Here is a 72089-nt window from a genome sequence, read left to right as displayed (position 1 = left end):
TGGTTAACATCATACTTGGCAAGCATTTTGCGGAAAGAACCATGAATAAAGTGTGAACCACCATCAGTCATTAAATATCTAGGGACTCTGAACCTCGGGAAAATTACTTCCTTAAGCATCTTAATAGAGGTGATGTGATCAGCACTACTAGTTGGAATAGCTTCTACCCACTTAGTAGCATAATCAACAACAACCAAAATATGAGTATACCCATTAGAGGAAGGATAAGGTCCCATGAAATCAAATTCCCAAACATCAAATGGTTCTACAGCAAGTGAAAAATTCATAGGCATTTCTTGACACTTACCAATATTACCTATTCTTTGACATTCATCACAAGATAAGACAAACTTACGATCATCCCTAAAGAGAGTAGTCCAATAAAACCCAGATTACAATACTTTATGAGCAGTTCTGTCCCCCGCATGATGTCCTCCATAAGCTTCGGAGTGACATTTCCATAGGATTTGTCCTTGTTCATGCTCAGGTACACGATGTCTAATAATACCATCTACTCCTTCTTTATAAAGGTGTGGGTCATCCCAAAAGTAATGTCTTAAATCATAGAAGAATTTTTTCTTTTGTTGGTACGTAAATCTAGGTGGTATGTATTTAGCAACAATATAATTAACATAGTCAGCATACCATGGTGTACTACAAGAAACATTTATTGCAGCTAACTGCTCGTCGGAAAAATTATCATTAATAGGTTGTGGGTCATCAAGAACATTTTCAAGACTAGACAAGTCATCAGCAACGGGGTTCTCAACTCCTTTTCTATCACTGATATGCAAATAAAATTCTTGTAGCAAGAGAACCCATCGAATAAGCCTAGGTTTGGCATCTTTATTTTTCCATAAGATATTTTATAGCAGCATGATCGATGTGAACAATTACTTTTGAATCTATAATATAGGATCTAAATTTATCACAAGAAAACACAATTGCTAAAATCTATTTTTCAGTAGTAGCATAATTTCGTTGGGCAATGTCTAGAATTTTACTAGCATAATGAATAAAATTTAGTTTCCTATCAACTCTTTGTCCTAGTACAGCATGTCGGTGTACAGAAGTAGGGGCTCTACTTTGCACCCCTTTACCTGTGCACGGGCAGTCAGAGCCGCGCCTGCGACCACACTTAGTAGGGCAAAGGCAGGAAGCCGAAGCCACGAGACAATCAAAGCAACACCAAGATAGAGACATGAAGAGCAAGAGGGTGAGGTGGACTCCCTCGGCAAGACCCTTGCCGGGGCGGACTCCGCAGCCCCGCCAAGGGCCTTGCTGGGGCAACTTGCCCAGCACCAGCGGAGTGCGCCACCCTTGAGCCCGAGGTTTCCAACACCATCAACCACATTGGAACCAAGGCTCGGGAGGTGCCTCCATGGTGGCATGCAGATCTTTGTGAAGATCGTAAGCATGAAGAATCAGATAAAGACCAGGAGACGACGATCCTTGGCACGATCCCTGCCAAGGAACCCCATGAGGCCTCCGGCAAGATCCTTGCCAGTGACGACCACAGTGCCACGGCAAGACCCTTGTTGGGGCCCTGGCAAGGCCCTTGCCGAGGACATCAGCGGAGCCGCGGCCAGGCCCTTGCCCGCCAAGGCTCCACCGCCATTCCCATGCAGCAGCTAGCCCAGCCAGCCAGGCGGGCACATGTGTGGTGACGTGCGGCCCCGAGACCAGCTCAGCAAGCACCTGCATGGAGGCATGCAGATCTTCGTGAAGATGCTGCCATCGCGCCAGCTTAGCAGCCTACCTTCCTACATGGCGCTGCCCGCCTCGCTGGCCTAGATGCGTGTCGAGGCAAGGCGAGGCGGTGATAAAGTGAGGGGACACCTCAGGGGAGCATTTAATGTTCCTTGTCCCATAATGACAGGCGATAAGCATAGCTACTATACCCTTTCCACCTCCTGTGTGCCACTATGGCACCTCCTTCGACTATAAAAGGAGGCCCGAGGCATACTGGAGGGGGATTCGGCTTTTTGAACAAGTGACGCACCGTAGCTAGCTCAAGAACATTCATATACACACCAAAGCAGGACTAGGGTATTACGCGATCCCCGCGGCCCAAACCTGGGTAAACGACCTTTGTGCTGGCTCTTAGACCCGCTCTTCTCACAACCCCGTGCCCGCTGACCATAGTCGGGATTCTAGTGATCCACTGGTATCGTTCCCACCGACATCTTTGGCGCGCCAAGTAGGGGGCGCAGTTGTGAAAATCTAGTCTAGCAGGTAGTCTAGCAGTTCTTCGTCGCCATGGCTCCCAAGAGGAAGACGACTACAGCGATTGGTTCATCCAGAGCCGGACTGCCTGTACCGGTGTGGGCGAATAGCGGGCCGATCATGGACAGAACCCGAGGCGCGACCGACGAACACCCACATCGCTCTGGCAGTCCAGGCCTGGCGAGCGGCGTCGTTCGTGCGCAAGACGATGGGCCTCACGCCGCAAATTCCAAAGACGGAGTTGGGCCCCCCCGCAGGTGGCGTGGGGCCCTCCCAGAGCGTCACCGTGCCACCTACCGGCGGCGCGGCGGCCTCCAAGACACCTACGTCGGCGCCCATGGCGCGCTCTTCCCAAGTTGTGCGCAATGAGCAGCATCACCTTGCTGGTGACCCTGGGCGCCGCCGTGGGAAGAGTCCTGTGCGTCTTTCGCGGGACGAGGGAGGCCAGCATGCACGCCGAGGTGCTGGCGAAGATGGCGGACAGCCGCAGGGCCGTGATAGAGCTCCTTCTAACGTGGTTAGAAGTCGGAGCGCGTCACGATCCACGCAGCTTTCATCGCCGCCCACACTAGTGGAAGCTCTGGCGCGCGCGCAGCTGCTCCTCGACTTTCCTCCTGCTGCGGAGAAGCTCGACGAATGGAGAGCCACCGTCCGGAGCCTCATCGGCATCACCAACAAAGATTAGCCACAACCAGCGGGGCCCATGGGGCGACGCTCCATTGAGCCACTGCATGCCAGTGGAGGAAGAGCCAGAGGTGATGCAGCCATGGTGCACTCTCATCCCCCACGCCAGTTACCACGGGTGTCAATCCGTCGTGATGACGCTTGTGATAACATTTCCATAGCATTGTCCGATCCACGGACCCACCGCTATCAGTGCTAAGTTCTTCGGGAGCGAGCCCTCGAAGACACACGAACCACCATCAAGCGCCGGCGTGATGCGCGCCACCAGTCAGATAGGCGGGCAGGGCCCACTATGAACCACCCGGCACTGGGAGGCTACGGTGGCCTACCTTACGAGGTGGGTTTCCCAACCTTTACCCGTGAGTTGCGGCAGTTTCAGTGGCCCTCCCACCGCATGTTCAAGCCCGACGTTGGCGAGAAGTACAACGGCAAGACTCACCCGTCGGAGTTCCTCAGCATCTACACCATTGCGATGCAAGCTGCTGGAGCCCGCGATGACAAGGTGCTTGCCAATTACTTCCCGTTGGCACTCAAGCCCAATGTCATGTCATGGTTGATGCACTTGCGGGTGGATTCCATTTCCTCTTGGTCAGATCGGTGTCATGAGTTTGTTGGCGCCTTCACTGGAGGCCATTAAGCTCATGGCCAGGCAAGCGATTTGCATATCATCCCCCAGAAGGAAGGTGAAAACATGCGCAAGTACATCCAGAGGTTCAGCCGGGTGCAGTACAACATCCCAGACGTTCACCCCGCCGCCGTGATCAGCGCATTCCATCAGAATGTGCGTAACTGCAAGATGCGTGAAGAGCTGGCGATGAACAAGGTCAAAGATGTGGCCGAACTTTATGTTCTGGCCGATACGTGCGCTCGAGTTGAAGAGGGGAGGAAGTACCCCGACGAGGATGCCGGTGCGGAAACCGACTCCACAGAGGACGACACCGCCGCCCCGACGAAGAAGGGCCGGCGCCGTAACAGGAAGCGCAAGGGCAAGACTGTGCTTGCCGTCGAGGGATCCGACGACACCGGCACCACCAAGAAGTCCAAGGCTAGCGACCCCGACAAAGAACTTGCCGGGTATGCCGCTTGCCGGGCCTTGGCAGCTGCCGACAAGCCAGGAAGCTTCGACAAGCAGTATTGCAAGATCCACCGCACCAAGGGTCACGACCTCCAAAACTGCTGACAAGTTGAGCTGCTTGCTGAGAAGCAAAAAGCTGAGTATGAGAGGCGGGACAAGGAGAAAGGCTAGGATGGTGCCGATGGATCCGACAAGAAGTGTGGAGGAAAAGGAGGCCGCCGCGGCAAGGATAACCAGCAAGAGAGGCCCGCTCGGGGCCACGACAAGAAGCAGGAAGACAAGGATCATGACGAGGACGACGAGTCCGGCGACCATGAGTTTTAGAAAGCTACAGAGGCCATGTGCATCGACGGTGGCGCCTTGCTGCACACCTCTCACCGCCAGCTCAAGTAGTGGACGCGTGAGATCATAGTGGTGGAGCCATCACTCGACGCACGGAGGCCACTGAAGTGGTCCAGCATGCCTATCATCTTTGACACTGAGGACCACTCTGATCGCACGACTGCGGTCGGGTGTTTGCCGTTGTTGGTTTCACCAACGATCTGCAACCTCAAGGTGACGAAGATGCTAGTTGATGGTGGGGCCGGCCTGAACTTGATTTTGCCTGTTGTGATAAAAAAGCTGCAGTTTCCTGATGGAGACCTCGAAGAGACGAGCACGTTTCAAGGGGTCAACCCGGGAACAAGCCAGCCGAAGGGCAAGGTCACGTTGCCCATGACTTTTGGAGGTGAGTTGAACTACATGACGGAGAGGATTGTCTTCTATGTAGCCGAGATCCCCTTTCCTTGCAACGGGATTCTCGGCCGCCCGGCGCTAGCCAAGTTCATGGCGGCGTCACATTACGCCTACAACACGCTGAAGATGCCTGGGCCTATGGACATCATCACCGTCCCCACCGACAAGAAGGATGCGCTGATCTGCGCTGACCAACTCTACCGAGAAGCAGTTGCAACGACTACCGCCAAGGCACTTGCTCCTACCGCTGAAGCCCCGGGAGGGAAGAAGACCGGCGAGACCTCTTGCACCCACTCTAGCAAGCGCACCTCTTCGGAGTGTTGTGCCCCCTCGAGGATGTGCTAGAGATCTCCACCGGCAAGAGCAAGAGATCCAAAGCTACACCACCAAAGGCCAAGAAGGTGTCTGTCAAGGAGGACGACACGGGAGGAGATTTCACCATAAGCTCCACCCTCGATAGCAAATAGGAAGGCGAGCTCGTCACCTTCCCGCGGGCGAATGTCGACGTGTTTGCATGGCAAGCGTCCAACATCCCCGACATTCCCAGGGAGGTGATTGAGCACCATCTTGCTGTCTGTCCTCATGCGCGGCCCGTCAAGCAGAATGTCAGGAAGCAAGCTTTGGAAAGACAAGAGTTTATCACAGAAGAAATCAGAAAGCTAGAAGCAGCAGGCTTGGTGAGAGGAGTACTCCACCCGACGTGGTTGGCCAATCCGGTGGTGGTGCGCAAGGCGAACGGGAAGTGGAGGCTGTGTATCGATTACAGAAATATCAATAAATCCTGTCCAAAAGACCCTTTCCCGTTGCCACACATTGACCAAATTGTTGACTCCACGACTGAGTGAGACCTGCTATCATTCCTCGATGCCTACTCAAGATATCATCAGATTTTCATGACGAGAGAAGATGAGGAGAATACAACATTCATCACCCCATGTGGTACGTATTGCTTTTTACGAATGCCTTTCGGTTTGAAGAGTGCTGGCTTGACCTTTACAAGAGCGGTCCAAATTGGTTTTGAGCCCCAGCTACATAGAAATATAGAAGCTTATATGGATGACATAGTGGTCAAAACCAAGGACAGGGCAACACTTGTGCAAGATTTGGAAGAGAGATTTGCAAATTTGCACAAGATCAACCTCAAGCTAAACCCTGAGAAATGTGTCTTCGGCATCTCGTCCGGCAAGCTTCTTGGGTTCTTTGTGTCACAACGTGGGATCGAGGCGAACCCAGACAAGATCAAGGCCATTGAGCAGATTGAGGCACCTAGGCGGATTAAGGATGTGCGTCGGCTCACTGGCTGCATTGCCGCCATGAGCAGATTCATCTCGAAGTCTGCTGAGCGTGCCCTTCCCTTTTTCAAAATCTTGAAAAAGGTGGGCCTAATGGAGTGGACCCCAGAGGACGAAGCATCGCTACAAGACTTGAAGAAGTACCTCTCCTCCACACCGATTCTAGTTGCTCCAAGACCACAAGAGCCACTGCTGCTGTATCTAACGGCAATGAATCAAGTGGTCAGTGCCGCACTAGTGGCATAGAGGGAGGTTGATGAAGGGGCAGTGGCGACGTCAGGACTGGCGGATAGTGAGTCAGGGCTCCCTCTGGCAAGGCCTAGTCCCGGCAAGGCAAAGCCCCCGGCAGAGTCTGACGCCGGTGAGACAGGGCCTCCGCAACCAGGCGAAGTGGTGCAGAAGAAGAAGATGATGCATCACCCAGTTTACTTCGTCAGCTCCCTCTTGCAGGGGGCTAGGTCATGGTACTCCGGTGTGCATAAATTGCTCTTCAGCCTCCTTATGGCCTCGAGGAAGCTGTGTCATTACTTCCAGGCACACGAGACACCATCGTCACCCGCCTCCCGTTGCAACGGATACTGCATAACCCAGATGCAACGGGAAGGATTGTGGAATGGGCCTTGGAGCTGTCGAGCTTTGGTTTGAAGTTCGAAAGTACTTCAACGATCCAGAGCCGAGTCATGGCGGAGTTCATTCCAGAGTGGACCTCGACGCCCGACGAAGAGATCCAGGAGACCACTCTCCCCGGCAAGGAAACAAGTCGCAATTGGGTTATGTACTTTGACAGGGCTTTCTCTCTACAAGGCACCAATGCTGGTGTGCTGCTCGTCGCACCCACCGGAGAGCACCTCAAGTACGTGATCCACATGCACTTTCCCAGTGAGATGTCGATGAACAACACTGCTGAATATGAGGTATTGCTTGCCGGTCTCAGGATCGCGGCAGACCTCGGGGTCAAGAAGCTCATCGTCAGGGGTGATTCACAGCTTGTCGTCAGGCAGGTCAACAAGGATTATCAAAGCCCGTTGATGGAAGCCTACGTGGATGAGGTGACGAAGCTGGAGGAGCGGTTTGACGGTATACTGGGGGAGCATGTCCCTCGAGTGGAGAACGACATCGCCGACTACATGTCGAAGCGCGCTACCCTCAAACTACCTGTGGAACCAGGTACTTTTGTGCTTCTTTTAACTCAACCATCCATTGAACCATCAACAGAGCAAAACAAGCGGAGGAAATCAGGTCCTGACAAGTACTTTCCCATCGAGCTCCCTGGAGCCGCTGGCGAAGATGTTGCCGTGGACGCTGAGCCTGCCATGGGGCGACCGACTCTGGCAGGGCGTCAAGCCCTGGCCGAAGAGACATCCATTCCCACGGCAGAGGAGATGCCCTTAGTCCTTGCTGTCGAGCCCCAGGATCCGGCATGGGCACAACATACCATCTGATTCCTCCAAACAGGGGAGCTTCCTGAGGAGCAGGAAGAAGAGGAGAAAGTAGCCTGTCGGTCTGCCCTGTACCGGTTCATTGACAACGTTCTATACAGAAAAAGACCAAACAGAGTGAAATTGAAGTGCATCCCCTGGGAGGAAGGACTGGAGCTTTTGGCGGAGATACATGGAGGCATATGTGGCTCCCACATAGGGTCGAGGGCCCTTGCTGGCAAGGCTTTCCAGCAAGGTTTCTTTTGGCCCACTGCCCTCCAGGATGCGACGACACTAGTAACCACGTGTGAAGCGTGCCAATTCCATTCAAAGAAGCTTCATCAGCCAGCTCAAGCCCTTCAAACAATCCCTCTCTCCTGGCCATTCTCAGTTTGGGGCCTCGAGATACTGGGCCCCTTCCCATGCGCTATGGGGGCCTTTGAGTACTTGTACGTTGCAATCAACAAGTTCACAAAGTGGCCAGAGGTGGAAGCAGTGAGGAAGGTGGCAACACAGTCAGCCGTCAAATTCTTCAAGGGGCTAGTCTGTTGTTTCGGTGTCCCAAATAGGGTCATAACCGACAACGACGCGTAGTTCACAAGCCACACCTTCATGCAATACATTGAGGACCTAGGCAGCAAGGTCTGTTTCGCTTCCATGGCACACCCACGGAGCAATGGCCAAGCCGAAAGGGCAAATGTTGAAGTACTGCGAGGCCTGAGGACAAAGACTTTTGATGGGCTGCACAAGAGCGGAAGGCGATGGATAGATGAGTTGCTGGCGGTTCTTTGGTCAATCCGAACGATGCCAAATCGAGCCACCGGCCAGACGCCCTTTTCCCTGGTATATGGGGCAGAAGCAGTTCTCCCCACGGAACTCGTATATGGGTCACCTCGAGTGCTCTCTTATGATGAGATTGATCAAGAGCGATTGCGGCAAGATGACGTGACGCTCCTCGAGGAAGATTGTCTTCGGGCGGCTGTGAGAGCAGCACGCTACCAGCAAGCCTTGTGCCGCTACCATAGCCGCAAGGTTCATGCCCGAAGCTTTGAGGAAGGCGACCTTGTTCTTCGGCGCGTTCAATCGACCAAGAATTCCAATAGGTTGACCCGAAGTGGGAAGCCCCTTATCGGGTAATATGAGTCACCAGGACCGGTGCAGTCTGCCTGGAGACCAAAGATGTCATTCCAGTGAGCAACTCCTAGAACATTGAGCATCTTCGCAAGTTTTACCCATGAGGCGCGGTTGTCGGGCCCCCCGGCAAGCCACCTTTTGTACAAGCCTTGTTGGCAAGGCATGTAACCCTCTGTACAAAGGCAGGCACAGACCCTGAGCATAAATAAACGAAGCGCTGGCACCCTAAGTTATAGCATGCATGCTAGGTTGAGTCTCTCCCTCGGTTAGGGTTGATAGTGCTTAGCGGCGACTAACCCCTAGCATAGAGGTCGAGTCTGCATCTCTCTGTTCCTTTCCATCCTCTTTGGTTCGCAGGGTACATGGGCATTTCTGCTGAGCTATATGGAAGAAAGAGAACGAGCCGGCGCTCTGGCCCCGGCAAGCCAAGATTGCCGGGGGCTGAAGACACAAGGGTCCACCCATGTCAAGCCAAGGTTGTCGGGGGGCTGCAGATTCAGATAAGTCCTTCTTCCCCTGTTTTGTGTTTCCATATGGAATTGGGACATATGTAACCTCGTTTTGTTCCTAGGTTACCGTGCTCCCCTTTTCCCGTACCCAAGAAACTATCCCCTTGGGTTGGAATCTGGTTGTAGCTGCGGTGACAAGGAAGCAAGCATAGGGCCTAACCCTACTTTTCCCCTGTGTCCGCGGAAAAGCGTGAGTATGGTTGAATGAAGTAAGGGAGCGGCAAGGCCTATTGCCGGGTGATAATGTTTATATTAAAAATAACAAGGATTCGTTCCTTGGTATGGGCTTCGCTCACACACAAAGAACCCAGCAAGCACCCTTTTTCATTAATACGTTCCATGCAGGTACAGTTCGTACGAAACGTAAACATGAGCAAGGGGATTACAAGTTTTAAATTTAATTAAGGTCCATGGGCTTACAAGCTAAAAAGATATAAGGTGCTCGTAATCCCTTTCTTGTCCCTCTCCTCGGGAAATGGAACAAGAAGGCGAGAGGGCAAAAGGAGCGCCTAGGCGAGGTATGAGCAGCAGAAGGCACCAAGAGAACATGTCGGTGGCCGCCTAGGAGAGGACTGGTGATGATGGTGTCGGGAGAAGAGCTGTAAGATGAGGCAACGGTCCGCCAATACGCTATGAAGGCGACGGTGCCATCGTACTCCGACTTGACGGCCCGCCACCCGCCTTCTTTGCCTTCTCCGGCCTTCCCACGCCAGCCACCCAAGGAGGCGACCCCAAGAAGTTCAAGGAGCCAGCCCCACAGGGAGAAGGGGCCCGATGCAGATGCTGTTGCTGCTGGCACCGCCCGGGGATGGCGGGTCCGACGCCTAGTCGGACCCGTCATCCTCCCGCCTGCTACCCTCGCCGTTGCTGTCGCTGTCCTCCTCATCACTCTCGCTCGGGGAAGAGTCTTCATCATCAGAGGAGCTCTCCACGCAGCACTTTAGGAGAGTCCTGAAGTCTCCAAAGACCTTGACGGAGAGCAGGACATTCTCCATTAGTTTGAAATAGAAGACGAGCCCCGCCGTCAGACTGTGGATGCGAGCGAAGGTCTTCCATCCGCGATGGAGATACATGACATGAGGGGCTGGGAAATCAACGTCAGCCCATGTGCCGCTATTCCCGCATCCCCTCATATGCAGTCTCAGAGCCTGTGGCGGGTCGAGCTCCATCTCCCAAGCAAATGGAGTAGGGAGACGAAGATGACAACGCGTCGGCCGGCGCAGCCTGATGAAGAATTCATGAGGCTGGTCCCCGACGTGGCCCTCCATTGGGGGAGGGACCGCCGGCGGAGGCGAGGCTGGTACGCCACCCCGTCCTCCTCTTCCCTGAGCGCCACGGCAACCTCGGCCTCACCCCTCCCCCTTCCCCTCATGGCCGGCTCCGCCACCACGGACTCTTGGGGAGGAGGGGTGTGTTGTCGAGCGGAGACCCTCGCCGCCACCGTCGAAGCATTAGCGCACCCTCTCGCCATAGCGGAAGGAAGGAGGAAGCCAAGATGGGAGGAGGCGGATGGCGAAAGATTGAGGGGTGTCGTCCCTCCCCCTCCCGTCCTTATAAAGGGGCAGGATCGGGGCTCGACCGCCTCTCTCAACCAATCCAGATCATCAAGATGGCAGCAGGCGAGGCCGTCGACCGCCCTCCTCGCCCAATTGAAGGCGCATGGGTATCGACCCACACGCGCGTCTTCCCATATTCCACTCGCCTATCACCCGCCCTGCACCATGCATGCGGCGTACGTGGTGCAAGGGGCGGGTGTAGTGGGAAATGTGGACGACGATTCCAAGGCAAAGAAAGTAAACAAGCAGCGGCCCTGCGGTCTTAAAGGGACACACAAGCCGCCTCTTTACTGTTCACCGCAAGATGATGCAAGAATTCTTCGGTCACCCCATACACGATCCCCACATCACGCATTCAACGCCAAGTCATGGGGAAGCGCAGCGGACGAAGGAGTTACTGTGGTAAAAATCAGCCCCGCCTGCCCGTGCACCGTTCTGGGCCTATCCCAACAACGCATAGCACTTATGTGTGGCCCAGGCTCGGGCGCTCCTGTCGGTGTACAGAAGTACGGGCTCTATTTTGCATCCCTTTACCTATGCACGGGCAGTCAGAGCCGTGCCTGCGGCCACACTTAGCAGGCAAAGGAAGGAAGCCGAAGCCATGAGATGATCAAAGCAACGCCAAGACAGAGACACGAAGAGCAAGAGGGCGAGGTGGACTCCCCTGGCAAGACCCTTGCCGGTGTCACTTGCCGAGCACCAGCGGAGCGCGCCACCCTTGAGCCCGAGGTTTCCAACACCATCAACCACATTGGAACCAAGGCTCGGGAGGCGCCTCCATGGTGGCATGCAGATCTTTGTGAAGATCGTAAGCATGAAGAATTAGATGAAGACTAGGAGACGACAATCCTCGGCATGATCCCTGCCAAGGAACCCCACGAGGCCTCCGGCAAGATCCTTGCCAGAGACGACCACAATGCCACGGCAAGACCCTTGCCGGGGTCCTAGCAAGGCCCTTGCCGAGGACATCAGCGGAGCCGCGGCCAGGCCCGCTCCCGCCAAGGCTCCACCGCCGTTCCCATGCAGCAGCCAGCCCAGCCAGCCAGGCGGGCACCTGCGTTGCAATGTGCGGCCCCGAGACCAGCTCAGCAAGCACATGCGTGAAGGCATGTAGATCTTCGTGAAGATGTTGCCACCGCGCTAGCTCAGCAGCCTACCTGCCTACATGGTGCTGCCCGCCTTGCTGGCCTGGACGCGTGTCGAGGCAAGGCTAGGCGGCGACAAAGCGAGGGGACAACTCAGGGGCACATTTCATGCGTCTTGTCCCGTAATGACAGGCGATAAGCATAGCTACTGTACCCTTTCCACCTCCTGTGTGCCACTGTGGAGCCTCCTTCGACTATAAAAGGAGGCCTGAGGCGTACTGGAGGGGGATTTGGCTTTTTGAACAAGTGACGCACCGTAGCTAGCTCAAGAACATTCTTATACACACCAAAGCAGGACTAGGGTATTACGCGATCCCCACGGCCCGAACCTGGGTAAACGACCTTTGTGTTGGCTCTTAGATCCGCTCTTCTCACAACCCCGCGCCCGCCGACCACAGTAGGGATTCTGGTGATCTCATAGGTGTCGTTCCCACCGACACAGCACCAAGAGCATAATCACTAGCATCACACATAATTTCAAAAGGCAAGTTCCGATCAGGTGGTTGAACAATAGGTGCAGAAATTAAGGCTTTCTTGAGAGTTTTGAAGGCTTCCAAACAATCGTCATAAAAAACGGAACATCCTTTTGCAAAAGATTTGTAAGAGGCCTAGAAATTTTAGAAAAGTCTTTGATAAATATCCTATAGAAACCAGCATGACGAAGGAAACTATGAATACCTTTGATATCTTTAGGACATGCATTTTCTCAATTGCATCGACCTTAGCTTTGTCCACCTCAATACCTCTTTCAGAAATTTTATGGCCCAAAACAATACCTTTGTTAACCATAAAGTGGCACTTCTCCCAATTCAAGACAAGATTCGTTTTCCCACATCTCTGCAAAACTCAATCAAGATTGCTTAAACAATCATCAAAATACTTCCCATAAACAGAAAAGTCATCCATGAAAACCTCAACAATATTTTCACAAAAGTCAGAGAATATTGCAGTCATACATCTTTGAAAGGTAGCAGGTGCATTGCATAGACCAAAAGGCATAAGTCTATATGCATAAGTTCCAAAAGGGCAAGTAAAAGTGGTATTTTCTTGATCAGGCCGAGAAACAGGTATTTGCGAAAAACCAGATTATCCATCAAGGAAGCAAAAATGAGTGTGCTTAGATAATGTTTCTAGCATTTGATCAATAAAAGGCGGAGGGTAATGATCTTTTCTAGTTGCTTTGTTTAATTTTCTAAAATCAATTACCATTCCATAGGTTGTAACAATTCTTTGTGGAATAAGTTCGTTCTTATCATTAGGAAAAAAAGTAATACCTCCTTTCTTAGGGACACAATGGACATGACTTACCCATCTACTATCATCTATATGATAGATTATACCTACTTTCAGAAGTTTTAATATTTCCGTTCTAACCACTTCTTTCATCTTCGGATTCAACCGGTGTTGGTTATCAACAACGGGTTTAGCATCAGATTCCATATTAATCTTGTGCTGACATAGAGTGGGACTAATGCCCTTAATATCATCAAGAGTAGACCCAATAGCAGCTCGGTGCTTCCTTAGAACTTTCAATAATCTTTCTTCTTCATGTTTTGAAAGGTTAGCAATAATAATAACAGGATATATCTTCTTCTAATCAAGATAGGCATATTTGAAAGTGTCTGGCAATTGTTTTAATTCAAACACAGGATCACCTTGATGTGGAGGAGGACCTCCTAGAGTTTCAATTGGAAAATTGTGTTTAAGAAGAGGTTGTTGTTCAGACAAGATTCTATCTATTTCATTTCTTTCATGCATATGCAAATCATTTTCATGGTCTAGCAGATATTGTTCTAAATGATCAATAGGAGGCACATCAATATAAGCAAGACCAATTATTTCATCCTTAGTAGGTAATTATTTCTTATGATGCATTCTACTAAACTTGGGAAAATTAAACTCATGAGACTCATCACCAAAACTAACACCGATTGTTTGTTTCTTGCAATCTATTTTAGCATTAACGGTGTTCAAGAAAGGTCTACCAAAGATAATGGGACAAAAGTTATCCTATGGGGAACCAAGAACAAGAAAATCAGTAGGGTATTTTATTTTCCCACACAAGACTTCATCATCTCTAAGAATCCCAAGTGGTGTGATGGTGTCTCTATTAGCAAGTTTAATAGTAACATCTATGTCTTCTATCTCAGCGGGTGCTATGTCATTCATAATTTCTTGATATAAAGTAAAAGGAATAGCACTCAAGCTAGCACCTATGTCACATAAACCATGATAACAGTGATGTCCTATTTTAACGGAGACAACAAGCATGCCAATAATGGGTCTATGTGTATCTTTCCCATCGGGTTTGGCAATTCTAGCAGCTTCACCAACGAAGCAAATAACATGCCCATCAATATTATCAACCAAGAGATCTTTAACCATAGCAACACTAGGTTCTACCTTGATTTGTTCAGCTCGTTTAGGTGTTCTAGTATAACTTTTATTGACCACAGTTGAAACTTTAGCATGTCCCTTCATCCTAACAGGGAAAGGTGGTTTTTCAATATAAGTAGTAGGAACAACTGGATCAAGATTGTAAATGATAGTTTCTTCTGTAGCAACTACTAGTCCTTTAGTTTCTTCTTTAATAGGTGGGTAATATTTGAACCACTTCTCCTTAGGGAGATCAACATGAGTAGCAAAAGACTCACAAAAGGAAGCTACTATCTCAGAGTCAAGTCCATATTTAGTGCTAAACTTTTAAAAAGCATCGTATTCATAAAAGATTTAACAAAATCAAACTCAAGCTTAATACCCGACTCTTTACCTTCGTCGAGTTCCCAATCTTCAGAGTTGCGTTTAATTCTTTCTAAAATATCCCACTGGAATTCAATAGTATTCTTCATAAAGGAACCAGTACAAGAAGTATCGAGCATGGGTCGATCATTATCAGAAAGCCGAGCATAAAAATTCTGAATAATAATTTCTCTTGAGATCTCATGATTGGGGCATGAATATAATATTGACTTAAGCCCCCCCCCCCAAGCTAGAGCGATACTTTCTCCTTCACGAGGAAAAAAACTATATATATAATTTTGATCACGATGAACTAGATGCATAGAATAAATTTTTTCGTGAAATTCCAATTTCAATCGATTCCAATTATAAGATCCAATATCATTGAATAGCCTATACCATGCCAATGCTTTTCCCTTCAAAGATAAAGGGAAAACCTTCTTCTTAGCTTCATCTCCGGGTAGACCTGCAAGCTTAAACAATCCACAAATCTCATCCACATATATTAAGTTCATATCAGGATGTTCGGTTCCATCTCCTGCATAAGGATTAGCTAGCAGTTGTTCTATCATACCCAAAGGAATTTCATATTCAATATTTTCAGTAGTTGCACTAGGTTGAGGGGTAACTAATTGTCGTTCCGGTCAATTTGAAGATACCCCGAACAAACCCCTCAAAGGATTGTTCTCCATCGTAGCAAGTGACAATAAATTTCAGCACATAGTAATAATTTTTCCTTACTGATTTCCACTTACCAAGAGCACTTCACTCCCCGGCAATGGCGCCAGAAAAGAGCCTTGATGACCCACAAGTACAGGGGATCAATCTTAGTCCTTTTGATAAGTAAGAGTGTCGAACCCAATGAGGAGCAGAAGGAAATGACAAGCGGTTTTTAGCAAGGTAATGTCTGCAAGCACTGAAATTATAAGTAATGAGTAGTTTGATAGCAAGATAATTTGTAACGAGCAAGTAACGGTAACGGTAAAAGAAGTGCAGAAAGGCATCCCATTCCTTTTGAGGCAAAGGACAGGCCAAAACGGTCTCTTATGATAAGCAAAGTGTTCCTGAGGGTACACGGGAATTTCATCTAGTCACTTTCATCATGTAGGTTTGATTTGTGTTCGCTACTTTGATAATTTGATATGTGGGTGGACCGGTTCTTAGATGTTGTTCTTACTTGAATAAACCTTCTACTTATGATTAAACCCCTCTCAAGCATCCGCAACTACGAGAAATGTATTAAGAATAAATTCTAACCATAGCATTAAACTTTTGGATCCGAATCAGCCCCTTACGGAATAGCGCATAAACTAGGGTTTAAGCTTCTGTCACTCACGCAACCCATTATCTAATAACTACTCCACAATGCATTCCCTTAGGCCCGAGTATGGTGAAGTGTCATGTAGTCGACGCTCACATGACACCACTAAGGGAATCACAACATACATACTATCAAAATATCGGACACATATAAAATTCACATGATTACTTGCAACAAGATTTCTCCCGTGACCTCAAGAACGAAAGTGACTACTCACAAATGATATTCATGCTAAAGATCAGAGGGGTATTAAATAGCATAATGGATCTAAACATATAATCTTCCACCAAATAAACCATATATTAATCAACTACAAGATGTAATCAACACTACTAGTCACCCACAAGCACCAATCTATCGTTCGAGTACAAAGATTGAACACAAGAGATGAACTAGGATTTGAGAGGAGATGGTGTTGTTGAAGATGTTGATGGAGATTTCCCTCCCCAAGATGGGAGAGTTGTTGGTAATGATGATGACGATGATTTCCTCCTCCAGGAGGGAAGTTCCCCGGCGGAATCGCTCCACCGGAGGGCAAAAGTGCTCCTGCCCAAGTTCCGCCTCGAGATGGCGGCGCTTCGTCCCAAAAGTCCTCCCTTATTTTTTCTAGGTCAAAATGACTCAAATACAAGAAGAGGGGCACCGGAGGTGGGCTGGGCTGAGCACACACACCAGGGTGCGCCTGGGGGCCCTGGCGCCCTAGTGTCTTGTGCTCACCGGGTTGTCCCCCCTCCGATAGTTATTTGCTTCAGTATTTCATATTTATTCCATAAAAATTCCTCGTGAAGTTTCAACTCATTTGGAGTTGTGCAGAATAGGTAGCCTAACGTAGCTTTTTCAGATCCAGATTTCCAGCTGCCAGAATTCTCCCTCTTTGTGTGAACCTTGCATATTATGAGATAAAAGGTATTAGAATTACTGCAAAAAGCATTATTATGCAATAAAACAACATAAATAACAGTAGGTAAACATGATGCAAAATGGACGTATCAGGTCCTTGGTGTTTGGCCTTCTCATGTGATGGCCTCCGGAGATCCATTCGGCGTGGGTTACTCCCCCATCACACAGGTTATGGTAAACGTGCCCCGCGCCAGAAAATTCAGGCGCAACCCACCTTGAGGTAGGGCCCCGTGAGTCTCGCGCCGGCTCACGGGTGCCCAGATACACCTCCTCCATTTCTGATGTACCAGTCACGCATATGAACGAAATTGGGCTGTACACGCCCGGAGACTCTAACATAGAGCTCCCTTCCCACGCCCCAGTGGAATCCCCATGCTCTGTGCTGGCGGACAACACGACCGAGGAGCGACTATGCCCATGCTCAAGTGGAAGCCCCATGCTCTGCGCTGGTGAACGGCACGGCCAAGGAGCGGCTATGCCCACTGTTGGGTTCTACGGTAGGGTGTGTCGACTGCAAATTAAAATTTTCCTACACGCAGAACAACAGGAACATGGTACGGGAATGGATCACAGATTGTTACTGTCGGTGTACTAAAGTAGGGGCGCTCCTTTGTACCACTTATTTGTGCACCGGCAGTTAGAGCCGCGCCCACGACCATTCTTAGGCAGGGCGGAAACACAAAATCAAAGCAACGCCAAGACAGAAGCATAAAGAGCAAGAAGGCGAAGTGGTTTCCCCCGCAAGGTCCTTGCCGGGGCAGCCCCCACGGCCCCGGCAAGGCCATTGCCAGAGCAGCCTACCTGACGCCAGCAGGGTGCGCCACCCTTGGGCCCCAGTTTCTCCAGCGTCACCAACCACGTTGGGACATGGGCTCGGGAGGCGCCTCCATGGTCGCATGTAGATCTTTGTGAAGACAAGAACACTTCAAGTCATAAGAATAGAAGACGACAAACCTCGGCGAGATCCTTGCCGAGGAAACCCACAAGACCCCCGGCAAGACCCTTGCTGGGGACGACCGCAACGCCGCGGCAAGACCCTTGCCGGGGCCCCGGCAAGGCCCTTGTCAGGGACGTCCGTGAGGCCACAGCCAGGCCCGCACCCGCCAAGCTTCTGCCACCGCTCCCATGCAGCTGCCAGCCCACCAGCTAGGCAGGCACCTGCGTGTTGGCACAAGGCTTCTCAGCCAACTCAGCGCATGCCTACGTGGTGGCATGCAAATCTTTGTGAAGGCCCTACCACCGTGCCACCTCAGCAGCTTGCCAGCCTACATGGCGCTGACCGCCTCGCTGGCCCAGGCGCGTGTCGAGGCAAGGCAAAGCAGCCCTAAAGTGGAGGGGACATGTCAGGGGCACATTAAATGCACTTTGTCCCATAATAGCAAGGGATAGGCTCAATCACAGTACCCCGATGCCACCTCCCGTGTGCCACTGTGGCGATCCCCTTGCCTATAAAAGGAGGCCCGAGGCATCCAGGAGAAGGATTCAGACTTTTGGACAAGTTACGCCCATTGTTGCTAGTTCAATAACCCCAAGAACACAAATACACACATCAAAGCAGGACTAGGGTGTTACGCATCCCTGCGGCCCGAACCTGGGTAAACGACCCGCGAGCTCGTACTGACTACTGATCCTGCTCTCCTCACAACCCAGTGCCCCGCAACCATAGTAGGGATTCTTGTGATCCCATAGGTGTCGTTTCCCACCGACAGTTACCAGTAGACGCGCAGTGCCGTGCAGCGGAAGTAGAGTTGAGGCAGCGCGTTCCCGGAGTCTTCTTGTGTTCCTGGAGTCGCCTCCTCCTTGTCGGTCTCCCACGTAGCCGATCGGATCCCTCGAACAGGTTCTCCGGAGCAGCACAAGTGCACCGCCTCTAAAGGTATTCGCGCGTGTAGGAGGAACACCGTGCGGCAGACTGCTAGGTCCGATCACACAGTCGGCGGCAAGTGGAGGTGGCTATTCACAACACATGCAAACCCTAGTCGCAGCGCCAAAGTGATCAACCGCATGAGTGTATTGCACCGCACTTTATATAGGCATCTGTCGTGGGCTCAACACTTGGGCCTCACACGGATCCTAAATCCCAAAGTCTACTCAGTCGCGTTCCAAGTCCAGCTCGGATCACATCCGACCAATGTCCTCCGAACCGACCTTGTAGGTTCCTTCCCTTAAGCGCATGACCCCTTAGGTTCAAGTTGGCTTGGTCATAGTTCGGATCACCTCCGATCTTCACGGTTGGTAGCGGCCTCTAGCAAGGCGTGCCGACCACCAAGCAGTCTATGAAGCTGGTTAGGCAAACCTGTACAACGTGTCACACTTCTTTTCCCTTTGCCTCATGATATATTTGTCGGGCTCAAGGCGAGACTGTCAACCTTGTGCTAGCCCGACCTCTTTCTCGTTCCAGTGATGCCGACCACAAACTGGATTATCTCATAATCCTTGTCGCATGGCCATGCTTATCCTGGTCGGATCACACGAGGGGCCCAGAGTATATCTCTCCTGATCGGAGGGGCAAATCCCATCTTGCTCGACCATGTGTCGCGGCATGGGACTGGACAAACCCGAAACCTACCTTTGTAACTACCCAATCACGGAGTAGCATTTGGTCGTCCCAAAGCAAGTCTGTCACCATCCTGAGCACATGCGCCAGCTCAGGTCTTAGGACATAGAACGTATGTTGTACTAGAGACTCACAGATGACATATCGCTGTGTCTCATAGTTGGGTCTGCGCGACTCAGACCTTATCTTGACTCGGATCCGACTACATCGAATCCGACCAGACCTTTGCAAGTCCATATTATCCGGTTAGCATCCAATGCTTCATGGCTAGTGAGACCGAGCCATCGACTGTGTCATATGCTAGTCTAGTCGGCTGCGCATCCACACAGCCCTTTCGACTAGGGACCTTTTAGGACAGTCATCATACAATGCATAGTCCCACAAACAAGTCACGTACTTGCTGATACACATCATTGATAATGTCCAAGGACCATCTTTATTCATAAACACATAAGAAATATCATCATACATGATTGCCTCTAGGGCATATCCAACACCCACACCTAGTGGAAGCCCCATGGTCCGCGCTAGTAGATAGAAAACTGAGGGCGCCCCATGGGCTGCACCAACCTCAGGATAGCCTTTCGGCTCTTGAATGGGTCATGTCATGCAGCTTTCCCCTGCGAGGTACGTGTGAGAGGGCTGGACACGGGGGCTACACTCAGGCCAGGCCTGGCGCGTGCCACCTCATCGGGTCCCTAGTACGTAGTCTTCTTGTGTCCCTCCCAGACGAAAGCTGCCAAGGAAAGGTATGAAGGACTCCGAATTAACCTTGCTCCCGCCCATGTTCCATTCACAAGGGTTGCTCATACGTCAAGGGGGACCCGTGAGCACCGCGACTCAGGGGCCTCGCTAGTCACGTAGATCCTCGCCCCTTGGTGTCGTCCTGGCGATCCGGACGCCCCAACGGAGGTCGAGGTACACGCAGGGCTGGGCCCTGTCAACGCAGAGTATGAACGGGTACGCCCCAGCATCCACGTTTCCTTCATGAGGGCTGCTCGCACGTCATGGGGGACCCCTGAGCACCGCGACTCAGGGCCCTCACTAGTCACATAGCCGCTCGCCCCCTGGTGTCGTCCTGGCGATCCAGACACCCCAACAGCGGTTGAGGTATGTGCAGGGTTGGGCCATGCGGACGCAGAGCACAAAAGCAAACAAGAAGGAAACTAAGTCAAACCAGGCAATTCCAAACAAAGTTTTACGCCTCCATGAGGCATGATAAAATGTCGTGGGGTAAAATCTAGGAGGATGGGCCATCGCCACCATGTTTGTCGCCACCGCTTGCCTCGATCACAGGAAGCTCGTCGTCAACATCGCTGCTGCCATCGTCACCGTCACCGGCCTCCACTGCTGGAGGCTCGGTGTCAGGGATGCAGGAGAACTTCTTCAGTAGCGCGCCCATGTGACCCTTCGCGGCCTCCGCTGTAGCGGGGCGGGACTTAGCAGCAACTGGACGGATCACCGTGTCGAAGCTAAAGCCCGGATCCTAGAGGTAGAGATGGCTGAAGACGCGCACCGCAGCTAGAGTGAAGAGTAGGAGGCACTCCTCCTCCAAGATGGAGTCCACCTTAGTGGCAGCGCCCTTGAGCATTTTGGCAAGCTTGGAGAAGAGCCCTGCAAACCCACCCTCAGGGGTCGCCAACGGCTCCTCGAATCCTCCCCTGCAGATGGAATGTAACGCCTCGTGAGACCTGAGTTCAAGAGAGGGGAAGGCGTCACGCTCCACGGCCGCCTTCTTCTCAGTGGCGACAAGGGTCTTCTCCCTGGCGTCCATCTAGGATGTCACCTTGAAGACGCGCTAGGCGTGGGACGCCTAGGCTTCGTCCACCTCTTTGTTCAGCTTGGCCAGGCGATCGCATTTCGCGGCCTGGTCGACAGTCACCCGGGACAACTTGGAGTCGCGATTGATGAGCCTTGCCTCGCAGGCCCTGAGGTCCTCCTCCCATTGGTGGAGCTGTTGTGTGGCCGCGACCTGCTCCTCCTGAAGGGCCTTCAGGCTAGCCTCTGCCTCGTTCCAATGCTTCACAGCAAACATTGCCTCAGCCTGTGCCACACCGCGAGCTGCCTTGGCATCGGCGGCCTCCTTCCTACTCTCTGCGGCGGTGGCTTTGGCACGGCCCCAGGCCATCTCGATGGCGGTGTTAGCCTGAAGCCACCCTGAGATGAGCACCATGCGTTCCCTCATGAGGCAGTTGTCGGCGTCCTGAAGGTCGGCCCGGACCCGGCCAAGCGTGACGTAGGCCTCGTCTAGGCCCCGGGGCCTGATCAAGGGGCAGCAGTTCACAAGCGCAAGGGCTTGGCGAGGGGCGGCAGTGGCAAGGCAGCTGGCTCTGCGACCGAGGAAACATTGGTAGGATCAACTTGGGCCGCCAGAGGCTCCAAGCTCCCCTCGGGCATGACGAGCGTGGACGGCTGCGCAACTTTCTGGCCCACGGGGCTCTATCCTCCGGAGGCTACATCAACACATCCTTAGGAGCAGACTCCGCCAGGGGGGAGCGAGTAGGCGCCTCTTGCACCAGCACCAGGGTCACAACATCCACAGCAAGGGGCGTAGCCCCGCTAGCTCCAGCGTCCTTGATGGTTGGTCCCCCGGGCGGCATCGGCGGGGCGCTTTGAGCAGGTGGAATGCCCATGCGCCTAGATGCAGCGTTGTTTGATGCCCGAGGGTTGCACCGGGCTGGCGTGGCGCACGTTCGTGCCCACCGCAGCCACGACCGGAGGCCGAGGGTGCCCTCGGGACAGGGGGCTCCTTTGGCTCGACGTTCACCTTCTTCTTCTTCAACACCATCACCACACCTAGTCATCAAGAAAGGGGATGCTGTGAGCACAATTGCAGTCTATGCTTGACACAAGGGCAAGGTAGGTTACTTACTCCTCACGATCGACCCACTTACTTTTCTTCTCCTTCTTGGTAAGAGACGAGGCGCCCCCGCCTTTCTTTGGCGTGGCCTTCGTCATGTCCAGGGAGTGGACGGGGTGCTCCTCGATAGGCCCCGACATAGTGTCGCCGCTTGGAAGGGTGAGGAGATCGCCTCGAGCGGTCGGGGCCGGTGGAACCACGCCTGCCCTAGCTGCGGCTGCCCTGGCCTTCAGCTGTGAGTCAGGCATGGATGGGGCCGACGTCTCAACCATCGCACTGGCATGTGTCGAGCCTTCCGGAGGGGGCGTGGCCACGCCTTTATTCGGGTTCTCCCCGCCTGATGCTCACGTGGTCCGCGGGGTGGCCCCTGGCCTCCTGAGCACCCTGGTGGAGCGCGAGGATTCCTCGGTCGGAGGCTCATCAGTGTCGTTGTCGTCTTCGAGGTTGCGGAGGAGCTTGCTCTACGACAGAGGGGACAGTTCCTCCAGGTCGTCGTCCTCGGTCTCCTCCGAGTCCTCCTATAACGGTATCCACGCGTGCAGGAGGAACACCATGCCGCGGACTGTTAGGTCTGATCACACAGTCGGCGGCAAGTGGAGGTGGCTATTCGCAACACATGCAAACCCTAGTCGCAGCGCCAAAGTGATCAACCGCATGAGTGTGTTGCACCGCCCTTTATATAGGCATTTGTCGTGGGCTCAACACTTGGGCCTCGCATGGATCCTAAAGCCCAAAGTCTACTCGGTCATGTTCCAAGTCCAGCTCGGATCACATCCGACCAATGTCCTCCGAACCGACCTTGTAGGTTCCTTCCCTTAAGCGCGCGACCCCTTAGGTTCAAGTCGGCTTGGTCACAGTTCGGATCACCTCCGACCTGAACGGTTGGTAGCGGCCTCTAGCAAGGCGTGCCGACCACCAAGCAGTCTATGAAGCTAGTTAGGCAAACCTGTACAACGTGTCACACTTCTTTTCCCTTTGCCTCACGGTATATGTTGTCGAGCTCAAGGCAAGACTGTCAACCTTGTGCTAGCCCGACCTCTTTCTCGTTCCAGTGATGCCGACCACAAACTTGGTCGGATCACACGAGGGGCCCAGAGTATATCTCTCCTGATCGGAGGGGCAAATCCCATCTTGCTCGACCATGTCTCGCAGCATGGGACTGGACAAACCTGAAACCTACATTTGTAACTACCCATTCATGGAGTAGCATTTGGTCGGCCCAAAGCAAGTCTGTCACCATCCTGAGTACATGCGCCAGCTCAGGTCTTAGGACATAGAACGTATGTTGTACTAGAGACTCACAGATGACATATCGCTGTGTCTCATAGTTGGGTCTGCCCGACTCAGACCTTATCTCGACTCGGATCCGACTACGTTGAATCCGACCAGACCTTTCCAAGTCCATATTATCTGGTTAGAATCAAATGCTTCATGGCTGGTGAGACCGAGCCATCGACCGTGTCATATGCTAGTCTAGTCGGCTGCGCGTCCACACAGCCCTTTCGACTAGGGACCTTTTAGGACAGTCATCATACAATGCATAGTCCCACAAACAAGTCACGTACTTGCTGATACACATCATTGATAATGTCCAAGGATTATCTTTATTCATAAACACATAGGAAATATCATAATACATGATTGCCTCTAGGGCATATCTCCAACACCCACACCTAGTGGAAGCCCCATGCTTCGGGCTGGTGGATAGAATACTGAGGGCGCCCCATGGGCTGCACCAACCTCAGGATAGCCTTTCGGCTCTTGAATCGGTCATCTCGTGCAGCTTTCCCCTACGAGGTGCGTGCGAGGGGGCTGGACATGGGGGGCTACACTCAGGCCAGGCCTGGCGCGTGCCACCTCACCAGGTCCCGGGTACCTGGTCTTCTCGCGTCCCTCCCAGACGAAATCTGCCGAGAAAAGGTATGAAGGACTCCGGATTAACCTTGCTCCCGCCCATGTTCCCTTCACAAGGGTTGCTCGTACATCAAGGGGGACGCATGAGCACCGCGACTCAGGGGCCTCGCTAATCACGTAGCTCCTCGCCCCTTGGTGTCGTCCTGGCGATCCGGACGCCCCAACGGAGGTCGAGGTACGCGCGGGGCTGGGCCCTGTCAACACAGAGTATGAACGGGTACGCCCCAACATCCACGTTTCCTTCATGAGGGCTGCTCACACGTCAAGGAGGACCCCTGAGCACCGTGACTCAATGGCCTCACTAGTGACATAGCCGCTTGCCCCCTGGTGTCATCCTGGCGATTTAGACACCCCAACAGCGGTTGAGGTATGTGCAGGGTTGGGCCCTGCGGACGCAGAGCACAAAAGCAAACAAGAAGGAAACAAAGTCAAACCAGGAAATTCCAAACAAAGTTTTACGCCTCCACGAGGAATGATAAAATGTCATGGGGTAAAATCTAGGAGGAAGGGCCATCGCCACCATGTTTGTCGCCACCGCTTGCCGCAGCCACAGGAAGCTCGTCGTCAACATCGATGCCGCCATCGTCGCCGTCGCCGGCCTCCACTACTGGAGGCTCGGTGTTAGGGATGCAGGAGAACTTCTTCAGCAGCGCGCCCACGTGACCCTTCGCAGCCTCCGCTGCAGTAGGGCGGGACTCAGCAGCAACTAGACGGATCACTGTGTCGAAGCTAAATCCCAGATCCTGGAGGTAGAGATGGCTGAAGACGCGCGCTGCAGCTGTAGTGAAGAGTAGGAGGCACTCCTGAGGGAGTCCTGGATTAGGGGGTATCCAGACAGCCGGACTATATACTTTGGCCTGACTGTTGGACCGTGAAGATACAACACTCAAGACTTTTTCCCGTGTCCGGATGGGACTCTCCTTTGCGTGGAAGACAAGATTGGCGATCCGGATGTTAGATCTCCTTCTTTGTAACGGACTCTATGTAAACCCTAGCCTCCCCCGGCGTCTATATAAACCAGAGGGATTAGTCCATAGAGGGACAATCATAATCATCATAGGCTAGCTTCTAGGGTTTAGCCTCTACGATCTCGTGGTAGATCAACTCTTGTAATACTCATATCATTAAGATCAATCAAGCAGGAAGTAGGGTTTTACCTCCATCTAGAGGGCCAGAACCTTGGTAAAACATCGTGTCCCTTGCCTCCTGTTACCATTAGTCTTAGACACACAGATCGGGACCCCCTACCTGAGATCCGCCGGTTTTGACACCGACATTGGTGCTTTCATTGAGAGTTCCTCTGTGTCATCGCTGCAAGGCTCGATGGCTCCTTCAATCTTCAACAACAACGCGATCCAGGGTGAGACTTTTCTCCCCGGACAGATCTTTGTGTCTGGCAGCTTCGCACTGCGGGCCAATTTGCTTGGCCATCTGTAGCAGATCGACGGCTACGCCCCTGGCCATCAGGCCAGGTTCGGAAACTTGAACTACATGACCGATATCCATGGAGATTCGATCTTCGACGGATTCGGGCCTACGCCAGGAGCGCCGAACAGTCACGATGAGCATGGCTTAGACCTGCTGTCGGACGAACTCGGGATATCGCACCTGTAGGAGCTCCGGACCTAAATCCGGGGCAGATTGCAACGTCTGAGGACGGGTGGATGGACCCCGTCCCGGAGGTCGCACACTCATCAGCGGTAGAGCCGAATACAGACTCCACCCCCAAGGAAGCCTGTGTCATCGGACCCCCGGACTCGTGTCCGGCTGTAGATTCCAGACCACGCGCCCCCGAGCCCGCCGAATCTGGTTGGGCTCCGGTAATGGACTTCACCGCTACGGATATCTTCCAGCACTCGCCCTTTGGCGACATGCTGAACTCATTAAAGTCTCTCTCTTTGTCAGGAGACTCCGGGCTGAACTATGTCCTGCTCGAGTGGGAAGCAGGCGATGAGGAAATTCGTTGCCCACCCACCACCCACTTCATTGCCACTATCGATGATTTGACCGACGTGCTTGACTTCGACTCTGAAGACATCGATGGTGTGGACGATGGTATAGAAGAAGAACAGGAACCACCGCCCACGGGGCGCTGGACAGCCACCTCTTCGTATGATATATATATATATATATATATATATATATATATATATATATATATATATATATATATATATATATATATATATATATATATATGGTGGACACTCTTAAAGAACCAATGGCGATGAGGCAATGGAGGATAGCCCCTCAAGTAAGAAGGCAAAGTATGGGCGTCATCAGCGCCGCTCCAAGCCCCGCCACAACAATACCGGCACAGGAGTCAAAAATTATCCGGATGATACCGAAGATGAATGCAATCCCGATCAACCTGCCTTTGAGCAGGCCGGACAGGCGACAGACGGATACTTGGAGGAGGGCAACTACATGCCCCCCTCCGAAGACGAGATGAGCCTCGGCGACGATGAATTCGGTGTGCCTGAGGATCCCGCAGAGCAAGTTTGCTTTAAGAGACGGCTTATGGCCATGGCGAAAAGCCTGAAAAATAAGCAACAGCAGCTCAAAGCTGACCAAGATTTGCTCACAGACAGATGGACCAAGGTCTTGGCAACCGAGGAATACAGACTCGACCGCCCTGCCAAAGGGTACACAAAGCATAATCCGCTACCTCAACCTAAGAAGGAGGTCCTAAAGCCCACACCCCGACGCCAATACACCACGGTCCGGGGCAATACGCAGGAAACACGAGGCAGCATCCATAAACCTCGACGCAACAGACATAAGTGTCACAAAATAATAATGATGACCAAGACAAGGGAGTTGGTGCCGAATTCCACGGCCCCCAGTCTGGTCAGCGGAAAAAGAACAGCTCAGGCCCATCCGGCCTAGGCAGCATACTCGACCAACCATGTCAAATTCATGGTACCCCTAGAATGGCGGCGAAGCATACCAATAGAGAATGTCGGATCCCCAAAACAAAACGGTCGATCGTGCGCCGGAAACAATGAAAGCAGGTCTCAAACAACAAGAAGCCCAGACCAACAAACATGGCGAGGTCAAAGGAAGATCCTACGCAGTACAAAAATATGGCCGATCATCTCCATATGACATGCAACTGCCTCTAAGCATTTGTCTTTACAGACTGACTTTTGCACAAAACAGGACTCGCGACATGGAATCAGCTTGGACGCACAAGGCGGGAACACATAAGTAGCCCCCCCAAGGAGACAGCCCGGATACACCTCGAATCCGCACATAGCCTCCTCTAGTCTGGCCACGACTGGTTCCGCCAGCACACCTCTTTTCATAAGCATAAACCATACTCATAGGCATAGACATGTCACTACTACAATACATAGACTTAAATAACACTTACCGGTCGTCGTTCCTCATTGATGCTTTTTTTCGTCATAACGGCACCCGCACATAGTGTCATGCCCCACTATGCCAGGGGCTTCATAGTACTCATAATATGGAAACAAAGTCCGGCCACCTTCTCGGTTGCTCGGCACCCCGAACTTATAGCACTATATGCATCAGCTCCGAATCATTTCTTGGGTCATTAGTTGGGTTTGCCCGGCTCCCATGTTTTGGTACCTTACATTCTGCTCCATCGGCTAAGGTAGCGCTGGGAGAACTAATGCGATTGTGTCTCGGTTCTTCCAGACGAGCACCTCAGTAGAGAAAGCCGAAAACTGACTGTCATGATACAATGAGAGATGGTCAGCTGTTCGAGAGGTTGTAAAATCTTTAAAGATTTATTCCGCATAATGCCAAAACAAATGCAAAGTGCGACGGATCGGTCTTCCGATCAGGCGCCGTTAGAGCCCCTCGTACGGTCTTCCAAACACTAGGGGCTACGCCTACCATACTCGAATTCCTATTGCTAAGTGAGAGTGATAAAGCCCTATAGTCTGATTGCCTAGTTCGCGGTGATCAACACCTCCTTCAAGGACCCAAAAATGGGATAAAGAGTGTTCAGGTATGTCCCAAACACCCCCATACTTTCTACGTGGGGGCAGAAGCCGACGACTGGCCAACTCTCAGGATTTATATATACTAAACGGCCGCACAGGAAGAAAAAACCTTCATATAACAGGCAATAAACAATAACAGTGCCAGTATCCCGCATTACAAAGGACAACATGACTGCCTTCAGGGAAATATAGTGCCTTTGGTACACTGTTCCGCCACAAGGCGGGATCCTTTCAGGACACCTTCATAATATAATTCAGGCTTGCGATGCTCCTTACCCTCCGGTGGTCCCTCGGTCATCAGCTTTTCAGCATCAAGCTTCCCCCAGTGCACCTTCGCACGGGCAAACGCCATGCACGCACCCTCTATACAGACTGATCGCTTAATGACTTCGAGCCGAGGGCAAGCACCAAAAATCCGCTTCACGAGTCCGAAGTAACTGCTTGGAATTGGCTCAGCGGGCCACAGCCGGACAACTAAGTCCTTCATGGCTAGTTCGGTCGCCTGGTGCAGTTCGACCAGTTGCTTCAGCTGATCGATAAAGGGCACAGGATAATTCGGTGCCTAATACTATGACCAGAAATGCTTCTCCGCAGACTTCTTCTCTTTAGCCCTGTAGAATTGGGCAGCATCAGATATGCTGCACGGCAGGTCCGCAAACGGCCTTGGAGAAACAAGAATTCAGTTTGTCGCTTAGAGTTCCTCCTATTACTATGTAAAAATTTCTTTGAGCACAAAAAAAAGCCTTACCAGCCGCAACCCTCCGTGCCTCCTGGATGTCCTTAAGAGCACCTCGGGCTTCTTCCCGAGCATCCTCTGCAGCTTGGAGAGCTTGGGCGAGTTCGGATTCTTTCCCTGCTAGACTCTGCTCCAAGGTCTCGCTTTTCTTCACGGCCTCCTGGAGCTCTCGCTCAGCTTCAATGACCCTGGCCTCGTGCTTCTCGTGACGAGCCTGCTCTGCGGCGGCCTTCTTGTCGGCTTCGGCCACAGCCTTCTTCAGTGCCTCAATTTCGGCACTCGCTCCTAGAGCATCCAATACAAATATTTTCATCAGGCACAACTACTCATTCGTGCTCAACTCAGCAAAAGGTTTCGACATACCTTGCTTGTCCTCCAACTGCTTCTTCACGTGGCCAAGTTCTTCTTCGGCCCGGTCCAGACTCTGCTTTAGTTCGGACATCTCCGCATTATGAGAGGCGGTCATCACTACAGACGCCTGTTTTTAAACAAAGGGATATATGTCATTAACTGAGTCTCCTGCGATGCGGAAATTTGATCCCCTGTGTGGCTCTCTCTCTCTCTTTCACCGGACAGTGCATCAGGGGCTACTACTCATACTATGAAAATCTTCAAAGGTTTCTAAAAACATACCTCAAAGCCTTTTATAAGGCTAAGGTAGGATTCATTCAGTCCGCTCTCAGCGGACTGAATCTTTTCAATCACCGCACCCATGAGGGAGCGATGTTCATCGACGATGGACGCACTCTTTAGCGCTATCGATAGGCCGCCCGGCAACTCTGCTTGGACAGAGGTTGCTGGCAGAGCGGGCTTGCCTCCCTCCGTCGAGGGGGGCTGCTCGCCCGATCCTGGAGCTTTAAAGGTCTCCAGGACCGTGTCCGGCTGCGGGCCGAATCTAACATCACCCCCGCCATCGACGATCATGGGAACCGCTGCTCTCGTGTATCTGGCCCCAGAGATATGCCCTCCCTGGTTCGGGTCCCGCTGAGACGACACCTCGGTGTCGCGCCTAGGCTTCGGGGGAAGGGGCCTCTGGAGGCGTCTCGCTCTCTAGGGCATCTGAGCTCAGCGAATCCTCTGATGAGGACTGTCCGGCGTGGGACCTCGCCGGGCTGCACAAAATATGGCGACAGTTAAACTACTACACCCTAATAACCCAGGGCGCGTAGGCGTGTTCGGATTTCATGTACTCACGACTTTACCAGGGGCTGGGCCCTGGGATCCCACTCTGGGATGCTATTGGCAGCCATGGTGGACGCCTCCGGGAGGGAACTTTCCCCCTCTTTGGTGATTCGGCCCCCAGGGATGAGGAAGCCGTCCTTTTCTTCCCTCCCCCCGTGGAGGACTCGTCTTCTTCCTCCTCCTCTTCGTCTTCGGAGGAGGGATGGGCGCTAGAGTCTTCGGATTTTGTGTCCGAAGCGTCGCAGCGACGGAGGCCGCTCCGGGTCTCCTTGACCTTCTTGGAGGCCTCTTTCTTCGGCGCCTCGTAAGGCGCTGGGACCAGCATCTTCGTCAGAAGAGGTCCTATCGGTTCCTCTAGCAGCGGGGCCAAACAGTGTATCCGCCTCACCTTCTTCGTCCATTCCTGGGATTATTGTAGAAAGCATGATAAAGCGTCTCCCTCGGGATATGCCAGCTAAACATGGATAGACAGAACATAGCAATGACTTACCGTACTTGCGGAGCGGGACAGTTGATACCCGCGGTCTTCGGTGGAGCCCGGCCATGGTTTACATGACTTGAAGAGAACCTTCCAGATGTCCTTGTGTGAGGAGCCATAGAGCTCCCGTAGGGTCTGGTGCTCGGCTAGGTCGTATTCCCACAAACTGCAGGCTCGGTGCTGGCAAGGGAGAACCAGGTGAACTAACATCACCTGGACTACATTGACGAGTTTGACGTCCTTGTCTACCATTCTCTGGACGCATGTTTGGAGCACCGACAGCTCATCAGATGAGGACCAGTTCATGCCCTTCTTAGGCCAGGACATGAGCCGCAGCGGGGCTCCGGATCTGAATTCAGGAGCAGCGGCCCACTTTTTACCGCGCAGCTCGGTGATATAGAACCACTGCTGTTCCACTCCTTGATGGAATCATTGAAGGTGCCCGTCAGCCATGTGACCTTGGGCATCTTGCTCACCATGGCACCGCCGCACTCAGCGTGTTCGCTGTTAACCACCTTGGGCTTCACATTGAAGATCTTCAGCCATAAGCTGAAGTGAGGCGAAATGCGGAGGAAGGCCTCACACACGACGATAAACATCGAGATATTGAGGAAGGAATTAGGGGACAGATCTTGAAAATCAATCCTGTAATAATACATGATGCCGCGAACAAATGGGTGGAGGGGAAACCCGAGCCCGTGGACAAAATGAGGAAGAAACACGACCCTCTCGTGAGGCTCCAGATTGGGGACGATCTGTCCCGCCGTCGAAAGACGATATCCGATTTTGTTGGCCAGATACACGGCCTCTCGAAGCTTTTTGATATCCTTCTCCCGGATGGTAGAGGCCATCCACTTGCCTCCTGCTCCAGATCCGGACATCTTCGGAGAACCTTTTTTCGGTGGAGGAGATGAGTGCTTGGGCGCTAGGGCTCGAGCGAAGGGGAATGGACGAGCGGAAGGGAAAGGCGTGGGTGCCTTATCTCTTTATAGAGGCAATAAAACCTTTTTGCGCCTCCCTACTTGCCTGGTGGAACCCGCTCGTTCCCCACTCTCCGCTATTGGCGGTGCGATTGGGCTGCCCGTGCCCGTATTAATGAAAGCCCCGCGATAAGGGGAACACGATCTCCGCTTCAACGAGACGTGCCCGGGAAACTGCCTCGCAATATGTGCGGTGGTTGGTTGTGGAAAGACGGTTCAATAATGACTCGACCATGGTGCTATGTCATGTTGTCTAAAGATGTCAGCAGATTACATTTGTAGAATATCGTTCCCTCCATGATGGCATGTGAAAATCATCTTGCAGATCCGGACACGATTTTAAGTGTTCGGTAATTACTTTGGAGTATTCAAAGATGGAACCTGCCTTGCAATGCCGAAGACAAACTGCGTCGGGCTCATCGTCATTGAAGCCTAGTTCAGGGGCTACTGAGGGAGTCCTGGATTAGGGGGTATCCGGACAGCCAGACTATATACTTTGGCCGGACTGTTGGACCGTGAAGATACAAGACTCAAGACTTCGTCCCGTGTCCGGCTGGGACTCTCCTTTGCATGGAAGACAAGCTTGGCGATCCGGATGTTGGATCTCCTTCTTTGTAACCGACTCTGTGTAAACCTAGCCTCCCCCGGTGTCTATATAAACCGGAGGGTTTAGTCCATAGAGGGACAATCATAATCATCATAGGCTAGCTTCTAGGGTTTAGACTCTACGATCTCGTGGTAGATCAACTCTTGTAATACTCATATCATCAAGATCAATCAAGCAGGAAGTAGGGTTTTACCTCCATCGAGAGGGCCCGAACTTGGGTAAAACATCGTGTCCCTTGCCTCCTGTTACCATTAGCCTTAGACGCATAGATCGGGACCCCCTACCTAAGATCCGCTGGTTTTGACATCGACAACTCCTCATCCAAGATGGAGTCCACCTCAGTGGCAGCGCCCTTGAGCATTTTGGCAAGCTTGGAGAAGAGCCCTGCAAACCCACCCTCAGGGGTCACCAACAGCTCCTCAAATCCTCCCCTGCAGATGGAATGTAACGCCTCGCGAGACCTGAGTTCAAGAGAGGGGAAGGCGTCACGCTCCACGGTCGCCTTCTTCTCGGCGGCAACAAGGGTCTTCTCCCTAGCGTCCAGCTAGGCTGTTACCTCGGAGACACGCTAGGCGCGGGATGCCTGGGCTTCGTACACCTCTTCGTTCAGCTTGGCCAGGCGGTCGCATTTCACGGCCTAGTCGACAGTCACCTGGGACAGCTCGGAGTCGCGATCGGTGAGCCTTGCCTCGCAGGCCCTAAGGTCCTCCTCCCATTGGTGGAGCTGTTGTGCAGCCGCGACCTGCTCCTCCTATAGGGCCTTCAGGCTAGCCTCTGCCTCGTTCCAACGCTTCACGGGGAACATTGCATCAACCTGTGCTGCGCCCCGAGCTGCCTTTGCATCGGCGGCCTCCTTCCTGCTCTCCGTGCTGGTGGCTTTGGCACGGCCCCAGGCCGTCTCGATGGCGGTGTTAGCCTGAAGCCACCCTGAGATGAGCCCCATGCGTTCCCTCATGAGACACCTGTCGGCATCCTGAAGGTCGGCCCGGACCCGGACAAGCACGAAGTAGGCCTCGTCCAGGGCCCCGGGCCTGATCAAGGGGCAGCAGTTCGCAAGCGCAAGGGCTTGGCGAGGGGCGGTGCTGGCACGACAGCTGGCTCTGCGACCGAGGAAGCGTTGGCAGGATCAACTTGGGCTGCCAGAGGCTCCAAGCTCCCCTCGGGCATGACGAGCGTGGATGGCTGCGCAACTTGCTGGCCCACGGGGGTTGTATCCTCTTGAGGCTACATCACCACATCCTCAGGAGCAGACTCCACCAGGGGAGAGCGAGCAGGCGCCTCTTGCACCAGCACCAGGGCCACAGCAGCCACAGCAAGGGCCGTAGCCCCGCAAGCTCTAGCGTCCTCAATGGTTGGTCCCCCGGGCGGCATCGGCGGGGCGCTTGGAGCAGGTGGAATGCCCATGCGCCCAGGTGCAGCATCGTTTGGTGCCCGAGGGTTGCACTGGGCTGGCGCGGCGCACGTCCGTGCCCACCGCAGCCACGACCGGAGGCCGAGGGTGCCCTAGGGACAGGGGGCTCCTTCGGCTCGATGTTCACCTTCTTCTTCTTCGACGCGTTGCCGCACCTGGTCATCAAGAAAGGGGATGCTATGAACACAATTGCAGTCTATGCTTGACACAAGGGCAAGGTAGGTTACTTACTCCTCACGGTCGACCCACTTCCTTTTCTTCTCCTTCTCGGTAAGAGACAGGGCGCCCCCGCCTTTCTTTGGCGTGGCCTTCATCATGTCCAAGGAGCAGGCGGGGTGCTCCTCGATAGGACCCGACACAGTGCCGCCGCTTGGAAGGGTCAGGATATTGCCCCGAGCGGTCGTGGTTGGTGGAACCGCACCTGCCCTAGCTGCGGCCGCCCCGTCCTTCAGCTATGAGTCAGGCAAGGACGGGGCCGACGTCTCAGCCATTGCACTGGCATGTGTCGAGCCCTCCGGAGGGGGCGTGGCCATGCCTTTATTCGGGTTCTCCCCGCCTGATGCTCATGTGGTCCGCGGGGTGGCCCCTGACCTCCTGAGCACCCTGGTGGAGCGCGAGGATTCCACGGCTGGAGGCTCATCAGTGTCATTGTCGTCTTTGAGGTTGCGGAGGAGCTTGCTCTGCGACGGAGGGGACACTTCCTCCAGGTCATCGTCCTCGGTCTCCTCCGAGTCCTCCTCGCTGCCGCTATCGCAGGAGGATACCCGCATGAGCGAGTTGGGGCGCTCATATGGCAGGAGCCCCAGCTCGTTGAAGGCGGGCATGGCAGCGACCAGCCCCTCCCTGTCATCGCGCTGGTACAGCAGGACGCAGTCCGCGGGGAGGTCCCCGGATCACCGTTCAGCAAGACGGCCATGGCCTTGTCCAACTCCTCACCCGTCAGGCTGGCGGGCGCGGCCTCGTGTCATCCCTCGTGCCCCGAAACTCCCACATGGGCCTCGTGTGCGACATGAGCGGCACCAGGCGCTGCGTCGGGAACTCCTTCACCAGCATGCCTCATGTCAACCGCTTAGCCTCCAAGTCCGAATTCATCCTCGTCAAGACAGGCTCTGCTCGAGGGTCGGTAAGCTTTGCGTGGCCCCTCCTCTCGAGCCACTCAGGCAGCTGTGTTGTCAGCTCCAGTCGTGGGTTGAGGCCCTCGGTGCCCAGGAAGACCCAACGGTGCCGGAAGCCTTCCACCTTATTCCCAGACTTCATGAGGATGTTCCCCTTGTGGACCGCGACAAAGGACACGCAAGCAGAGCGCTGCATCGGATCATGCAGCCGCAGGCTGAAGAAATGGCGGAGGAGCGCCACAGAGGGCCTCACACCCATAAAAGCCTCGTAGTAAAAGGGGAAGATGGACAGGAGGAGGATGGAGTTGGGTTGAAGATGAAGGGCCTGGATCTTGTAGTGGTTGAGGATGGCATAGAAGAATTCCGAGAAGGGTAGAACGAGCCCTGCGAAGATGCTGTGGAGGAAGAAAGGGTAGACCATCCAGGCCAAGGTCCTTTGCTCGATAGAGCCAGCCCAGGTCACGCTCTCACCCCACTCGTTGTCCTCTCTCGCCGTCTACAGGAGCACGCGGTCGAGATGCCCCACCTCAGCGATGGAGGACGCGCCAAGCGCTTGTGAAGGAGGGGAGGAACTAGCGGCCTGGACCACGGGCTTCGACTTCCCGGGCACCATTCGCGGGGTTGCCGGCACTAAGGAAGAAGGAAGGAGGCGGATTTGCGATTGTATCTGAAGACCTCGGTTGCGGAATGGGATCAGAAGCAAGGCAAGAGCAAGCAATGACGGCTCTACGACATGCGCCAGGATTTTTGTCAGCCCTGGTGGTTGCCCAGGTGAAATGAGGGAGTGGAGGCATCCGCGTCCCATCATGCGCCACATGTCAAGCCTGGACCTCAGGCGATTGGGGCCCGCGGCACTTCGCCTTGCCCCTTGGCTTCTCCTTGAAGCCAACTCGAGCGTGCCTTGGGCTCGAGGGCAACTATCGATGTTCTGGGTTTGGGGGTACCCAGACTTGCCTGCCTGCGGCCCAGCGTGTGGACCCGTCGACGGCCTAGTACGGCCCGGCTGCAAGACCCCCCAAGCCAAGACCCTCGCGAGGTCCCCCAGCCTCGCGAGGAGAATGACATCAAGACCTCCAGAGGGGCAGCCTCTCCAAGTTGCCTCCCGAGGAGGCAAATTCTATGTAGGTACCGAGCCTCACAAGGATGTGATGATGTAAGCCATGATGATCATGGCCAGGCGGGTGCCAGCGGGTGCAGAGGAGGCAGTTTCCTCTTCGGTGCTAAGGAGGCAAGGGCAGACGCGGGTTCCCGAGGAATCTCCCAAATGTTTCCATTCCGGCGCAATAGGACCTAGCCCACGAGCTATGCAGGACGGATGGCCGAGCCCACCACTACGTCATGGCTAGAAGCTTTGTAGGCGAAGACCACCTTTCGTCAGGATTAGATGTACTTTTTGTCCCCTTTCAAATTGGCCTTTGTGGGATCCCTTCCCGCCTAAATTTTGAGGGAAGAGGATCGAGGACACTATAAATATAGGTTAGCCACCACCATAGAAGGGGATCGGATCCATTCCACCCTCACCTCTCAAGCCCTCGTGAGGTCGCTCAACCACTGTACTAGTTCATCCCCAAACCTCCTCGCGAGGCCAATCCACCACCAAGCAAGAGTAGGGTTTTACACCGCAAGGTGGCCCGAACCTGGGTAAACTGCTGTGTTCATCTCCTTCCCCGATCACACGAACTCGACATAGCTAGGCCGTGGGGCCACGATCTCGAGGCTTGAGTTGGTTGAGATCTTCGCACACGCCACAGAGTTCGAACCTTCTTGGGTTTGCAAAGCCCTGAATCCCACAAGTGATAGATGAGATTTTATACAATAGTGATTACTTTTGAGATATTTATTTTGCGATGATCACACTTTTGATGAAAATACCAAAAAGGAGGTCCCTCCCTTAAACATAATCCAATAAGTTTTTAATGGTGTTAATAAACAATATCCTTGGATTGTAAAAGGGAATCAAGAGGGATTCAAGGATGGTCAACTTAGTAATGCTAAAATTCCCATGGATGATTTGTTTCATATTGTCTTTGAAAAGCCTCCTCATAAGAACACATCCTTATAAAAGAATTTGAAGGATGACAACAATTGAAACTATGCATTATGCCTAGCTAGGGGCGTAAAACGATAGCGCTAGTTGGGAGGGAACCCAATAGTTATCTTAACTTTCTTGTTTCTTTTTCTATTTTTTTTTTGTGCGCACATTTATGCTACTGTTATTGTTGTGTTTTTGTGTTTTAATTAGTGTTTGTGCCAAGTAAAGCCTTTTGGATGATTTCGATGATAGTTGCTTTGATTCTATGCAAGAACATAAACGTTTGCATCCAGTAGCAGGATTGTTGAGATTTGCTGGAGCGTGATAAAATTCTGAATGTTTTAGACAAGATTGATACACGTATTTCCCAAATTTTCCTATTTTTTAGAATTGTTGGAGTTATAGAAGTATGGTCATTGTTTGAATTACTACATAATATTCTGTTTTTTGACCGATTCTAAATGTTTTATCGATTGTATCGGGGGGGGTATAAGCCATGGTGAAGTTAGAATACAGTAGGTATAATGCAATAATAAAATATGAATGGGTTTACAACAGTACCTAAATTAGTGATTTGCTTTATTATACTAACGGATCTCACAAAGGTTTTGTTGAGTTTTGTGTGTTGAAGTTTTCAAGTTTTGAGCGAGATCATAGCGGATGAAGGAATAAGGAGTGGCAAGGGCCTAAGCTTGGGGATTCCCAAGGAACCCCAAGGTAATATTCAAGGACTCCCAAGCATCTAAGCTTGGGGATGCCCCGGAAGGCATCCCCTCTTTCTTCTATTGACCATCGGTAATGTTACTTGGAGCTATATTTTTATTCATCACATGATATGAGTTTTGCTTTGAGCGTCATGTATTATATGAGTCTTTTTTTGCTTTTTAGTTTTACACAATCATCCTTGCTGGACACACCTTTTTGAGAGGGACACACATTTTTTGTGATTTACAAGAATACTCTATGTGCTTCACTTATATCTTTTGAGCTAGGCAGTTACTCTAGTGCTTCACTATCTTTTATAGCACGACGGTGACTATATTATGAAGAAATAGATGAACTCTCATGCTCCACTTATGTTATTTTGAGAGTTGATAATAGTCATGGTAATTTTCACAAGATATGAATTTGGTCCCAATATGATGAATATTCAAGAATGGTATAATAAAAACTTTCATGTTGATCACGTGATATAATAAGTTTGATTCCTTGCAATAGTTTTGCGATACGAAGACAAAAATATGTGAGTTATGCTAGTGAGTAATTGTGATTTAGTAAGAATATTGGTGTTAATGTTTGTGATTGCCTATGCATGCACGTAAAGATAATGGTTATGCAACAAAGTATATCCTACTTATGGTGCATTATTCAGTGTTAGTTATGCTCAATGCATGTTTATGACCGTTTTCATTTTCTAGTTGGTTGCTTCTCAATCTATTTGCTAGCCTCCATTTGTACTAAGCGGGAATGCTTCTTGTGCATCCAATTCCTTAAAACCCAAAGTTGTGCCAAATGAGTTCACTATACCTACCTATATGCGGTATTTTACATGCCTTTCCAAGTAAATTTGCATGTGCCAACTCTAATCATTCAAAAAAACTATCCATTCTGTATGTCCGTACCTCTAATGAAGCGATAGGGGATGGTCAATATATTTCATGCTAGATGGGTTATTCTCATGATGAGTGTTTATTCACTTGTCATTGCATGAGAAAGTGGTAGGTAATAGGGATGCCCCATCCCGAAATGAATTAAAATGGAAAGAAAAAAATAAACTCCCCCTTGGAAAGTTGAAAGTTTGGAAGGCACCCGTGGATACGGCTAGCCATGGATTGTTAAAGAATGGTGGAGGGGGAATAAACTTATTTTCTGTTTGGGAACTGCCTATAGTGTGTCTAGCATGGGAGATATTGAAAACTTTCGGTCGTGACGTTGACAGGAAAAGCATGCCTCTCAAAAATAATTTTATCTCTATTTTTAAACTTTGAGCTCTGGCACCTCTACGAATCTCTGCTTCCCTCCGCGAAGGGCCTATCTATTTTACTTTTATGCATTTTTTTTATATTGAGTCTCCATATTCTCTTACAAAGCACCAACTGGAGAGCACTATTATCGTACTTGTCCATTGGGTGTAGTTAATGTTGAGTGTGCTTCATGAATGGATCAATGACTGAGCATAATGGGCTAGGGATAACTTTATTTAGCATTGATACTTTGAAAGACATGGTTGCTTGTTAGTATGCTTGAGTATTCATATCTTCATGTCAAACTATAGACTATTGCTTTGAATCACTCGAACCCAAATATCCATGCTAAAAAAGAAAAGATATATGATGAATATGATAGGTAGCATTCCACATCAAAAATCTATTTCTATTATTTACCTACTCGAGGACAAGCAGGAATTAAGCTTGGGGATGCTTGATACGTCTCCAACATATCTATAATTTTTTATTGTTCCATGCTATTATAGTATCAATCTTGGATGTTTTATATGCCATTACAAGCAATTAAATGTCATTTTTTGGGACTAACCTATTAACTTAGTACCCAGTGCCAGTTGTTATTTTTGCTTGTTTTTGATTTTTCATAATATTTATACCAAACGAAGTCCAAATGCGATGATATTTTTTGGAGATTTTTTTCTGGACAAAAGAGACCCTGGAAGCTTTGGGCAAGGGCCAGAAGATGAAGGAGCGGCCCACGAGGCACCACGGTGTGCCCTAGTGGCTCATGGGCCCCACATTCACCCGTTTGACCTAATTCTACCTCTATAAATTCTCGAAAATCGGGAAACCAACAAAAAGTCAGCCAAAATACTTTTTCTGCCGCCGCAAGCTTCTGTTCTCGAGAGATCCCATCTGGAGGCCTTTTTCGGCACTCTGCCGGAGGGGGAATCAATCACGAAGGGGCTCTACATCAACCTTGTTGCCCTTCCGATGATGTGTGAGTAGTTTACCATAGACTTACGGGTCCATAGTGAGTAGCTAGATGGCTTCTTCTCTCTCTTTGATTTTCAATACAATGTTCTCCTCGGTGTTCTTGGAGTTCTATTCGATGTAATCACTTTTTGCGGTGTGCTTGTTGGGATCCGATGAATTGTGAGTTCATGATCAGATTATCCATGAGTATTATTTGAGTCTTATCTGAACTCTTTTATGCATGATTATTGTAGCTTTATATTTCTCTTCAATCTATTAATTTGGTTTGGCCAACTAGATTGATTTTTCTTGCAATGGGAGACATGCTTTGTGATGGGTTCGATCTTGCGGTGCTCAATCCCAGTGACAGAAAGGGAGATGACACATATTTGTACCGTTTCCATTAAGGATAAAAAGATGAGGTTTATTCATGCGTGAGTTTACCTTGTCTACATGATGCCATCTTGCTTAAGGCGTTACTCCGTTCTTTATGAACTTAATACTCTAGATGCATGTTGGATAGCAGTAAATGTGTGGAGTAATAGTAGTAGACGCAGGCAAGGGTCGGTCTGCTTGTGTCGGACGTGATGTCTATATACATGATCATTGCCTTGGACATTGTCATGATTATTTGTTTTTCTATCAAAGCCGAATAGTAATTTGTTTAACCACCGCATGCTCTTTTCAAGAGAGAAGCCTCTAGTGAAAACTATGGCCCCCGGGTCTACGTTTATCATATATTAAAATCCAAAAATACCTTGCTACAATTTTTCTTTACTTTATTTATTTTGTGTTTTAGTTATCTATCTATCACTACAAAAATTAATCTTTGCAAATAATTGCCTAGGGATTGACAACCCCTTGTTCGCTATGGGTGCAAGTATTTGTTATTTTGTGTGCAGGTACCGCTAATGAGGTGCTTGGTGGTTCTCCTACTGGATTGATAACCTTGGTTCTTAACTGAGGGTAATGATTATCTCTAATGTACTACATCATCCTCTCCTCTTCGAGAAAATCCCAACGCAGCTCACAAGTAGCAGGCAGTGCGGTGGATGAACTCGAAGCACCGCGTACGTGAGTGGTCCTCCTCGTACACATCCACATAATAATTTTTTAGTCCAATACAATTAAACAATATTAATCCTACGGTAGTCATAACATCATACTCCTTTAAAAACATTAATGAATCCAAGCCAAACTCAAATTCGGATAAAAAATATGCATTTCCTAGACATGGGAATGCTAGGCATGTAGAAAATGGATTCACAAAAAATAAATTGGGTATCGGAGGGGAAACGTACTGTAGATCGATCATATAGAAGGATTTTAACTGAAATCGAATGAGTAGAGAGATTGGGCGAAGTCTTGCTAGGGTTTGGAGGAACAAGAAGAAGAAAAGAGAGAGAGATGGGGAAGATTTACCTCCTTCCTCGGGCTTATTGTGGTCGTCAGGGGTCCATACAACCGCCCATACAAGCGCAAGCGCTCGTATGAAACGTCGTCGTTTACCCTAATAGCTTACCTGCCTCCATGCACAATTCAAACGACCACTAAAACCGGCGGTGGTGCCCGTATGGAACGCCATCAATCGTCCTGGTGTTTTTGTTCTTCATGTTGAGGATATCATTGATACGTCTACAACATATCTATAATTTTCTATTGATCCATGCTATTATAGTATCAACCTTGGATGTTTATTATGCAATTATATATCATTTTTTGCGACTAACCTATAAACCTAGTGCCGAGTGACAGTTGTTGTTGTTTTTTGCTTGTTTTTGGCTTTTCAGGAAATAAGTACCAAACGATTCCGAATGCTACGAATTTTTTTAATGATTTTTTCTGGACGAGAAGGGACCCTAGTAGCTTCCGGAGAAGACCTGCAAAGCCACTAGGGAGCGACAAGCCCACATGGCGCGCCCTAGGGGGGTGCCCCTAGGCTTGTGGGCCCCTCGTGGCACCTCCTGACCTAATTCCACTTCTATAAATTCCCATCTATTCCCAATACATCAAGGAGCCACCCAAACTTCTTTTTCCGCCACCGCAAGTTTCTGTTCTTCAAAGATCCCATCTAGAGGCCTTTTCCGGTACTCTGCAGGAGGGGGAATCGGTCACGGAGGGCCTCTACATCAACCTTGATGCCCTGCCGATGATGTGTGAGTAGTTCACCATAGACCTACAGGTCCATAGCTAGTATCTAGGTGTGTATTCTCTCTCTTTGATCTTTGATAAAATGTTCTCCTCGATGTTCTTGGAGATCTATTCGATGTAATCCTTTTTTGTGGTATGTTTGTTGGGATCCGATGAATTGTGCGTTTATGATCAGATTATTCATGAATATTATTTGAGTATTTTCTCAATTCTTATATGCATGATTGTCATAGCTTTGTATTTCTCTCCGATCTATCCACTTGGTTTGGCCAACTATATTAATATCCAAAAATACCTTGCTGCAATTTATTTACCATTATTTTATTTCGTGTTTTTGTTTATCTATCTACCATTATCAGACTTGATCCTTACAATTACCGACGAGGGGATTGACAACCCCCTTGATCTCGTTGGGTGCATGGTCTTGAGTGCTTATTCTACTGGGTTGATAACCTTGGTTCTTAACTAAGGGAAATACTTATCTCTACTATACTACATCATCATCTCCTCTTTGAGGAAATCCCAACGCAACTCACAAGTAGCAGGAAGAATTTCTGGCGCAGTTGCCGGGGAGACATCACCACGACCTATCAAGTACCTTTGCATAAACTCTCATCTACTTGCATTTACTTTCATTTGATATTTGCCTCTCGTTTTCATCTCCCCCACTTATAATTTTTTTTTACAGAAAACACAAAAATATTTTTGTTTGTTTGCTTGTTTGCTTGCTTTATCGCGATGTCTCAAGAAAATACCAAGTTGTGTGATTTTTTCAATACTAATAATAATGATTTTATTAGTACTCCAATTCCTCCTCTCGCCACTAGTGCGGATCGTGTGATATTAGTGCTGCTTTGCTAAATCTTGTTGTGAAAGAACAATTTTCTGGTAGTTCTAAAGAAGATGCTAGGAACAAAGGACATCCAAAGCACGACGGAATTGTTCGCCATGGCAAACAAATGCGACGGACCACTGAGGCCCGAGAATGGCCGCGTCGCACCAAGAATTCCTACAGTGTCGGTCCATCCCGAACCATGGATAAGGAAAAGAGGGGGAGAGTGGAGGAGGTCCTCATCGTCGAAGCCCCCGTGGCTACCACTCTCGAGAACAAGGCACCCAAGCCTCCCCGGCCTCCTTAGGAGATTCGGAAGGTAGAAGAATCCTCCGAGGAGGGCATGGGCAAGTGGTGTAAGATACACAACACCCACTGACATGATCTGGAAGAATGTAGGGAAGTACAAATCATGGCAGAAGAATGACAGAGGGAATGGCTCGGCTATGCCGGGAGAAGGGAAAATGATCACCCTCCCCCATAGGGCAACAACCAGTGAATGCCCGAACGAAACAGAGAAAATCGGGTTGTCGGGCGTATGGCAAGGAATAACCACGCGAATCCCCACGAAGGGCGCAAGGCTGGGGGAGGACGCAATCCAGAGCCTCCCCAACCCCCTGCGAATGATTAAGGGGAAAGGGCTCGTCCCGATCATGGTTTTCAGGTAGCAAGGGATGTAGCATGTGTCATTGGGGGAGCTTCCCTCTGTTTTCACATTAACAGTTTAACTTGATGAAAAGAGCGGTTAATGCCAACGAGCGAGATGGGAAACAAGAGGACGACACAAGGTTCCGTAACGAGGCGAAGAGTTGTGTGTGCTCTGCTCGTAGAGGAGCAACCTCTTATATGGGCGAGACGAGTTGAACGGACCCCTCATTAGTGGAAGAGAAGTGGAGCGCTAAATGATATTAAGGAGACGAAGAAGAAACCATGGAGCAGTTTCGTCTCCCACTAGTAGGCCAAACATTTTAACTTATTTTTTGCGTGACAAAAATAAAGCGGCACGCACACGTGGCACAGGTCCTAGCGCGGCTTGATGACGAAACATGACGCGCGTGCGAGGCATGGCGAGGCAGGCGGAGGAGGAGCTCACGTGTATATTCTCTTTTCTTAAGCTCTTAGTGGTAACGTGGGACAAGTCCTCTTATAAGTTGGTCTCACACATTATTCACTAGTCGTGCCTAAATTTTTCACGAGCAGTGCTACACAGACGATACCTTTGTGCACGATTTGTGGACGATGGCAACAACATCCGTTGGATAGTTTAGTTTAACAAATCTGCACTGTTCGAGAAAGCCATCGTCCAAATATCGTGCATGCAGAGTCGTCCGTAGAGTAGTTTCGATTTTTCACACCATGTTGTCATGCATGAATGGGTGACATGAGGCTTTGGGATAAACTATGAATTATTGGCAATATGCTGAAATATTAAATGGGCTAGGCCCAATAATTTCAACAGGGTGATGCCATGGGAATGTTGTTGCCTGCTGAACTCTGCTTGGATTTTCCCTTATTATTTTTAGGGGGGGGGGGGGGGGGGGGGGGGGGAGGTCGGAAGTAGTTTGTATCAGGCTTTGAATCAGATGGTTTCTCTTAATAGAAATCGGAGTCTCTTCTTTCAGTCAAAAAAAATATAATTATTTTTTGAGAGCAAAGTTACATAATTATTGAATAAGAAAATAATAGCATGCAGTTATTAATCCATGACATACATGGCCTAGTGGTAAAGAAGGAATTTTCATTGAAGTGTGGTTGCAACTAAACGCCTGCCTACGTTGATGTGTGTCAATGCATACTTCAGGCCCAAATTTGCTAGGAAATGTATTTCTCCTATAAACGTGGTCCACAAACAAATAAGACGTTCAAAGTGAAATATATTCTTTACCAAAAACAATCAGTTTACAAGAGTACGGATGTAGTTGACCTCGACACCAATTCGATTCCACCAATTACTATTGGGTTCCATATGGTCGGTTCTACGATTTCTATGCATCACACCTTGCATTTTTATTTTCCTCTGAAAGAGATACGACGCGTTTGGGTGACACACTTGAGAGATAATTGCTCAACCTGAAAAGACGTGGCATACAGTTTCCTTAGTAGTTCATCGTCAGAGTCGGAGTTGCACTGCCTAGTATGGTTTGTGTGGAGTGTTGTGTTGCAGCTATTAGGGCTGTTGTTTTTCCTTTTTGTCTTTGATCTTCGGATCCTCTGGTCCTAGGACCTTCACCACCTTATTGTTTTCCGTTGCTTCCTGCTATTATCAATGAATGCCAGCGATGTTGGATCTTTCAAAAAAAAAAGACGTGGCATAAAAAGGTTCCATGCTCCAATTAACTAGTGATTACATTGTTAGTGGACAACGCAAAATGGTCAAATAAAATGAGCCAGGTCAACTAATGACCAAATCTTCTCTTGCACTGAAAGAGAATGCTCGAATCCCACAAATATGTATACAAAAACGTGCGTTTAAAATGGGTCCAGAAACCTTTTAACCAACGTGGTAGCTAGAAAAAAGGTCCTAATTAAGACCCTCGTGTTGTTGTTTTTTTTTCAATCCAGCAAGATCGGCAGAACAATTTAGACTTTTAACTAAATAAATGGATTTCATTGGACTTTAAGCCGCGATGATTGAATGATTCCCGTGATAGTAATACTCAACGACCCAAATGTTTGCTTAAGTTTATGGGTCCACTCTGGTGAGAGCATATATGCAGAGAGAAAATAGATATTGACCCATATTCTTTGTCAATAAGTATTTTCTAGATATTTTGCTCGTGCCGAAATGGCACGAGGAGAAAAGGATGCACTTCCTTGTAGGATACTCCACCCTAACCTCCTATTCCTAGGCATAGTAGCATGTGAATTCCTGCACTGCTATCTAAACTATTCTTTGCAACCTGTGGAGGCATATATGAATCTCATGCATGTTGCTGTTGCAGAGCACAGTGCTCGAGATATATTTTACATGTCCTGTATTTTCATCGATTGCCCTGTTTGGATCATGGGGTTAGAGCTAGTTTGGGTTAGTTAGGGACTCAAATAATCCAAAAATATCCAAACAGGAAGGGTTAGAGTGGGTAAGTTCCATCTAACCCAACTATCCCGGTGAAGAGGTGCTTATTTGGGTTAGAGTGGGTTAGAAAATAACTCTAACTCTAACTATGTTAAAAGTATCCAAACAGGGTCTAACTCTAACTGTGTTAGAGTATCCAAACAGGGCCGATATCCTGTTTTGACTTTAGCCGTATGGTTCTCGATCTTCCCATTGAAAACCCAGAGCAGTTCAGGGACCATCACTCGAAGAACGGACAGATCAAACGAAACCAAATCAAAGCAAATCTCTCCTACTTGACCGTGATGTATATCCTCCCATTTTTGCTTGGTGGTCAGAAGCCCAACTCGATCGACAGTGCACATCCCTGCAGCTGCAAGACAGAAGGATCTCGCGGTTGTTAGGGCATGCAATATAAAGTGACAGCGAGACAGAACAACTATACTCCTTGCATGTGACGATCAGGTGATAAAGGCTCTCGAAAAGGCGGAGAGATGAGAGAAGAGATCGTAATTAGGATGCCTGAACTTTCTGACCGTGGTCTGGAAAGATGGCTGCATCTTGCCTTAAGCAGCGGAGGAGATTGTTTTTCCTCATCCGGCTGGACAGGCAGAGATACATGCGCCACTTTCCAGCAACTGCTCGATCGCCTGCCACTTCCAAGAAAATGATCACGCACGTTCAGCAAATCAGTGTCAGCTGCGGCACATCAACTAGTGGTAGTAGTCAAATGAAATTAGTCTAGTACCGAGTACGAGCGAAGATCGGATCAGATAGGAGTATCAGGTATATATTGTTAAGTATTGGCTTGCTTCCCCCGCTTGTGTTTCTCTAATTCCATCAGTGACTCATTTGCTGCAATAGTTATACATGTCGGAGCGAGCAGCAGCGTAGGCGATGACCCAGTTGCGGGTGACGACGACGCAGCGGCGGTCGGCAGAGGAGGAGAAGCAATTAAATTAATCTAAGAACGCCTCACGTTTGCAACCAAGCCAAACCATGAGAGCAGAATGACCAAGTGTGGATGTTCCCCTTGAGACGACTACACCGGCAAGAACCAAGTGTGCAACATATGTCGAGAGATGCAGACAAATACAGGAATCGGTCGCTCTCAATTTCAGCATTGTGTCATGCTGAAATCACCAGCAGTGCACTTGTTAATTTAGGGTGCAGGAACGACTATTCAACGCTGCGGACTTCCAGCTGCCTTTCAGTGCCTAACTAGAGTGGTTTGCAGTCCGGTTTAGGGCTAGCTAGTACAGTGGAAAAAAACTATCGCCTTCCTGTAGTTGTTATGTCAAACCATCGAAATCAATCTGGTGTGTGCTGCTATCCAGGACACGAGCACTACACTCGTTGATATCGAGTGCAGTACCGGCGACTGTTCAATGCCACGGAGTTCCAGCGGCCTTTCACTGTGAGGACAGAGCTTTCATAGTAGTACTATAATTTCGTATCCGCTATAATTTCCGAATAAGTTTTTTTTACGGGAGCCGGGATGTACCGGTGCTTGATCCACCGTTCGCTCTCGTCGTCAAGATCCGTGGTCACTTTCCGCGTATAACTCGTGAAATTCACCCACAACTCTATACGCTGGGAATACAACTGACACACATGGCAGACCACATGCAGCACCAGAAACCACATGCAGCACCACATACAGTACCACATGCACTCTCTCTCCACATGCACTCATTACAAAAGCACCTAGTTCACGTATCTGAAATAATCTTATTTCACTCATTTTTTATCGCAGATTTCATTGATTTCATGTATTTCATATATTTTAAATGACTAGTTTCACACGTGAACACATTTCATTTGATTTCATGCTCTTAGATTTCAGTGACTTCTACATTTCACTAGTTTCAGAAAGCCTTTCAGTCAGTTTCACATTTCACTAGATTCAGAAAACACATTACACCCGTTTACAGTTAGATTTCTCTCATTTTAGAAATCACATGTCACTATATTTAACGTATTTCACACCGAAATATGTGGCATGTGTATGAAAAACAAATTTCAGTCATCTAAAGAAAATAATTTCACACGGTTGAGAAAACATATTTCAAAATTGATTTCATTCAATGAAAGAAAAACTAATTTCAATTATTTCAAAAAAAATATTTTACTAGTTTCAGAAAATCTTTCAGTCAGTTTCACATTTCACTAGATTCAGAAAAACACATTACACCCAATTACAAAAGTTAGATTTCACTCATTTTAGAAATCACATTTCACTATATTTAACGTATTTCACACCGAAATATGTGTCATGTGTATGGAAAACAAATTTCACTCATCTAAAGAAAATAATTTCACACGGTTGAGAAAACATATTTCAAAATTGATTTCACTCAATGAAAAAAAAACTAATTTCAATTATTTCAAAAAACATATTTCGCTTGTTTTAGAAACCTCATTTCAGTCATTTGAAATGTCGAAATTAAAACATATTTGAAATGCATCCAAATTTGGTCTTATTCTAAAGCCCTTGTCTTCAGGAATTCAAATATATAAATTATTTCAAAAATAACAATATGATTTAAAGGATAGAAATGATTGAAAATCCTAGAGAGAAAATAAAAGGAAAGGATTTGTACCACGGCACCACATGCAACGTCAGGATAGACTCTCTCTCTCACCTGACATGGGTCCCATCGATCTGACATTGATTTGACTTAAAACAGAAATACAAGGAATTATTTACATCAATACTTTGATATACACATGCAGTGGTCCCACACCTTTACACATGGTAGCTAGGCACTGGTGAGGGAATCACCGGTAGCTCGCAGCACCGGTAAAAACCACTTTGCGCTATAATTTCCTATAACCACAGTGCATGTATGCAACAGGTTTGCAGTTGCCTCCCAGGTTCCAGGTTTGGGGCTAGTACAGTGAATCTATCACATTCCTGTACTTGGGTATGTTAGAGGAACTCCAATGGGGCGGCCATTCCGTCCGCTGGTGTCCGTTTGGGTCGGCGCGTCCGCTTGGCGTCCACCTGCCGACCTATTTCCGGCCCATTTTTAAGCCGGATTTGCGTCGGCGCGGACACGAGGCGGACGCGCGCGCGTGCCTTCTCCTTCCCCGGACCTGCTGGTCGGTGACAGCCTCCACCATTTCCCTCCATTATTCCCAAAAACCCTTCTGTCCCACCCCCGCCATGGACGACGACCTCGATGTCGCCGCCGGCCTCGCCTCCCTCGCCTCGTCCAGCATGCCAGCGCCCCCTCGGCAAAGGCAAGCCTCGTGCCTCTCGCAAGACCGCCACGCCCAAGCCGAAGAAGGTGCTGACGCCCGAACAGTGGGCAAAGGAGCCGGCCAAGAGGAAGGACCGGAGGCATGTGGCGGATGCGAGGGATGAAGCCATCGCGGCGGCCGCCGTCGCCGCCGCCGCGCAGCAGGAGGTCACCAACGTCAAGATCAAGGCGAAAGAAGTGGCTCTTGCGAGGCGGAGGCGGAGAAGCAAGCCAAAATGCTAGAGATCGAGGCTGCCAACGCCAAGACCAAGGCGAAAGAAGTGGCTCTCGCGAGCATGATGACCGGGGTGGAGATGCTGAAGGTGGATCTCAACACCGTGTTGCCAAGGAAGAGGCTGTGGTTCGAGAAGATGCAGGCCAGCATGCTCAAGTTCGACGACGAGTGATCTATGGCGGCGAGCGCCATCTTTTTTGTGGACACAAATCCTCTGACGTGCCTAACCCTGTCTTTGGGTCACTGACAAGTGGGCCCCACGCTTGGTGGAACCCATGTGTCAGTGTCTCAATGGCAGGTTAGCCAAAGTCAGGGGATCCTCGTCCCTTTGTTATATGCCGGCAGGTGTGCTGGCATGACCATGGCGGCCGCAATGGCGTGGTCGAACTCAAGTCCCACTCTTTTTTTGTGTGCCGGCTTGCGAGTGCGCCAGCATGAACTGTAGTGATATTTTTTTAAAGCCGACATTGTATGCCGACCCTAGCATGGTACCGGCATGAGACATGGCCGCTGGCATGATCGGCTGCGGGCCTTTTTTAAAAAAGTTGAGTGCAGACATGAAATGGGTCGGCGCGTTGGGCGCACCACCTACCCAAATCTAAAACAGGGCAGACGCCAGCCGGGCGGCTGATCCAAATGGACAAATTCGCCATCCGTTTGGGTCGGCCCGTTGGAGTTGCTTTTAAACCATCAAAATTAGGGCCTCTTTGATTGGCAGGATTCTGAAAATACAGAAATAGAAAAGGTATAGGATTAGAGTGGCATATCCACTTATTTCTAATAGGATTAGCAAGGATTTTTTGATGCCATGGAGAAAACAAATAAATTGTAAAAAAAACAAAGATTGAAGTGGACATTAGATTTTCTATGAATAGTACAAAATATTACATAGGAACAATTTCTATGGAATTCAATCCTATAAATCAAAAGACCAATTTAGAAAAAATTCCTAACGATTTCAATCCTTCAAGTACACCCCCCTTACTAAATGTATAAAGTGCAATATGAACCTTCTGCAAATCGTACCCACTTTCGTGGGTCGTCCGTTGGAATGTATACGCGGTCAGCGCAGTTAAGGCGTGCGCTACTAGCCACTTCACCTCACCACTGCTTGTGGCGTTTTATAGCACGAAATATATAAAGACACACAATAGCGTTCATGTATATGAAAGGATTTTTCAAAAAGGAATCGAAACTTTTATTTAAAAAATGTGATCATTTTAGTAATGTTCAATAGTTATTGAATTTATGAACAAACAATTTTCGAAATTTGAACAACAGTTGAAAACATGAACATTTTTAAAATTTCTGAACATCGTTCGAAACTTGAACAAATTTTAGAAACGAGATTTTTTTTTAAATTCCTGAATATTTTTCTAAATTTAACAAGAAATGTAGGATTGTTTTTTGAAATGTCAAACTTCTTTGAAATTCCCCAAAAATATTAAAATCCGTGACAAAATTTGGAAAACATGAACATTTTTAAATTGGAGAAGAATTCTTTAAAAAGTGAACATTTTTTGAATTTGTGAACAAATTTTGAAAACATGGACATTTTCTAACATTTTAAACAAAATATGGAAAGCCAACATTTTTTAGGTCTATGCTCATTTTTTTAAATGGTTGCACATTTTGAAACCGTGAACAAATTTTGACAACGCGAAGGTTTTTTAAAACTTATGAGCATTATTTTAAATTATCAACATTTTTTAAATTTTAGAGCGTTCATTAATAAACATGAACAAAAATTGAAACATGAACAAAATTTGGAAATTCTAAACATTTTCTGAATTTTTTTCAACATTGATTAAGAAATCTGAAATTGAAACTTTGAAACTCTGAACATATTTTTTGAAAATATGACCATTTTCTGAAAAAAAATTTGACACACATGAAATATTTTGAAATTCCAAATAAAATTTTGAAATTTATAAATATATATATAAACAAACCAAAAAAAGGAAAAACTCAATGAAAATGAAAAGAAAGAAAAGGAAACAAAAAAATAGAAAATAGGAGAGAACATAAAACGAGAAAAGAAATTGAAAAAGAAAAAAGTGGTTGAGGAACCTCCTAGAAGGTTTCAAAAATTGGAGAAAAAATGACGGGGAAGCTGAGGTTCCCAAAACTTATGGAAGCGATATCCTCGCCTACTTGGTCCAAGGCCTAAGCGTTTTTTCTTTTCTATTTTGTCATTATTGATCTTTTTTGTTAATTTAATTTTCTCTGTTTTGAACTTTATTATTCTTTTTGAAATTTGTTCCAAACTTTGAAATATTGTTTGGGATACCTAAATAAAAGTTTCAAAAAACATTTTTAATTGTGAGTTAAGATCCTTTTTTCTTCAAATATTTATTAAATATTTGAAAAAAAATACGTTTACTGTTTTCAATTCTATCCCTTTGTATTTGTTAGTTATGTTAAAAACTTAAAATAATAGTTGTACGTACCTATTTAAATTTTTTCCCCTTCAAATCTGGCATGGCCTGCAAAAGTTGCGCTCATTTCAAGGATCTCCAAAACTAGACCATGTTCAACAGAGGGTGTCTGTGTAGGCCAGAAGGCTGCTGTTTGTTGACATCCTTGACACTATTTTTTTTCATGGCCTTGTATGACCAATTGTTTTGGTTTTCGATAAATTTTGTGTTTTCTGTAGTTTTCTCGGTTAAAAAAGCCCGATAAATGGCCGGACGTGTCGCAATTTGCGTAAGGTGTCGAAAACCGTCCAACCTAACGTGTATGCCTATCGTGGGCATGCCCACCTCCTTGCAAAATTTAGGGTTATTTCAAGTTCAAAACTAGATCATGCTCAACGGAGGGTGTCTAGGAAGGCCAGAAGGCTCTGTCTGAGAGCACGTCGTTTCCCGACATCCTTGAAATAGCTGCATTTTTTTTCATGGACATATATGACCAATTCAAGGTACCATGCCAAGTTGTTTTTGTTTTCAACAAATTTTGCATGTTATGGAGTTTTCTCGCCAAAAAAGGTTGATAAATGGTCGGACGTGTCGCAACTTACATACGGTGTCGAAAATCGTTCAAACTAAACATAGATGCCTACATTGGGCATGCCCACCCGCTTGCAAAAGTTGGGGTCATATGAAAGTTGTCCAAAAATAGAATATGTGCAACGGAGGGCGTCCGAGTGGGGCTAGAAGCACATTGTTTTTCGACATCCGTCAAATGGCTCCAATTTTTTCCATTAGCTTCTATGACCAAATCAAGGCATCATGCCAAGTTGTTTGGAATATTTTACAAGTTTTGCATTTCGGGAGTTTTTCTCGGTGAAAAGGGATCGATAAATTATTAGACATTTCGCAACAGGCACACGATGTCGAAAGTCGTTCAAACTTGGTATGGATGCCTTGTATGTCCGTGTGAGGCGGACACCAGTTGAGAGAAGTGTGCTAGATTAGGCCAGACGGGCACATGTGTGAGCATGCAGCTTTGACTAATTTGAATGCTTCTATTATATGCAATTTCCATCATTGTCAATCAACATGAACATTTCCTATATCCCAACCATTTCTTGAAATTTGTCAACAGTTTTCAAATTTCAAATTGTGTATGACTTTTCTCTATAAACTTGAACACTTTTTCTAGAATTATTAACAAATTCCGTACAGTTGATGTTGTGCACAAATTGCAAACCACTTACGTTTTTAAAGTTATCAATTTTTTAAACACAAACATTCCATGAATTTTGAAAAATATATTCGAAGATAGGGAACATTTTTAAAATTTCAGGAAAAAAATTAAATATGTGAAAACATGAACATTTTTGGAATTCCAAACAATATTTCAAATTTTTAAATAGGTTTCAGAAAGGGGAAAACGAATTAATGAAAAATAAAATAAAATGGAAAGAATAGAAAATAAAAAGATACGCTTAGGCCTTTGCCTAACTAGGAGATGACATCGCTCCCGTGGGGTGACTGTTGGGCCGGCCCAAGCGTTTGCGGATTTGAAAGAAGTTCATCAATTATGAATCAAAAAATGGTCACAAATTTGAAAAAGCAATCGCGGGCTTTGCAAGTTTGTAGAAGTTAAAAAGAGTTCCTGGATTTGGAAAAAAAGTTCGCGAATTTAGAAAAATGTTGATGAATTTGAAAATTTCGTGGATTAAAGAGAAAAGTTCAAGATTTAAAAATAGTTTGTGAATTTTCAAACCTAAAGAAAATGAAAAAAGTGAAAGAAATAGAAAAATAAAAAAGAAGGAAAATGGGACAAACTGAAACAGAAAAAAGAAAACCACAAGTTTGAAAAAATTGTTCATGTTTCGAAAGATGTTCAGAAATTTTTAAACATGTTCATGTTTTAAATTTTTACTTATATTTCAAAAAATATTTGTGTTTTCAATTCATAAATTCAAAAACTATTCAACATTTCAAAAAAATTCATATTTTTTTAATAAAAGTTTTGAAGTTCTTTTAGAAATGTTTTCTTATATGCTAGCGTTGTTGTGTGTTCTTATATATTTCACGCTATAGAACACCACAAGTAGCAGTGAGGTGAAGTGGCTAGTAGCCCGTGCCTTAATTGCGAGGTCTCAAGGTTGAGTCCTCACGAGCGCTCCCTTTTCTCCATACTTCTACGTCGCTTATAAAGAACGTGGTAGGAGGGACATGGCTTAATGTGTTGGCCCAGTCGCTCGCGTGTGCGCAATTTGTACACAAGGTCCCTCGTCTCGGGGCGAGCGACAAACTTTTTAAAAAACCTTCATGCCTTTTATTATGAAGCGGTATGAGGTAATCTCAGTTGTTAATGTATTTAAAGAGGGTGTACCAAAACAGAAGTGTTCCTTTGAATCAAAGGAGCCCTCAATCTGTGTCCCTAACTTGTTAGATGCATTCCTCAAAACATTGGACAAGTTATTCTATAAGGTAGACCTGTGAGTCAAACATTAAATGGAAATAGTTTTCCTATATCACAGTTAACATTAAGAAAACAACTTTCCCTTGGTGATACAAAGAAGGGGAACAATCTTGCATATCTGACAGGTTAACATATGTGCAAGTTGTGTATCACAAAATTGTTGATACAATATTCATGAATTTTGCAACAAAAAACATGGTAGTGTTTACCAAGAAATGCCCATGGCCTTTCGCTTTTTTAGGGAACCCCATAGCCATTCACTCTTCGATGTGGTAGGTGATGGAATGCATCATCTATATAATTCCCTTCACGCCTCATGAAAGAAACACTTGCCTCTATTGAAAAAAGAGTAAATGGAACATAATAGTATCAGCATAAGCACTTTTGTGAGACTCAAAGTCATCCCAACCTCCTAGTATCCAATAGAAAATATATCTATATGAACACATAACCTAGGAACAATTGTTTGAAACATCATGAGGGAGAGGGAGGCCTGTTTTGGCTTAATATCTATTTGAAAACCACTTGGCTGCTTTGCTTGGAGAATGTTTCCCCGAGCTCCATCTGTTATTTGCTGGTTGAAAACAATGATCAAAATATGCTGGACGAAGTGAGCAATGGGAAATGAAGAGAAAAATGTATATAAGATAAAGTTCTTAAATGAAATTCTGCCAACACGTGGTTTTATCAAATCCATAGAACAAGATATTATGTGTGCAACAATCAGCACAAATACCTTTCTGATGCATTTCACAATACAACCTTATGGCCTCCACCCCATTGCGTTCTTTATAGTCCCCATCTATCAAGCAAGTGTAGGCGTATTTCAGTATTTGTTTGGCACCAATCCCCTTCCATCATCACATAAAAATGGTGATAAGACAAATTGGTTCTCCCCATCTTCTAGGCATGTTCCACAAACAAGAGTATGCTAAATAAAGATTCCCTTTTCTATGGTATGTGCAAATAAAACAGTATAGGTTACTGCTAAAAAGGTCAAAACCCACCTGAGATCATGCCATAAAAAATATTCGTTGCTTCTCTTAGGTGTCTGATACGTCTCCAAGGTATCCATATTTTTTTATTGTTTCATGCTATTATATTATCAATCTTAGATACTTTTGTGCAATTTTATATCATTTTTGGGGACTAACCTATTTACTCAATGCCTAATGCCAGCTGGTGTTTTCTGCTTATTTTTGGTTTTACAGAAAATCTATGCCAAACGGAGTCCAAACACGAAGAACTTTTGATAATTTTTTCTGGACATAAGAGACCCTAGAAGCTTTGGGGAGGGATCAGAAGACATACGAGGAGACGACAAGGCAACAGGGCGCGCCCTGGGGGTAGGTGCACCCTGATGCCTTGTGGGCCCCTCGTGGTTTTGTCTGACCTAATTCCAGTGCTATAAATTCCCAAATATTGGAAAAACCCTAGAGCATCCAGCGAAACATTTTTTTTGCTATTGCAAGTCTCTGTTCTTTCGCGATCCCATTTGGAGGCCTTTTCCAGTACGCTGTCAGAGGGGGAATCGATCATGGAGGGCTTCTACATCAAACTTGTTGCACCTCCGATAATGTGTGAGTAGTTCACCAAAGACCGACGGGTCCATAGTGATTAGCTAGATCTCTCTCTCTCTCTCTCTCTCTCTCTCTCTGATCTTCAATACAATGTTCTCCTCAGAGTTCTATTCGGTGTAATCTTCTTTTGCATGTGTTTGTTGGGATCCGATGAATTGTGGGTTTGTGATCAGAATATTCATTGAAAGTAATTGAGTCTTCCGGTGTCCTCACCCAATGAAAGCAGGGGTAGCGAGGCACGCATATGTATTGTTGCTACTAAGGGTAAAATGATGGGGTTTAGTCATATGTCATCATACTTCATGAATTACTCTATTTGTTATGAACTTAATAGGTAGAGAGACAAGCATAGAAGTACTCTCGAAGTGGAGTAATAGTAGTAGATGTAGGCAGGAGTCGTCCACTTGTAATGGATGTAATGCCTATATACATGACCATGGCCATGAATAACATAATAACTATGCGCTTTTCTATCAATTGCCCAACAGTAATTTGTCTACCCATCGTATGCTATCTTTATGAGAGAGAAGTCTCTAGTGAAAACTATGGCCCCCTGATCTATTTTAATCATATTACAAAAACCAAAAATACCTTGCTATAATTTCTTTATTTTATTTCACTTTGCAATTTATCTGTCATCTATTACCAGATTTGATACTTGCAATTAACGAGTACAAGGGGATTGACGACCCTCTTGCCCGTGTTGGGTGCAAGTATTGGCTCTTGTGTGTGTAGGTACTATTGACGGGTGTTTGCGTGGTTCTCCTAGTGGTTTGATAACCTTGGTTATCTACTGAGGGAAATACTATCCGCTACTATATTGCTTCACCCTTCCTCTTAAGTGAAAATCTCAACGCAGCTCACAAGTAGTAGTATCCCCTCCCACTATGTGCATGAATCAAAAAAGTATGTATACAATCAATCCATAAATCATCACTGACATGCTCATTCACAACACATAGGCACACCATAGGTCTACTAGTATTGCACTATATCATAACAAATTCCTCTCAACATCATATCCTCCCTTAACTGAAAAAATTCAGAAGTAGCACCTAGAACTAGATGCAGATAAATCCTTGTATTGTAGGCAAAGCAATCTGGCTACAAACCTTTGGTAAGAATTTCATTAAAGAAACCCATCACCATAGAAAAGTTCCCCAACTTACATGACCCATTCATGTGAAGTGCATATGTACAAACATCAGGCGGACAAACCTAATTTCCCATCTGTTGGAACTTTTAGCCCCCTTCTAAATGAGCGGATCGAGAGGGCCATCTATAAGAATGTTATATGTCAAAAAAATTGGTACTAACCCTGAAGGCCTCAAATCAATGAAAAACCAAAGTGCCACCTTCAAGTTCCCTTGCCTTACAACACCCATTCATAATAGAATTGTATGCAACCAAATTTGGCAGCGATCCCACTTCCCTCATTTCCACAAACTTTAATTACAAGCCTCCTACACATCCCCCCCCCCGCTTTCAAATAACCCATATTGCATTGTATGCCATTTGTTGAGAGAAAATGGGAAATCTTCATTCCCCATCTCCAATTGCAATGCTCCAGTCTTCTCAACAAAACCTCTTGAAAACAACGTGCAATAAGTGGAATACACATGAAGGATGAAGCTTTTTTGGACAACCACATTCTATCAATGAAGTTGGGATGCCTTCTCCATCCTACCTTTCCTTGCTAGCACACTAATCATCATATCATGCCTGGCATCAATCTGCAAGCACCTACCGGGGCACACCTCCATCTCCCTGAGAAGGATGAGAACCTAATCCAGCCTCCCCACCTTACAAAAAGAATCCAAGAAGGCATTATATGTGACAATTCTTGGTTGCTGGTGTTACTACAAGCTGGAGCATCGCCGCCTAAACAACTTGCAGGCCATCCCACCTGGCCGCATCACGTATCATGCAGAGCACATAGTGCAATTGTTGTCTAGGAGCAAGGGGTCATGTTGTGGCGCCCATCAAGAAAATTGTGAAAAGGTTTGTGAAAGGATAGAGAAGAGGTGTCTAGAGGGAGGGTGATTAGACCCTCAACAAGTAAAGATAGCAATTTTTAGGGTTTTCAAGTTGAGGTTGCAAATTAGCACAATTTCAAGTATTCACAATATAATTCAAGAAAGCAAGCAAAGAGTATATAAGCAGTGGAAAGTAAAGCATGCAACTTGCAAGAAAGTAAAGGGATGGGATTGGAGTGTGCAAATGCAATTGGAGACATGGAGATTTTTGGCATGGTTCCGATAGGTGGTGCTATCGTACATCCACGTTGGTGGAGACTTAAACCCACGAAGGGTAATGGCTGGCGAGTCCACGGAGGGATCCACACATGAAGGGTCCACAAAGAATCAACCTTGTCTATCCCACCATGGCCATCGCCCACGAAGGACTTGCCTCACTCGGGTAGATCTTCATGAAGTAGGCGATCTCCTTGCCCTTACAAACTCCTTGGTTCAACTCCACAATCTTGATGGAGGCTCCCAAGTGACACCTAACCAATCTAGGAGACACCACTCTCCAAAAGGTAATAGATGGTGTGTTGATGATGAACTCCTTGCTCTTGTGCTTCAAATGATAGTCTCCCCAACACTCAACTCTCTCTCACACAGATTTGGCTATGGTGGAAAGATGATTTGAGTGGAAAGCAACTTGGGGAAGGCTAGAGATCAAGATTCTTGTGGTTGGATTGGAATATCTTGGTCTCAACACATGAGTAGGTGGTTCTCTCTCAAAAATTGAGTAGTGAAAGTGTAGGCACATTCTGATGGCTCTCTCTCATATGGAGAAGGGGGTGGAGGGGTATATATAGCCTCCACACAAAATCTAATTGTTACACACAAATTCCCAAACTCGGTGGGACCGAATGGTTAAACTCGGTCAGACTGACTTGGTTCAAAATGTGAATGTTAGGCATTTTCACTACAAAAAAATACACTTCCATGATGATACGTGTTTGTCACAGTAGGTCGCGTTTTTTGTCATGCATGTACATCCATGACAAATTTATGACAGAATCAAGATAGTCATACCTGTGTTGTCGTAGAAGTGTTCCATGACATTACCAAAATTATCATCACGGAAGTGTCCACTTCCATGACGATAAACCGCGCGTCACAGAACTGCTTTCGTCAAGGGTGACCGACACGTGGCATCCACCGTAACGGAATGCCGTTAAGCTATTGGGTCGGGTTTTGGATCTGATAACCCGTTAACAGCCCCGACCAATGGGGATTTTCCACGTGTAAAATCATCATTGGCTGGAGGAAACACGTGTCGGCTCACCGTTGGGACAGATGTCATCCACTCATTGGACAGAGGGCGCCTATGATACGTCGACACATGGCACGGCCCAACAGAGGCCCATTCCTGTGAAAAGGCCAACCCGTTTGACTTGGACAAAAGGTGGCGGCTAGCCCACGAAAAGCCTGTTGACGGCCTGTCCACATTGTTGGAAATATGCCCTAGAGGCAATAATAAAAGGATTATTATTACATTTCTTTGTTCATGATAGTTGTCTTTTATTCATGCTATAATTGTATTATCCAGAAATCGTAATACACGTGTGAATACTTAGACCACAACATGTCCCTAGTGATCCTCTAGTTGACTAGCTCGTTGATCAACAGATAGTCATGGTTTCCTGACTATGGACATTGGATGTCATTGATAACGGGATCACATCATTAGGAGAATGATGTGATGGACAAGACCCAATCCTAAGCATAGCACAAGATCGTGTAGTTCGTTTTGCTAGAGCTTTTTCCAATGTCAAGTATCTCTTCCTTAGACCATGAGATCGTGTAACTCCCGGATACCATAGGAGTGCTTTGGGTGTACCAAACGTCACAACGTAACTGGGTGACTATAAAGGTACACTACGGGTATCTCCGAAAGTGTCTGTTGGGTTGACACGGATCGAGACTGGGATTTGTCACTCCGTGTTACGGAGAGGTATCACTGGGCCCACTCGGTAGTGCATCATCATAATGAGCTCAAAGTGACCAAGTGTTTGGTCACGGGATCATGCATTATGGTACGAGTAAAGTGACTTGCCGGTAACGAGACTGAACGAGGTATTGGGATACCGACGATCGAGTCTCAGGCAAGTAACATACCGTCTGACAAAAGGAATAGTATACGGGGTTGCTTGAATCCTCGACATCGTGGTTCATCTGATGAGATCATCGAGGAGTATGTGGGAGCCAACATGGGTATCCAGATCCCGCTATTGGTTATTGACCGGAGAGCCGTCTCGGTCATGTCTGCATGTCTCCCGAACCCGTAGGGTCTACACACTTATGGTTCGGTGACGCTAGGGTTGTATGAATATGAGTATGCAGCAAACCGAATGTTGTTCGGAGTCCCGGATGAGATCCCGGACGTCACGAGGAGTTTCGGAATGGTCCAGAGGTAAAGAATTATATATAGGAAGTGCTGTTTCGGCCATCGGGAAAGTTTCGGGGTCACCCGGTATTGTACCGGGACCACCGGAAGGGTCCCGGGGGTCCATCGGGTGGGGCCACCTATCCTGGAGGGCCCCGTGGGCTGAAGTGGGAGGGGAACCAGCCCCTAGTGGTCTGGTGCGGCCCCCCCTTGGGCCCCCCTGCGCCTAGGGTTGGAAACCCTAGGTGGGGGCGCACCACTTGCCTTGGGGGGCACTCCACCCCCCTGGCCGCCGCCCCCTTGGGAGATTGCATCTCCCAGGGCCGGTGCCCCCCCTGGGGGCCTATATAAAGGAGGGAAAGGGGGAGGGCAGCCGCACCCTTGTGTCTTGGCGCCTCCCTCCCCTGCTACACCTCGTCCTCCTCCCGCAGCAGCTTGGCGAAGCCCTGCCGGAGTTCTGCTGCATCCACCACCACGCTGTCGTGCTGCTGGATCATCATCAACCTCTCCTTCCCCCTTGCTAGATCAAGACGGAGGAGACGTCACGCTGACCGTACGTGTGTTGAACGCGGAGGTGCCGTCCGTTCGGCGCTAGGATCTCCGATGATAGGATCACGACGAGAACGACTACTTCAACCCCGTTCTTTTGAATGCTTCCGCTCACGATATACAAAGTGGTATGTAGATGCATCTCCCCTTTCACTCCTTGCTTAGATGAACTCATAGATGGATCTTGGTGAAACCGTAGGAAATTTTTTATTTTCTGCAACGTTCCCCAACAGTGGCATCATGAGCTAGGTCTATGCGTAGTTCTCTATTGCACGAGTAGAACACAATTTTGTTGTGGGCATAGATCTTGTTCACTTGCTTGCCGCTACTAGTCTTTTCTTGCTTCAGCGGTATTGTGGGATGAAGCGGCCCAGACCGACCTTACACGTACGTTTACGTGAGACAGGTTCCACCGACTGACATGCACTAGTTGCATAAGGTGGCTAGCGGGTGTCTGTCTCTCCTACTTTAGTTGGAGCGGATTAGATGAAAAGGGTCCTTATGAAGGGTAAATAGAAGTTGACAAAATCACGTTGTGGTTATTCGTAGGTAAGAAAACGTTCTTGCTAGAACCCAATTGCAGCCACGTAAAAGATGCAACAACAATTAGAGGACGTCTAACTGGTTTTTGCAGCAATTGTCATGTGATGTGATATGGCCAGAAGTTGTGATGAATGATGAATGATATATTCTGATGTATGAGATCATGTTCTTGTAATAGGAATCACGACTTGCATGTCGATGAGTATGACAACCGGCAGGAGCCATAGGAGTTGTCTTTATTTTTTGTATGACCTGCGTGTCATTGAAGAATGCCATGTAAATTACTTTACTTTATTGCTAAACGCGTTAGCCATAGAAGTAGAAGTAGTCGTTGGCGTGACAACTTCATGAAGACACAATGATGGAGATCATGATGATGGAGATCATGGTGTCATGCCGGTGACAAAGATGATCATGGAGCCCCGAAGATGGAGATCGAAGGAGCTATATGATATTGGCCATATCATGTCACTACTATATAATTGCATGTGATGTTTATTATGTTTTATGCATCTTGTTTACTTAGAATGGCGGTAGTAAATAAGATGATCCCTTAAAATAATTTCAAGAAAGTGTTCCCCCTAACTGTGCACCGTTGCTAAAGTTCGTCGTTTCGAAGCACCACGTGATGATCGGGTGTGATAGATCCCTACGTTCACATACAACGGGTGTAAGACAGATTTACACATGCAGAACACTTAGGGTTAACTTGACGAGCCTAGCATGTACAGACATGGCCTCGGAACACAGAGACCGGAAGGTCGAACATGAGTCGTATGAAAGATACGATCAACATGGAGATGTTCACCGATGATGACTAGTCCGTCTCACGTGATGATCGGACACGGCCTAGTCGACTCGGATCGTGTAACACTTAAATGACTAGATGGATGTCTAATCTGAGTGGGAGTTCATTAAATAATTTGATTAGATGAACTTAATTATCATGAACTTAGTCTAAAACTTTTGCAAAATATGTCTTGTAGATCAAATGGCCAACGCTCATGTCAACATGAACTTCAATGCGTTCCTAGAGAAAACCAAGCTGAAAGATGATGGCAGCAACTATTCGGATTGGGTCCGGAACCTGAGGATCATCCTCATAGCAGCCAAGAAAGATTATGTCCTAGATGCACCGCTAGGTGAAGCACCCATCCCAGAGAACCAAGACGTTATGAACACTTGGCAATCACGTGCTGGTGATTACTCCCTCGTTCAGTGCGGCTTGCTTTACAGCTTAGAACCGGGGCTCCAAAAGTGTTTTGAGAAACACGGAGCATATGAGATGTTCGAGGAGCTGAAAATGGTTTTCCAAGCTCATGCCCGGGTCGAGAGATATGAAGTCTCCGACAAGTTCTATAGTTGTAAGATGGAGGAAAACAGTTCTGTCAGTGAGAACATACTCAAAATGTCTGGGTTGCACAACCGCCTGTCCTAGCTGGAGATCAACCTCCCGGACGAGGCGGTCATTGACAGAATCCTTCAGTCGCTCCCACCGAGCTACAAGAGCTTTGTGATGAACTACAATATGCAGGGGATGGTAAAGACCATTCCTGAAGTATTTTCAATGCTGAAGTCAGTAGAGGTTGAAATCAAGAAAGAACATCAAGTGTTGATGGTCAATAAGACCACTAAGTTCAAGAAGGGCAAAGGTAAGAAGAACTTCAAGAAGGACGGCAAAGATGTTACCGCGCCCGGTAAGCCAGTTGCCGGGAAGAAGTCAAAGAATGGACCCAAGCCTGAGACTGAGTGCTTTTATTGCAAAGGGAAGGGTCACTGGAAGCGGAACTGCCCCAAATACTTAGCGGACAAGAAGGCCGGCAACACTAAAGGTATATGTGATATACATGTAATTGATGTGTACCTTACCAGTACTCGTAGTAACTCCTGGGTATTTGATACCGGTGCCATTGCTCATATTTGTAACTCACAGCAGGAGCTGCGGAATAAGCGGAGACTGGCGAAGGACGAGGTGACAATGCGCGTCGGGAATGGTTCCAAGGTCGATGTGATCGCCGTCGGGACGCTACCTCTACATTTACCCACGGGATTAGTTATGAACCTCAATAATTGTTATTTAGTGCCAAGTTTGAGCATGAACATTGTATCTGGATCTCGTTTAATACGATATGGCTACTTATTTAAATCCGAGAATAATGGTTGTTCTGTTTATATGAGAGATATGTTTTATGGTCATGCCCCGATGGTCAATGGTTTATTCTTAATGAATCTCGAACGTAATGTTACACATATTCATAGTGTGAATACCAAAAGATGTAAAGTTGATAACGATAGTCCCACATACTTGTGGCACTGCCGCCTTGGTCACATTGGTGTCAAGCGCATGAAGAAGCTCCATGCTGATGGACTTTTAGAGTCTCTCGATTATGAATCATTTGACACATGCGAACCATGCCTCATGGGAAAAATGACCAAGACTTCGTTCTCCGGAACTATGGAGCGAGCAACCAACTTATTGGAAATCATACATACTGATGTGTGTGGTCCAATGAGCGTTGAGGCTCGCGGAGGATATCGTTATGTTCTCACTCTCACTGATGACTTAAGTAGATATGGGTATGTCTACTTGATGAAACACAAGTCTGAGACCTTTGAAAAGTTCAAGGAGTTTCAGAATGAAGTAGAGAATCAATGTGACCGAAAGATAAAATTCTTACGATCAGATCGTGGAGGAGAATATTTAAGTCACGAATTTGGTACGCACTTAAGAAAATGTGGAATCGTTTCACAACTCACGCCGTCTGGAACACCTCAGCGTAACGGTGTGTCCGAATGTCGTAATCGCACTCTATTAGATATGGTACGATCTATGATGTCTCTTACCGATTTACCGCTATCATTTTGGGGATACGCTCTAGAGATAGCTACATTCACTTTAAATAGGGCTCCATCAAAATCTGTTGAGACGACACCGTATGAATTATGGTTTGGGAAGAAACCTAAGCTGTCATTTCTAAAAGTTTGGGGATGCGATGCTTATGTCAAGAAACTACAACCTGAAAAGCTCGAACCCAATTCGGAAAAATGCGTCTTCATGGGATACCCTAAGGAAACCATTGGGTATACCTTCTACCTTAAATCCGAAGGCAACATCTTTGTTGCTAAGAACGGATCCTTTCTGGAAAAAGAGTTTCTCTCGAAAGGAGTAAGTGGGAGGAAAGTAGAACTCGATGAAGTACTACCTCTTGAACCGGAAAGTAGTGCAGCTCAGGAAAATGTTCCTGTGGTGCCTACACCAACTGGAGAGGAAATTAATGATGATGATCAAGGTACTTCGGATCAAGTTGCTACTGAACTTCGTAGGTCCGCAAGGACACGTTCCACACCAGAGTGGTATGGCAACCCTGTCCTGGAAATCATGTTGTTAGACAACGGTGAACCTTCAAACTATGAAGAAGAGATGGCGGGGCCAGATTACAACAAATGGCTTGAAGCCATGCAATCCGAGATAGAATCCATGTATGAAAACAAAGTATGGACTTTGACAGACTTGCCCGATGATCGGCGAGCGATAGAAAACAAATGGATCTTTAAGAAGAAGACGGGTGTGGATGGTAATGTTACCATCTATAAAGCTCGACTTGTCGCTAAGGGTTATCGGCAAGTTCAAGGGGTTGACTACGATGAGACTTTCTCTCCCGTAGTGAAGATGAAGTCTGTCCGAATCATGTTAGCAATTGCCGCATACTATGATTATGAGATATGGTAGATGGACGTCAAAACGGCATTCCTTAACAACTATCTTAAGGAAGAGCTGTATATGATGCAGCCGGAAGGTTTTGTCGATCCTAAGAATGCTAACAAGGTGTGCAAGCTCCAGCGATCCATTTATGGGCTGGTGCAAGCATCTCGGAGTTGGAACATTCGCTTTGATGAGATGATCAAAGCGTTTGGGTTTATGCAGACTTATGGAGAAGCCTGCATTTACAAGAAAGTGAGTGGGAGCTCTGTAGCATTTCTCATATTATATGTAGATGACATACTTTTGATGGGAAATGATATAGAACTTTTGGACAGCATAAAGACCTACTTGAATAAGTGTTTTTCAATGAAGGACCTTGGAGAAGCTGCTTACATATTAGGCATAAAGATCTATAGGGATAGATCGAGACGCCTCATAGGTCTTTCACAAAGCACATACCTTGATAAGATTTTGAAGAAGTTCAAAATGGATCAGTCCAAGAAAGGGTTCTTGCCTGTATTGCAAGGTGTGAGATTGAGCTCGGCTCAATGCCCGACCATGGCAAAAGATAAAAAAGAGATGAGTGTCATCCCCTATGCCTCGGCCATAGGATCTATTATGTATGCCATGCTGTGTACCAGACCTGATGTAAACCTTGCCATAAGTTTGGTAGGAAGGTACCAAAGTAATCCCGGCAAGGAACACTGGACATCGGTCAAGAATATCCTGAAGTACCTGAAAAGGACAAAGGACATGTTTCTCGTTTATGGAGGTGACGAAGAGCTCGTCGCAAAGGGTTACGTCGATGCTAGCTTCGACATAGATCTGGATGACTCTAAGTCACAAACCGGATACGTGTATATGTTGAATCGTGGAGCAGTAAGCTGGTGCAGTTGCAAGCAGAGCGTCGTGGCGAGATCTACATGTGAAGCGGAGTACATGGCAGCCTCGGAGGCAGCACATGAAGCAATATGGATGAAGGAGTTCATCACCGACCTAGGAGTCATACCCAATGCGTCGGGGCCAATCACTCTCTTCTGTGACAACACTGGAGCTATTGCCCTTGCCAAGGAGCCCAGGTTTCACAAGAAGACCAGGCACATCAAGCGTCGTTTCAACTCCATCCGTGAAAATGTTCAAGATGGAGACATAGATATTTGCAAAGTACATACGGATCTGAATGTCGCAGATCCGTTGACTAAACCTCTTCCGCGAGCAAAACATGATCAACACCAGAACTCTATGGGTGTTTGATTCATCACAATGTAACTAGATTATTGACTCTAGTGCAAGTGGGAGACTGTTGGAAGTATGCCCTAGAGGCAATAATAAAAGGATTATTATTACATTTCTTTGTTCATGATATTTGTCTTTTATTCATGCTATAATTGTATTATCCGGAAATCGTAATACACGTGTGAATACTTAGACCACAACATGTCCCTAGTGAGCCTCTAGTTGACTAGCTCGTTGATCAACAGATAGTCATGGTTTCCTGACTATGGACATTGGATGTCATTGATAACGGGATCACATCATTAGGAGAATGATGTGATGGACAAGACCCAATCCTAAGCATAGCACAAGATCGTGTAGTTCGTTTTGCTAGAGCTTTTCCCAATGTCAAGTATCTCTTCCTTAGACCATGAGATCGTGTAACTCCCGGATACCGTAGGAGTGCTTTGGGTGTACCAAACGTCACAACGTAACTGGGTGACTATAAAGGTATACTACGGGTATCTCCGAAAGTGTCTGTTGGGTTGACACGGATCGAGACTGGGATTTGTCACTCCGTGTTACGGAGAGGTATCACTGGGCCCACTCGGTAGTGCATCATCATAATGAGCTCAAAGTGACCAAGTGTTTGGTCATGGGATCATGCATTATGGTACGAGTAAAATGACTTGCCGGTAATGAGACTGAAGGAGGTATTGGGATACCGATGATCGAGTTTCGGGCAAGTAACATACCGTCTGACAAAAGGAATAGTATACGGGGTTGCTTGAATCCTCGACATCGTGGTTAATCCGATGAGATCATCGAGGAGTATGTGGGAGCCAACATGGGTATCCAGATCCCGCTGTTGGTTATTGACCGGAGAGCCGTCTCGGTCATGTCTGCATGTCTCCCGAACCCGTAGGGTCTACACACTTAAGCTTCGGTGACTCTAGGGTTGTATGAATATGAGTATGCAGCAAACCGAATGTTGTTCGGAGTCCCAGATGAGATCTCGGACGTCATGAGGAGTTTCGGAATGGTCCAGAGGTAAGAATTATATATAGGAAGTGCTGTTTCGGCCATCGGGAAAGTTTCGGGGTCACCCGGTATTGTACCGGGACCACCGGAAGGGTCCCGGGGGTCCACCGGGTGGGGCCACCTATCCCGAAGGGCCCCGTGGGCTGAAGTGAGAGGGGAACCAGCCCCTAGTGGGCTGGTGCACCCCCCCCCCTTGGCCCCCCTGCGCCTAGGGTTGGAAACCCTAGGTGGGGGGCGCACCACTTGCCTTGGGGGGCACTCCACCCCCCTGGCCGCCGCCCCCTTGGGAGATTGCATCTCCCAGGGCCGCCGCCCCCCCTGGGGGCCTATATAAAGGAGGGCAAGGGGGAGGGAAGCCGCACCCTTGTGTCTTGGCGCCTCCCTCCCCTGCTACACCTCGTCCTCCTCTCACAGCAGCTTGGCGAAGCCCTGCTGGAGTTCTACTGCATCCACCACCACGCCGTCGTGCTGCTGGATCATCATCAACCTTCCCTTCCCCCTTGCTGGATCAAGACGGAGGAGACGTCACGCTGACCGTACGTGTGTTGAACACGGAGGTGCCATCCATTCGGCGCTAGGATCTCCGGTGATAGGATCACGACGAGAACGACTACTTCAACCCCGTTCTTTTGAATGCTTCCGCTCGTGATCTACCAAGTGGTATGTAGATGCATCTCCCCTTTCATTCATTGCTTAGATGAACTCATAGATGGATCTTGGTGAAACCGTAGGAAATTTTTTATTTTCTGCAACATTCCCCAACACGCATATAGCCCATTTACAGCCCACTAACCGAGGGCCCGTTACGCCCTATTCGAATTAGGCCCAGTAGCGTCATCTGGGCCGTCCAATATGATTCAGCCCGTTTTAACTTCCGGCCCATGTATGGCCCATGACTTCTTTCGGCCCATATGAGGACCTTTGTAACTCTTGGCCCATTAACGGCCCGTTCTGAAACTGGCCCGTAATGAACAGTGTATCACTTTATACCCATTAACGGCCTGTTATTCCATTCGGCCGTTTCCAGCCCAAGTTATCTTTCGGCCTTCTCAGGGCCCATTGATTCTTGGGCTCATTTGCAGCATTCGGTTACATATGGCCCGTTACTGTCATTTTCTGCTTGTGGGCCAAATTCAGCCCGTCGTTACAGTCAGCCTATTTGCGGACCGTTAATACGTTGGGTCGTTTTCATGTCAAGAAACCCGTTGGGCTGTTTTCATAGAGTTATCAAATACGGCCTATTAACGGCCCGTTATGGTCCACGAATAGTACGGCCCATGATTGGCGAAATGATGATATGCCCCGTAGAAGGCCCATGGATCCTACGGCCCATATGAGGCCCATGGATGGTACGACCTGTAGAAGGCCCATGGATCCTATGGCCCGTAGAGGGCCCATTGATCCCTAAGGCCCGTATGGAAGGCCGATGGATCCTACGGCCTGTATAGAAGGCCAATGGTCCTACGGCCAAACGAAGGCCCATGGATCATACGGCCTGCAGGAGGCCCATGGTTACAACAGTCCGTGTGTTGCCATGATTATTTTGGCCTAGTTACCAAAAATAGGCTATTGTGGCCACTAGAAAAACACAGAAAAAGAACTATAGTGACTACAAGCAAACAACTAAACAAGACAATAAGGAAATAAATAAGCAAGCAATTAAGGCTAGCCTATTACCGCTATTACACATATTACATCCACTGGGCATCAAAGTTCGCCACCAGTGCAAATATAGGGAACAAAGCAGCATATTACATACACTTGGCCATCAAAATTGGCCACTAGTGCAAATAAATGCGGTAGCAAAACAAGAGCATAACTGAAACAACTTCAGAAGAGCTCAAGAAACGTTATCCTGGGTATCCACCATGCTGGCAATAAGCTTAGGAAGCTGATTAGCTTTGTCCTGTTTGGCACTAAAATCCTCCAACGCTTGCTGTTGCACCAGAAAGTATGCATCTGAATGCTCCAGGGACTTCTGCAGTCCTTCCGCTTCTTGTCGCAGCACAGTTGATCGATGTCTTTCAGCTTGTAGTTGAGACTCAAGAAACCGAACTGATTCAGACAGTGAGTTTGAATAGCTTGTGCATGCGGTAGTGGCCAGTAACTCGAACACTAAACCAAGACAGGACTTTGGGGTTGTCTCGCTGTCTTCAAGATAGTCTTCCTTATCTATTTTATCAGCTTTGTTGGAGACCAACAAGGATGTGTCACTATCCTGAACCTTATCTGCATTACTTCCTTTACCATTGCTTAATAAGGCACTCTTCCCCAATATTCTGTCAGCATTCTAAAAGAAGAAACAAGCAGACACATAACAAGTTTAGCATGTACTAGTATATGAAACTCATTTCGGTGAACCAGTTCATTAGTAAGGTGGACAAGATTAAACTACCAAGTCTTCTATTGCCAAGTACTAGTACATAATAAAAGCATCAAACAAACATATATCTATGTCCTATGGTCACTGCATTGTCTTGCCAAATCAAAATAGAGACACGGTTTAAATCATATCAGTTTAAGACAAAGTAGCAGTGAAAGAATACAAAGCGTGGGAAACTACACGGCACAACAAGATTTCAGATGGGTACCATGGGTCTACATGTGCAACAACACTATTGGCTCTGTTGTGATGCTAGTAATGTGCATGATATGAAAGCCAACTATATACACAATTGAAATTGAAATCAACAGAGCTATTGATAAGAGCAAACCTGTTAAAGAAACATGCATGAACATACCTGCTGTGCCATTGGAGTTTCGATTGGATCCTTCAATTTAAAAATAAGTTCGTATCAGTAAATACCGTGATACAAGAGCAAAGCAATCATAGTTAAAAAAGGCGCGCCTAAGCAAGCACTTAAGCGCGCCTAGGCTCTAGGCATCGGCAAAACGCATTGCGCATAACTACGCATAATCTGTGCATAACTACGCATAAGCATGCGCTTTGGTCAGTAAAGCACAAGGCGGTGGCAAAACGCATAATTAACGCCTAGCACTTTTTTGAACTATGATAGCAATGGAATCTTAAATTAGAACAATTGTTCTTCAGGTTTAGGCACTTGTTCTACATGAACAGAGTACAGTAAGACGCAAGAATAAAATACTTAAAAATAGAAAATGAGCTCATAGACCTTACCACATTCTTGGTTCGGGACCAGTACAGAACAAGGCGTTCCCAGTCATCGTCCAGTAAATGTGTCTCAGGAGAACGTAAGGAATTTGATGAGTTTCTTTGCCGGTGAAGTACGTTTTCTTCAGGTAATTCCGATATTGCCACCAAGCATTCTTGAAGATAGCAGAGGTATTAGCACAGGTTACCTCATCCTGAGTTTCCAAATCGGTCCTTCTCTATAGAGAAAAATGGGAAAATTTGCTATATTATAACCATCATGGAGGTAGGATGTATGGGACGAAGCAAAGTAATTGCCATGAATAACATTACTTACACATAACTCCTGGACAAACACCTGCAACTGGCATTTTCCTTCGTCTTCAGTATAATATTTCCAAGATGGGAAGATACGCACATACGATTTAACAACATCAAATGCGATAGATGCTAAACTATGACTGGCTGGTTGTGCTTCCTCCACAGGAATAGGCATACTAACTGGTGGAGTTGGGGTTCGCCATGATAGTACTGGCCCTTTGGGCACTGGAGCTGCCTTACTAACTGCTGTTGTTTGGGAGCTCTGTGATGGAGATGGTGCTGTGTCAATAGGAACTGGGTTACTATCGGCTGGGATTGGGGTTAGATTGGGTGAAGCTGGTTCTCTGTCCATCGTAGTAGGGGTACAATCTGCGAGAGTTTGGGTTATGTGTGGTAGGGCTGGTTCTTGTGCATGTACAACTAGGGTGCTATCTCCACCAAGAGGTAGCACTATTTTATTTGAAGACCGTGTTTTTATTCCACTAGATACTGGCATCACCAGCTCCAATTCAAATGGCTGATAAACAGGTAACATAGTTGAATGTACAGACATTGTATGAGAGACAGATGCAATAGATAGTGTGGAAAAAAGAGGGCATGAAATAGTTGACATGTATATTGTTTAATTAAAACGGATAACATGACATAATTTCACATATATGATGCCTATCTAAACTGGATAGCATAGCATAACATAATTCAAAGATATGATGAATAACTAAACAGGATCGCATGACATAATTGACCTACATGTTGTCTAAGTAATCAGGATCGCATCATTTAATTCACATATGTGATTTATATGCTAAACAAAGGGCATTCGATATGATGTCTGAACTAAGAACATAGTGTTGAATATTGTGTATATGATGTCTAAACTATGCAATGCAAGACACCGTATGCATGATATGAGCAGTATAACCGTGCCAAGTTAGAGCATACACCTAAGTGGGGGAATAGGACTGGTCATCTGTCTCTGAATCCATCTCTGAGGAGCTATCGGGACCCAACAAGAGATCTGCTTCGACAGGTAGCACTGTCTGCTCTGAAGGCCTTATTTTCACTCCAGATTTTTCCATCTCCCACCCAAATGGCTGATTCACAGGAAGAGTAGTTTAATGTACAAACATTATCGACAAATGGAAATGTAATGAAGAAAAGGATGGGCAAGATATCATTCAAATATATGATGCCTGGTTAAACATGATGGCATTGCACATTTCACATATATTATGGCTGGCTAAAAGACATGAGACTGCATAATTCCCATATATGATATAGAAACTAAACGGGTGGCATTACAGAACATGTCTAAACTAAGCAGATGACATATATGATGTCAAAAGTAGGCACTGCAAGGCAACATATGCATGATATGACTAACATCATCATGCCAAGGTAGAGCAAACACCTTGAGGGGTAAATAGGAGTGGTCAGCGGCGTCTGAATACGCCTCAGAATAGATATCTTCCTATGGATTACAATCTGGAGAGGGGTGGGGAGGGTTTGCCATTGAACCCATCATGGAGCGATGTCTGCATGACATTGTATTGCCGCGCAAAACTCTTCTCTTTTTCTCTACATGTTCAGCATGACTGTGTACAATATCTGACATGCATACGAAAAAAATATGGTGAGATTATGTAAGGAGAGCATGCAGAAATTTAGAGTGATGGTAACAACCAGTGGATAGACGTTTTTCCGTTGAACCAAAATAGCCCTAATGGATC

The sequence above is a fragment of the Triticum aestivum genome, chromosome 4B (genome assembly GCF_018294505.1).
Source record: "Triticum aestivum cultivar Chinese Spring chromosome 4B, IWGSC CS RefSeq v2.1, whole genome shotgun sequence".
NCBI lineage: Eukaryota > Viridiplantae > Streptophyta > Magnoliopsida > Poales > Poaceae > Triticum > Triticum aestivum.
Note: the sequence above shows the minus strand (reverse complement) of the source record.